At 57.3% G+C, this 69,943-nt stretch overlaps 1 protein-coding gene across 4 annotated transcripts; it reads right to left on the reverse strand.

Moving 5' to 3' along the window:
- Positions 1 to 3,117: 3,117 nt before the first annotated feature.
- SH3TC1 (SH3 domain and tetratricopeptide repeats 1) lies at positions 3,118 to 46,456 on the reverse strand. Of its 4 annotated transcripts, none has more exons than XM_063619717.1 (18): positions 46,078 to 46,456; positions 40,147 to 40,345; positions 35,710 to 35,790; positions 32,718 to 32,845; positions 30,738 to 30,843; positions 29,056 to 29,202; positions 28,142 to 28,352; positions 26,969 to 27,045; positions 25,908 to 26,022; positions 22,393 to 22,523; positions 20,225 to 20,266; positions 16,795 to 18,459; positions 12,718 to 12,898; positions 11,347 to 11,497; positions 9,203 to 9,325; positions 8,352 to 8,502; positions 7,072 to 7,268; positions 3,118 to 3,523 (listed from the first exon to the last, which is right to left on the reverse strand). In XM_063619717.1, exons 2-18 carry the CDS (start codon positions 40,316 to 40,318, stop codon positions 3,266 to 3,268), a joined length of 3,936 nt encoding a protein of 1,311 aa, XP_063475787.1. In that variant the 5' UTR covers positions 40,319 to 40,345; positions 46,078 to 46,456; the 3' UTR covers positions 3,118 to 3,265. The 4 variants fall into 4 exon arrangements, with proteins under 4 accessions (XP_063475787.1, XP_055101777.1, XP_055101779.1 ...); XM_055245802.2 differs by having other exon boundaries at positions 16,507 to 18,459; positions 25,827 to 26,022; positions 46,078 to 46,445; XM_055245804.2 differs by having other exon boundaries at positions 25,827 to 26,022; positions 46,078 to 46,444.
- Between the last annotated feature and the right edge of the window lie 23,487 nt (positions 46,457 to 69,943).

Consider the following 69,943-nt stretch of genomic DNA (forward strand, 5'->3'; position numbering starts at 1 on the left):
GTGGTTGTTGCCTGGGAACCAGCCTCCGAAGGGCAGAGCGGGGCTGGAGACCAGTGGGCTTAGGTCTCAGCCAGCCGAGCCCTGACCTCCACCCACCACAAAACAAAGGGACTGGCTGCCTGGTTCTGCACACCAACTCTGTGCCCCTCATTTCCCAAGCGTTCTCCCTTCACTCTTGGAATCTCGGGGTAGGCTTTATCTTTGGTTACAGATGAAGAGACGAAGGGTCTGAGAGGTTAATCAAGTTTGTTACTGGAAAGGGGTCTCGATCCAGACCCCAAGAGAGGGTTCTTGGATCTCACAGAAGAAAGAATTCGGGGCGAGTCCATAAAGTGAAAGGAAGTTTATTAGGAAAGAAAACGAATAAAAGAATGGCCACTCTGGCCAGGCACAGTGGCTCACTCCTGTAATCCTGTAACTTTGGGATGCCGAGGCAGGTGGATCACCTGAGGTGAGGAGTTCGAGACCAGCCTGGTCCAACATGGCAAAACCCTGTCTCTACTAAAATACGAAAAATTAGCTGGGCGTGGTGGTGGGTGCCTGTAATCCCAGCTACTAGGAAGGCTGAGGCAGGAGAATTGCTTGAACCTGGGAGGCGGAGGTTGTAGTGAGCTGAGATCACGCTATTGCGCTGCAGCCTGGGCAACAGAGCGAGACACCATCTCGAAAAAAAAAAAAAAAAAAAAAAAGGCTACTCCGTAGGCAGAGCGGCCCCAAAGGCTGCTGGTTGCCCATTTTCATGGTTATTTCTTGATCATACACTAAACAAGGGGTGGACTATTCATGAGTTTTCCAGGAAAAGGGTGGGCAATTCCCAGAACTGAGACTTTCTCCCCTCCCTTTTGAGACCATATAAGGTAACCTCCAGACGTTGCCATGGCATCTGTAAACTGTCATGGCGCTGGTGGGAGCGCCTTTTAGCAGCTAATGCATTCTAATTAGCAGATAATGAGCCGTGAGGACAATCAGAGGTCACTCTTGTGGCCACCTTGGTTTTGGTGGGCTTTGGCCGGCTTCTTTACTGCAAGCTGCTTTATCAGCAAGGTCTTTATGTCCTGTATCTTGTGCCGGCCTCCTATCTCATCCTGTGACTTAGAAGGCCTAACCTCCTGGGAATGCAGCCCGGCAGGTCTCAGCCTCACTTTACCCAGCCCCCGTTCAAGATGGAGTCGCTCTGGTTCACACGTCTCTGACAAGTTGACCTGGGTTGAATGTTCCACAGCGTGTGGTTGGAGCTTTTCCTAGGAGTAAGAAGTATTGTTAGTAGGAAACAGGCCTCTATTAGCCCTGGGGCTGGCACTCTGCCTCAGTATGTCGGCCTCATTTTAGTGGTGACCAAACTGGGGCTCAGAGAAATCAACTCCCTCACCCCGAACCCCCAGACTGTGAGTGGTGGCTGGGGTTTGAATGTGGGGCTTGAAGACCCACTGTCTCCTCTGGTCCCCCAGGCTCTGCTGCCTGAGAGGAACAGGATCCCAGGATCCAGGCCCCTCATGGCACCAGCAGGGTGGGTGGAGATAGGGAGGCACAGTTCCAAAGCCCCCCGGACTCTGAGGCAGGTCAGGGGCCGAGAGCAACCCAGACTTGGGGACCCCACCCGAGAGGAATGGCTGCAGGCCCGGCCTGGTGGGCAGGAGGTCTGTGTCCTCAGTAACTGTGACAGCGCTTCCCGATGCTCCAGCCAGGCCGTGCCGTCTTCTTGTTTGCAATCATGCGGCCTCCTCTCCAATTCCCAAGCCCAACCCACAGAGACAGCGGTCTGGGGTCAACATGAGGTTTGTCAACAGGTCTGAGCCGCTGCTTCCCTCCAGCCCCGCGGCCGGTTCTGGAAAGCTCTCTGCTGCCCCCTGGTGGGGAAGCTCAGGGCAGGGCTCCAGCAGCAAGCAGGGGGCTCCCCTGTAGCGCTCCCAGACCCTCCTGGCTCTGCCACCTCTGCTGGGTGGAAAACCATCCCAGGACTAAACCAGCAGTGGGTGCCTGATTCCTTATTATCAGAGCTCCGCCCACTGGCAAGTCTCTCTCTGGACCCCAGGAGAGGAGCTTGGGGGATTCCAAGGAGGGGTAACTGCTTAATGAGGACGGGAGGTTTCTTCTGAGGAGATGAATGCATTTTGAAACTAGATGGCGTGGGTGGTTGCACAGCACTGTAAATGCACAAATGCCACCACATTATTTGCGTTGAAATAGTTAATTGCATGCTATGTGAATGTCAGCTCATTTAAAAAGTGTTTAAAAGAGGGGCCTGGGGGAGTGCAGTGTTTGTGAGAATCATGTGGGGCACCCACAGTCTCTGAACCTCGGTTTCCTTGCCGTAAACTGGCAAAGAGACCATGTGAGCCGTGTTTCCTGGGGCCAAGAGATTCCAAGAAGGAAAACCTGGGATTCTTGGGGACGGAGATGAGGGCCGGGGGCCGGAAGGGGAGGGGTATGTGGGGAGGGCTGGGGGGGCAGCCCAGATAAGGCTTTCAACACTGGGCAGCAGCGTCTACATAGGCAGAGATCCCTGCATCTCACTTCCTGCAGGGCTGACCAGTGGCCGAAGGTGGGACTGGCCAGGCTCAGCCCAGCCAAGTCTGGGACCAGAGGACACTTAGTGCCCCCCTGGGCCACCCTCACTGGCCTATGGCTCTCCTGACACCACAAGAGAGGTCCAGGAGCTGACCCTGGGTCCTAATGGGGGACACCTTCCTGAGAGCAGGCCGGCAGGGCGATGTGGTGGTCAGCACACTGGACTCTGCGTCTCTGCCCCTACCTGCTGTGTGATGGTGGGCCAGACACCTAACCTCTCTGTGCCTCTATTTCTTCAATGGCAAATGGGGGCACTAGCAGCCCCCACCTCCGGGCACAGTGGCCTGAGGATTAAAGGCAAGGGTGGCACGAGACCTACGGCAAAAGCTCCGAGCAGGGAGCTGCCCAGGGCGTTCCACCACCATCTCCCCTCTGGCCGCCAAGGAAACCCAGGCTCCTGGTGACCTGGCACAGGTCTGTTGGACTCGGGGTCCTTCTCATACCCAAGATCAGGACATAGCAGCAGGGCTGTCCCCAGGGAAGGGAGCTGGCCCCTAGACACGCCCCAGGAAGCACACTAGGGAAGGATGCCCTGGTGACTTTGATAAGTTATTGCAACAAACAAACAAAAAAACGATTTATTGCTATTTGACCCCTGCGTTCGTGCCTCCATTTCCCAGAAAATGAGCCACCGGAGACACCAGGAGAGGCAGGAGGCCCCCTGCCTTGCACAAAACCCACTCCTTAGATGCTGTCCTCAGCGAGGGTGGCTGGGGGCCAACCAGGGGGCCCACCCACAGAGTGGCAGAGGAGGCAGGTTGACCCTGCGGACGTTGAGCTCTGTGGCGAAGGTCCTGGCCTTCTGATAGAAGAAGAGTGACTTCTCACGATCCAGGAGGAAGTTGTGGTAGATGGTGGCCAGCCGCGTATAGATCTTCAGCTGTGCCTTCTTGTTGCCCAGGTCCACGGCGGCCGCCAGCGCCAGCTGGTAGTATCCGGCTGCATCAAATGGGTCCTGAGGGGGACAGGCCATGCTCAGCAAAAGGGGGACTTGGAGCCCGTCTCCCTAGAGGCCGTTCGTGTGCCCAGGTATTTCCACATGTCTGGCCAATTCTGGCTCACCCCATGAGCCCAGAAGCCTGTGACACTGCTGTGGGCTCAGCTGCAGGAGGTGGAGACGGCCCTGGCACCCCCTGGAAGGCTTCCTGATTGTCCCTACACCCCATTCACGCCAAGCCTCCTGTCCCAGCCCCACCCTCTCTGCAGGCAGTGGCTGCTTTCCCCGTGGGCTGAGGTTGGGGCGGGTCCTGACTGCTCTGAGAGTTCCATGCAGGACCCGTGGCTCCCAGCCACAGCAGGGGCACAGTGTTGAGTTGAGTGACCCAGGCTTCCCTCTGGCCCCTGTCCATGCTGACCATTTCCGGGCCCTCCACAGGCCGGGCCAGGTACAAAAGCATCTCACAGGTGTCCTCTCTGGGAATCTTCCCTGAAATATTGACGGAGTGTGATGCCCCAGACATCCACTCCCATTTTCAATGCATCTTTGCTCAAACTCACCATCCCTGGGTTGGGATGCCACCTCCCAGACCTCCTCCTTGACCCTCCCATCCCCCACCCAGCTTCTCCCCAGGCGCCTCCTCCTCACGGGGGCCACCCAAGGGACCTCTCTAAGACCCATGCCTGGCCCGTCCCCCTTTACCATCTCAAGATGGCTCCCATGGCCAAGGACAAAGTCCAAGATGCAGCAGCCCATTCCCTCACTGCCCCGCCCCACACACGGAGCAGGGGTGCAAGAAGGGCCCGAGTCACCCTCACTGCTCATCCAACACCCCCCAGTCCCACCGAACACTGGACTCTGTGCCGGGCGCATGGCTGAGCCTAACGTCCCTGCTCCCAGTCTGGGGGACCTGGGAGTGAACACTGACCACACAGGGTGGCCAGGGCTGGGCAGAGGGAAGCCCAGGAGCCTGTGGGGGGCCCAGGAGGCCCCAGACTCAGCCTGGGATTGGAGGCAAGGGCTTCCTGAAGGGGGGGGGCATCCCAACTAAATAGGAAGGAGACAGCCAAAGCATATGCGTCTGTGTGTGCGTGTGCCTGTGCCTGTGTGTGCGTGTGCCTGTGTGTGTGCATGTGCCTGTGTGCATTTGCGTGTGCATGTCATGTGCCTGTGTGTGCTTGTGTGCATTTGCATGTGCATGTCCGTGTGTGTGTGCCTGTGTGCATCTGTGTGTGCGTGTGTCTGTGTGCGTGTGCCTGTGTGCATTTGCGTGCGTGTCCGTGTGTGTGCCTGTGCGCGTGTGCCTGTGTGCATCTGCGTGTGGCTGTGTGCGTGCGTGTGCCTGTGTGTGCATGTGCCTGTGTGCATTTGCATGTGCGTGTCCGTGTGTGTGCGTGTGCCTGTGTGCATTTGCGTGCGTGTCCGTGTGTGTGCCTGTGCGCGTGTGCCTGTGTGCATCTGCGTGTGGCTGTGTGCGTGCGTGTGCCTGTGTGTGCATGTGCCTGTGTGCATTTGCATGTGCGTGTCCGTGTGTGTGCGTGTGCCTGTGTGCATTTGCGTGCGTGTCCGTGTGTGTGCCTGTGCGCGTGTGCCTGTGTGCATCTGCGTGTGGCTGTGTGCGTGCGTGTGCCTGTGTGTGCATGTGCCTGTGTGCATTTGCATGTGCGTGTCCGTGTGTGTGCGTGTGCCTGTGTGTTTGTACGTGTGCCTGTGTGTGCATGGGCCTGTGCCTGTGTGTGTTTGCCTGTGTTCGTATGCGTGTGCTTGTCCATGTGTGCATGTGTCTCTGCGCATGTGTGCCTGTCCATGTGTGTGCATGTGTCTGTGTGTGCCTGTGCGTGTATGTGCATGTGTGTCCATGTGTGCATGTCCGTGTGTGTGCATGTGTCTCTGTGCATGTCCCTGTGCCTCTGTGTGTGTCCCTGTTCGTGTGTGTGTGTGTGCCTGTGTGTGCATGTGTGCTTGTGTGTGCGTGTGTGTGTGCATTTGCATGTGCCTGTAGTGTGTGCAGCGGCTAGTGGGTGGCAGGCTGAGCCAGAACACACCTAATCCACCCTATTCCAGGGCTCACTCTCACATGTAGACTAAAGGGGACCCCATTTTAGAGGCAATGGGCAAAGATGCCTGTTTCCCCTGCCTCTCTGCCAGCCTTCCAGGCCCCATCCAAACCGGCTTTCTCTCCCACCTCTCTGGGCCCTGGGTCCAGCGCCTCCTACACAAGGAGGAGGGTGTGGCCTTGGAAAGACAGCGGCCCTGGGGGAATTCCGAGGGGGCCTCCCTGTGGGAAGCTGGCCTGCGCTGACAGCACAGTCACCATGAGGCCCAGAGGGCTGTGCATGGGAAGGTGAAGGAGGCCTCTGCCCCTCGACCCCAGCCATGGACTTTAGCCTCTCAGGGACTACTTGGTCCTTTCCTTCCTCCTGGGTGGGCGGAGTGGGCGGCAGGCGTGACTAAGAGAGATAAAGGCCCCTCTGGGAGGCCCGTCCCCTGGGTCCCAGGCCAGCCCCTGAGCGGTGAGCAGCGTCCCTCTGAGCCTGACACCTGGCACCTCCCCGTCTGGCTGGGACTTGGGAGGACACAGGGACCGCTTCTGACCACCAGGTGTCGCCAGCACTGGGCGGGGGCCTCCCGGGCAGCCCCAGGCCTGCGGTGGGGGATACGGGGCGGGGTCTTAGGGCTGCCCCAGCTCCTCATGTTGTTCTAAGGCCCCCAAGAGCTCAGTCCCTGGACTGGAGTGCCCTGGCCCCTCAGCCCACGAGGAGCACCGATGCAGTGCCAGTGTGATGCTGAGTAGGGATGGGCGCCTGCTGGGCAAGGGGGTGGGGACACCCCAGGTCCGAGTCTGCTGGTCCCAGCTCTCCACCCCTGCAGGGCTGGGGGCAGAGGGAGCACAGGTCCCAGCACCTCCCCTCGAGACAGGCCCGACCCAGCAAGGCCTCAGCCTGGCTATCTGGAGCCCTGCCCCACTGCACCCGCCCTGAGCTGGGGTTTACCTGTCTGTGAAGCAGGTGGTAAAGACACCGGCCCCGCCCCACCCTGCCCGGGTGATGTGAAGATTCAGGGTGTCTCGGGACTCCAGGAAGGAGCTGCTTAGTGCAGGCTGGCACCCTGGGCAGGCTTCCTAGAGGCGGCGCCAGGATTTGGGTTGGATCTTGCAACATGGATTCAATGTGAGGATGATGCCATCCCCCCAAATGTCCTTCTCCTTACCCTGTTTTCTTTGTTAAATACAACTTGACACTTGACTGTCAAGATTCAGCTTTGGCGTCACCTCCTCCAGGAGGGCCCCCCTGACTACAATCCCCCTTCTTTACCGAGAGGCCACCATTGCCCACTCATGTATCAGCATCCCTGGCTGAGGCTGAGTTCCTGAGGGCGGGGCCTGGCCAGCTCGGGGGCTGGGTTGTGTGTGCTAACCTTGCCGGCTCCTCCAGCCGAGCGCAGCGCTCCAGGGAGGGCACTGGGCCATTCCTAAGGAAGGTTGGAACCCAGGCCTCTGGGGTCTGAGTGGAGATCCCACTCCCAGGGGGCCAGGAACACCCCGAGCCCTGCCCTTCCCCACCCACCTTCAGGTCATAGAAGATTATGTCACCAAGCACCAGGTACACCTTCACGTAGTAGAGGGTCTCCTCGTCAAACTCCAGCGGCGAGTTGCAGAGCGACAGGGCCTTGAGGTAGAAGTGCTCGGCCAGCTCGCCGTGGCCCAGTTGGTGGTGCAGGGCGGCCAGCCGGTGGTAGGCCACGCGCTCGTTCAGCCGGTCCCCTGGGGTGCAGGCCGAGGGGGGCAGGTGTGAGGACGTGGCTCCCTGGGGCAGGCAGGGCACAGGCCCCTCAGGAGCAGGCATGCAGACCCCGGGCAGCACCTGGCTCGCCTCCAGGCACCTGCGGTCACCTGGGCAGTTCTGGCCAGTCCCTTCCGGGCTCCCAGACTCACTTTCCCATCTGCAAAGCAGAACTAATAAGGCCTGCCCCCGTCTATGGTGAGGCTTTGGCAAAGTCAGACTTGGATGGCCCAGCTCTGTGCCTACACATAGCCACGTGCCTTTGCTCACTGTTTTTAACCAGGAGAGCCCAAAAGGCGTGCAGCCCAGGCACTCCCGGGCACCAGGGCTCCAGGCAACCCACAGACATGACATCCAACTCTTCCTGGGTGTGTCATCATCAGAGCCCCCTACCTTGGGGAGTCACTGCGTGCCTGAGCTCCAGGTCCGCCCCGCAGATGCGCGAGCCCACCTGGGCTGTCTCCGGTGTCCTCCCCTTTTCAGGGCGAGTGCCGTGAAGCCTGCATTCAATGCATTCCCATGCGGCTGCACACCTGTGTACCAGGCCCTGGGGCGCAAGGCGCTGGGGCATGAGGCCCACCCGGGGCTCCCTCTCTCTAGAGGAGGACAGACGACCCTGGCACAGCACCGGGGGATGCCTGACTTTAAGGGGCAGGCTGCTGGAAGGGGAACTGGGATTTCATCAGCCAGAGAGCCGTGTGGTTGATGAGGGTGGGAAGGGCACAAGAGAAAGGGAATGTGCCACTCAGCCTGGCACATGCAGGGACCAACGAGATGCCAGGCATGTCTGGAAGGCAGAGGGCACACTGGCTGGCCCTCATGGTCAGCAGGGGGAAGAGGCAGAGGAAGCAGAGCTCAGCCAGGCAGGGAGCTCTGCACTGTGTGAGAGATCTCGGGCTGTGCCCCACGGCCGGACGGACTGGGGAGCCAGCTGAGCAGATCTGTCTGCCTGGACAGGAGACCATGGAAAATCCAGCAGCTGTTTCCACTCCTTCCCTGCAGACCTGGAGGCTGAGCTCTGGCAGAGTGTGGGTCCTAGCAGGGTGGGGGCTCAGGGGGCTTACCCAGGGTGATGCTGAGTGCTAGGGCCATGTGGGCAAACTCCAAGCCCTCCTGGGGCTCCTCCAGTGTGGCCAGCAGTGCCACCAGCTTGTTGCACAGCCGCAGCTCCACCTTGCGGTTGCCCGTAGTCACCGCCAGGGGCAGGGCCCGGTCCTGCCGCACAGGCAGGTGGGGTCAGGCCTCCCGCAGCACCCACCTTGCCCAGCGCCCTCCTCAGAGCTCAAACACGTGCTCGGAGCTTTCCACGCCCCAGCTACCCCTGGGCCTCGACGCAGCGCTGTGCTCTGAGATAAAGGGCAGTTCAGACACCCAAGCTGGGGGCTGAACAGTCACCTGAGGCCCGTCCAGCTACACCCGGCAGCCTCAGACCAGCCGCTCCCGCTTGGGCACCGGGGGTCTCACTGGGGGGAGCCAGCACTCCTCTCTGCTCTAAAAACACCACATTTATCTGTGCCCAGGGCTGAGCCACACCGTGAGCTCAGAGGAAGGGAGAAGCCGTCCCCGCTTCGGGGTGCATGCAGACCTGGGCCCTGGCCCTGGGCCTCCCACTGGCATGCCGTGTGTCCTTTGACATGTCCCTGTGCCTCTCTGAGCCTCAGTGTCCTCATCTGTAAGATGGGGACAGTACTTCCCACTCATGGTGGCTTGAGATCATTGGGTGCAAGGGTAAGGCCATTGCTGTGTCCAGGCCCCAAGTGTTTGTCCCGGGCGGGGGGCACAGTCAATATCATTCCCGGTGAAACCACTAGGAAACTAAGCATGTTGGTGGGAGGCCTCTCTCGGCCACACCTGTGCCTCAGCCCTCAAAGTGCCCCCCTGGGGCCCACCCACATCAGCCCACAGGCCAGCTCACCCGGTAGAAGGACACAGCTTTCTCCCGCTCCCAGGCCCCGTTGAAGAAGATGTCTCCAGCCGCCTCAAACAGCTCCAGCCCCAGGTTGGGGTCGCCTGTGTACAGGGCCACATTCTGTGCCACCTGAAAGGAGGCAGAAGTTCCCTTAAGACCCACACCTGGTGAGGTGGCCACGCCCATCCAGGTGGAACTCCCCCCGCCCCCTCCCCCCCCACTCGGCCTCCTTCCTCTCACACACTGCAGGTGCACCTGAGCCTTTTTCAGACCCTGTGCATTAGGTCTGCCCCCACCGCTGGCATGAGGACAATGACCTCATGCACCTGAGTGCCAGGAAGTGACTGTGCAGCTGCAGCCCAGGAGCCCGACACCTGTGAATCCTGCCACCAGGGCTAGCCCTAGCCCACTCCCCCTGCACTCAAACCAGCCTCCGTGGCCCCCAGATGGCTGGGAGCCCATCCCCTGGCTCCTTTCTGCGTTGCCACATCCCTGCCACAGCTCAGGGCCCCACATCAACAGTGTTTGTGGGTGGGCTTGTCCCCTCTTGGCCATGAGCTCTTGATCCTTCTCAGCTCGAGGAGATATATAGCAGGTGCTCAAAAACAAAAGTTTCGCCAGGCTCATGGGCTTCCCAATTTGTTCCAGATCACACTGTGTTTGGGAAAGCCTCTGAAAACCACTGCTGTGACAGATGCATTTTGTAAGGAGATTTGCCACATGTCGCTTGGAGCAAGTTCTTCTGTGTGTTAGCTGAGAGGCCACATTATTTGAGCATGTGCTGTATACCAGTGGGTGCTGGGCACTGTGAGGGGCTGTGCCTCTGCCCTCAGGGAGAAGGTGCTGGCCACTGGGGGAGGATATGAGGGAGCCAGCGGGAGGGAGGGGAAAGGCATACAACAGGTGCTCAGCAGTGGCTTAGGAATGAGTGGATGGATGGATAAATTGATGAGCAGATGTATTGGCACATGGATGGATGGATGGGCAGATGAATGGATGGGTGTGTGGATAGATGGATGCATGGATGGATGGATGGATGGATGGATGGATGGATTGACGGATGGACAGATGGACACATGAATGGATGAATGGATGGATGGGTGGGTGGATGGATGGACGGATGGATGGGTTGAATGATGTGTGTATGTATGGGTTGGTGGATAATGTATGTATGGATGGGTGGAGGGTGGATGATGTATTTATGTACACATGGATGGATGGATGGATAGATGGGTGGATGGACAAATGTATGGATAAACAAATGGACAGACAAATGAATGGAGGGATGGATTAATGTGTAGATGGGTGGGCGGATGGATGAACGATGGATGGATAAATGGATGGGCGGACAAACAGGTGAATTGGTGGATGGGTGAATGGATAGATGATGGAAGGATGGATGGATGATGGATGGATGGAAGGATGAACAGGTGAATGGATGGATGATGGAAGGATGGATGGATGATGGATGGATGGAGGGATGATGGATGGATGGATGATGGATGGAAGGATCAACAGGTGAATGGATGGATGATGGAATGATGGATGATAAATGGATGGATGGACGAACAGGTGAATGGATGGATGATAAAAGGATGAATGATGGATGGATGAATGGATGGATGGATGATGGATGGATGGATAAATGGAAGGATGGATGGATGAACAGGTGAATGGATGGATGGATGGGTGAATGGATAGATGATAAATGGATGGATGATGGATGGATGGGTGAATGGATAAATGGATGGATGGGTGAATGGATAAATGGATGGATGGATGATGGATGGATGGAAGGATGAACAGGTGAATGGATGGATGATAAAAGAATGGATGAATGATGGATGAATGGATGGATGATGGATGAATGGAAGGATGAACAGGTGGATGGATGGATGATGGAGGGATGCATGATGGATGATGGATGATGGATGGGTGGATGGATGATGGGTGGATGGAAGGACGAACAGGTGAATGGATGGATAACGGAAGGATGGATGGATGATGGAAGGAAGGATGGATGAAGGATGACGGATGGATGGATGGAAGGAAGGATGAACAGGTAAATAGATGATGGAAGGATGAATGGATGGATGGATGGATGGAGAGTGAACATGTGCAGAGGCCCTCCTGCGTCCCTCACCACTCACCTGGATGTACAGGTCCACCAGCTCACTCTGTCGCAAGATGTAATAGATCTTCCCTGCTTGCAGCCAGGCATGCGCCTCTTTCTCTTTCTTCTGGAGGTCAATGAAAATCCCCAGACTTCGTTTGGTGTAGTCCAGAGCGGATTTGTAGGCCCTGGAATCAGACACAGGTGTCAGAACAAGGGCTTTCGTCCTCCTGGAACCAGTCTGCCTCCTCCCATGGGTCTGGTGCCAGATGAATCTGGAATGTGGGGACTGGGAACGGCCCTCTCGTGTGTGCAGTGTCCTGCCCTTCCCAGGCTGCTGAGAGGGCCTGGGTGAACACACACGGCACGGAAAAGATGAAGGACATCCTTCTGAGGGAACTGGGCATCATGCTGCCCTGTGGCAGCAGGAGCATGCTAGTCCATCTCCCCCGGGTCCCAGACATGGCCTGTGTCTTCTCCAGATGCACCAGGAGCCATTAGTGTTCAGAAGCTATCCAGGCCAATGGTTCTCAAGGTGTGCAGGCATCACAGTCACCCAGAGGCCTGTCCGTATAGCTTGCTGTCCTGCCCCCAGAGCTTCTGGCTCCACAGGCCTGGGGCGGGCCCTAGAACTTCCACTTGCCACGAGCTCCTAGGTGACATGGATGCTGCTCTGCTGGTCCAGGGACCACACTTTGAGAAGCATGGCTCTAACACACTGGCCCATTTTCCTGCTGTGAACCTGAGGTCAAGACTGGAGCTGATCTCCTGGGTCCCTGTGGAATCTAGCTCCTTCCTTGCTCTTCCAGTGAGTCGAAGGGGTATGACTGCAGCAATGTCACTAGGCCCTGTGGGTAGGGTGGCCAGGGCCATGGTTATCCCACCAGGTCAGGATGCTCCAGGGGAGCCGAGTGGGCCACGTGTGACGTGAGACCTTGAAACCCTGCCCCAGGGAAGCAGGTGACACAACTGGCTCTGTCTTCTGTGGGAAAGAAGCCACAGGTGGCTGCTGTGGTCACATTTAAGGGGACAGATGAAGGCCAGGAGTGAAGACTCGGGGCAGGCAGAGGTCAGATGACAAAAGCCACCCTGGTAGGAAGAATAGCCCAGAATGCACGTAACTGCCTCTGCTGGGGTTGAGAAGACCTTTGGGGAGGTGTGCAAGCAGGGATGGGAAGACGTGTCACCCAACAAGGGAGGCTCAAGCTGGGACTCACAGGTCATCAGCAGCCCTGGGACAACCCCAGGCCCCCCAGCTCAGAGCACCCAATGCCAAGGAACCAAATGATCCCAAGGAGAGGGGCTGCTGGGGCCCTAAGCCAGCTTCCCTGTGCCCCTGCCCCGCCCTGCCCCACCCGTCCCCTTTGCCCCCTCCCCCCGCCCCCACCACCACAGAGCCAGTCCTCACCGCTCAGTGCCCAGGGACAGGTAGAGCTGGCTGATGGTCTCCAGGAGCTGCCCCTCCAGCACCTTGTCGGCCACCTTGCAGGCCAGGGAGAGCTGGAGCTCATGGTAGATGACACACTGGGCCTCGCTGGGCATGACGGCACTGTAGAAGTGGCACAGCCGCTGGACAGCCCGCAGCTGGCCTGGGCGGAAGACAAGGAAGACGTCAGCCTCCCAGCATCGAAGTGAGGCTGGCTGGGCTCAGAGGCCGCTGCAGTGTGCTTGCCTCTTTCATACCTCTGTGACCCTGGCCCCACAGGCGGGGAGCCGCTGAGCACACCATGACATGGGCACAGCTTGGTGCAGATGCCCATGGTAGAGGCCAGCCTTCTTTACAAACCCCAGGGCTGAGGCCCTGGCCAGGCTCGGCCCCTGCACCAGGCCATCTATTTCTGCTTCACAAAGCCCCTCTGGCCAGGACCAGGGCTGCCTTCAGCCAGAGCTGATGAGGCCAGCGACACAATAGCCCCTGTCGCAGAGGGAACCCTGAGGGAGCAAAGCCAAGTGTCACGTCTGCCACACACGGCATCATGTTGGGGGAATGGGGTTCAAAGCCGGCCCCTGGCGTTACCACACATGCTCCTCCCGTGCAGCCGGGCTCCAAACCCACAGGCTCACGGGCCTCTCCCAAAGCCAGGGCGCTGGGAACGGTGGAAAGCTTCCGATTTTCTAGTGTCAGCAACATTCCGGAGATGAACACTAGAAACCAGGTACGCCGAATGGACATCTATCACACATGCCACCGAACAACGGCAGAATACACAGTCCTCTCAAGCGCCCACGGGACATTCCCCAAGACAGACCACGTGCCAGGCCACAACGAGCCTCAGCGAATACAAACGGACTAAGACCCAAGCAGGGGTGTTCTTCAGCTGTACTGGCGAGAAACTGGACATCAACAGTGAAGGAAATTTGGGAAAGCCAAAAATATGTGGAAATGACACACTCCTAAACAACCAGTGAGTCAAAGAAGAGACCATCAGAGAAACTGAAAACTAATTTGAGAAGAATGAAAACAAACGCACGGCACGGGCCAGCGCGATGGCTCACGCCTGTCATCCCAGCACTGTGGGAGGCCGAGGCGGGAGGATTGCTTGAGTCCAGGAGTTTGAGACTAGCCTGGGAAACATGGTGAAACCCCGTCTCTACAAAAAAAATACAAAAATTAGCCGGGTGTGGTGGTGCATGTCTGTAATCCCAGCTACTTGGGAGGCTGAGGCAGGAGGATGGCTTGAACCCGGCTAGAGGTTGCAGTGAGCCAAGATTGCACCACTGCACTCCTGCCTTGGCAATAGAGCAAACTTCTGCCTAAAAAAAAAAAGCACAGCATATCAAAAATTCCAATTCCAAGATGCAGCTAAGGCAGTGCTGAAAGGGAATGTATAACTGTAAATGTCTACATTCAAAGAAAGAAGAAAAATCTCAAAAACCCAACCTTCCACCTTGAGAAACTAGAAAAAGAAGAATGAACTAAACCCAAAGCGAGTAAAAGGAAGAAAATAATAAACATGAGAGTGGAAACGGGAAGTAAAAATACAGAGAATGGAAAAACAAAAGAGCTAATCAACAGAACCAAAAGTGGGTTTTTCGAAAATATTAACAAAATTGACAAATCTTTCACCAGACCGACCAAGAAAAGAAAGATGGGACACGAATGACTAAAATCAGAGACTGAGCACCATGGCTCACGCCTGTCATCCCAGCACTTTGTGAGGCCGAGGTGGGAGGATCGCTTGAGGCCAGCATTCAAGACCAGCCTGGGGGAATATGACGAGACCCCATCTCTAATAAAAATAAATATTAAAAGTTAAAAACCCAAGTTTCTAAAATCAGAAATGAAAGAGGGAACATCATTGCTGACCTGACAGAAATAAAAGGATTCCATGAAAACACCACGAACAATTGTACACCAACAAATCAGATCATCTAGACGCAACAGCCAAACTCCTAGAAAGACACAAACTACCGAAAGTGACTCAAAAGTGACCCCAAGTAAGCATGTGGGGTGTCAGCCCCGCCCTCAGTCTCCTCGACTGTTCAACGCGGGGTGGGGAGACAGGGAAGCATGATCCCCGTCCCCTGGCCCTCGGTCTCCTCGACTGTTCAACACGGGGTGGGGAGACAGGGAAGCATGATCACCGTCCCCTGGCCCTCGGTCTCCTCGACTGTTCTGCGCAGGGTGGGGAGACGGGGAAGCATGATCCCCGTCCTCTGGCCTGCATTTCCAAGTCTGAATCCCCCAGCACCCCGGGGAGGGCCTCATAGGAGGAGGTGCCACAGGCTATTGTGCCAGGACCCACCGGAGGCTGCAGTGGGGGCTGGGGTGCTGGGTTCCTGGACAGTCTCCTTCCAGTCAGAGAATGTCCCTGGGGAAGAAGCCCGGGTCTGAACCCCCCCACCCCTCCTTGGACAGATGTGTGGGACCGGGGCCCCTTCACACGGTCCTTTCCAAAAGCTCGTCCCTCCCAGGCCAGGAGTGGGTGCCAGGCCTGTGCTGGGAAATGGGCAGATTTGGCCACAGCCCCTGGGACTCTGGGCCAGGCCATAGGTGGCACCTCTGAGTGGTCTCACTATGCCATGACGTCCATCCTGGGAGGAGGGACAACGTGCTGCAAGGCAGAGGGGACCCACAACGGTACCCCGTGTCTTGGCCATTTCCCCCGACTCAACTTCCTCATCTATCCTCTGAGGCCTAGATTTCGGACAGCGCTGCCCACCTACTGTCCATTCACTGCTCAGTCTGCAGGGACTATTCTATAGCACTCCATGGCTCCCCAGTGCTCTCGGGGAAAAGGCCAAGCCACAGCCTGAGGTCCCTGGCCCTGCTTAGCTCTCCAGCAGAGCTTCTCACCATCCGGCACCCAATCTACCCACGCCCAACTCTGCACTTCCCTGCATAGGCCCTGCTCACTCACCCCCCACTCACACCCCACTCACACCCCACTCATCCACTCACCCGCTCATAACCCCGCCCACTCAGCCCCATCACACCCCTGCTCACTCACCCCCCACTCACCCCCCACTCACACCCCACTCATCCACTCACCCGCTCACACCCCTGCTCACTCACCCCCATCACACCCCTGCTCACTCAGCCTCATCACACCCCTGCTCACTCACCCCCCACTCACACACCACTCATCCCCGCTCACCCGCTCATAACCCCGCCCACTCAGCCCCATCACACCCCCGCTCACTCACCCCCACTCACCCCCGTTCATACCCCACTCACCCTTATCACACCCCCACTCACACTCCTGCTCGCTCACCCCCACTCGCTCACCCCTGGGCCTTCACACAGGCTACACCACCAGCCCCTCACCCACCACCTATTACTTGACTAAATCCTCTCAACCCTCTGGTCCCAGACTAAAGAGGCTTCCCTCACCCGGGGCCAAGAGCTGCCCCGCCATCACGCCACTCACCCTTTTGTGGCTTCTCTGGCCTGAAGCTCACTTTCCCACGCTCAGCCCCTGCCACCTGAGGACCCCACAAGCCCCATTTGTGGGCGGGGCCTGGCACACTGGCCTGGCAACGAGCTGCTTTTGCATGAACTGCTCTGCGGCTTTGGGTAACCACCCGCCCGTGCGTCCTCTGTGAAGTGGGATGACAGGTGCACAGGGCTGCCGAGATGCCAAGCAGATAACAGGGGCACAAGCACCGGCGTTCAGGGCCTGGCTCATGGAGGGGCCCCAAGTCTCAGCTCAGCGGAGCCTGCCTCGCTCCCAGGGTTATGTCTAGGGTGACCCACCATCCGTTGCCCAGACTTCAGGGATTCCCAGCATGCAGGACTTGCAGTGCTCAAGGCAGGATGGTCCCTGGGCAAACCGGGACGAGCTGGCTCCCCCAGTAGGGCACAGAGGGCCTGGCCCTGCGTGGGAACCGCCTGTCTCCAGGGCGCTTGCCAACATCTGCTGTTTGCCATGACTCAGCACTTTCGATGGTGGAAAAACCATCGCTTGTGTCTGAATCACAAACCCCAGGTGTGCCCCGACCCGAGTGGCCCCAGAAGGCACGCAGGAGGAACCGGGGCACTCACTCTCCACGTGGCCCATCTCCACGGCGACCAGAAGGGCCCACTCGTAGTAGCCCTTGCCCTGCTGGGCCGGGCCCTGGCGGGTGCAGAGGTGGCCCAGCTGCAGGAGCACGTGAGTGAAGTCCCGTCCACACTCCCCGCGGGGCAGCCTCGAGAACAGCCGCACAGCCTCCAGGAGGTAGTGCTGGGCCAGCCTGCTGGCACCCGCGTGCAGGCACAGGGCCCCGAAGTTGGCCAGCACCACTGCCTGGTTCCTCCACTGGCCCAGGTCCCGAGCCACCCGCAGGGCACGGTAGTAGCCCTCGGCTGCCTGCCTCGTCCGGCCGCTCCTCTTCAGAGCCACAGCCACCATGTTGGCAATCACGCCCTCCTGGTCTTCGCTGGCTACCACCGCATCCTGGACAGACTGCAGGATGTCCAGGGCCACCGGGCTCTGCCCATGAAGCACGTGCAGCCAGGCCAGGGCCACCAGGTGGTCCACAATGGCACGGACGCCGGCAACAGCACTGGCTTCCACTGCCTGCGTCATGAAGGTGATGGCTGGGCCGTGGCAGCCGTGGTGGCTGTACAGCTGGGCCAAGCTGGCGTAGAGGGGGCCGCGCAGCACCTGGCCCGTGCCCGGGATCAGGGAGGCCAGCGCTTGCCTGAGGTAGTGGGAAGTCTGGGCGGGGAGGCTGTGGGGCTGGGGGGCATTCTGGAGCACGAGGTTCACGCTCCTCAGTGAGCCGGCCAGCGAGCCCCGTGTCCGCAATGAGGCCACCTTGACACAGCTCAGCACCAGGTGGGGCAGGCACTTGCGACTGTAGATGTCAGCCAGGAGTAGGTAGCAATCTGAGAGCCACGCAGCCTCTGGGGCTCCCGAGTCCCTGTGCAAAAGCAGCAGCCGCTCTAGGAAGGGCAGGGCCTCCTCGGGCTGCTTGAGGTGCACGTGGTGCCTGGCCAGCAGGAAGCAGGCCCGGCCCTCGGCCTGCAGGCTCTGGCCACCCACCGCCCGCCACAGCGCCAGCTGCAGGAGCTCCCCCTCCGCCTCGGTGCTGCAGATGTGGCCGGGCGTCCCCAGGAGCAGGGCCATGGCTTTGGGCACCACCTGTGCACACTTCTCCCGGTTCTTCTGCTTCCGGTAAATGCTGGCCAGGTTGGCATACACAGCCACCACCAGGAACACGTCCCCAAAGCTGCCCTCCAGGGCCCCCAGCGCTTCCTCAAAGTACACTCGGGCCTGGGACAGCTTGAGCCTCCTGCTGCACAGGCGCCCCAGGAGGAAGCAGAGCCTGGCCAGGGCCATGAGGAGGCCAGCTTTCTTGGCCGCCCCCCGGGCCTGTGCCAGACGCCCAGTCAGCTCCTCCTCGTCGCTGAAGCTGCGGAACACGCTGCTCAGCCACGGCAGCGCCACATCGTACAGGCCACGGAAGCTGGTCTTGTACCCGGGGGCGTTCAGGAACAGCAGCAGTGAGCTCAGGGCCTCTGGGTCCTCCCAGTCGTCCTCAGCTTCCAAGCAGAAGGAGGGCTCCTCGGGGTCCTGCAAGCTCACATTGCTGGATGCCGCACAGAGACCCCAGGATGCTGGCTCCTGGAGGCAGCCTGGGCAGGTCTTGCATTGTTCCAGAACATTCTTTACCTTCTGCAGGGTCTCCTGTGGCTCCGGGCTCAGGCAAGGTGGAGGTATTTCTGCAAGTCACAAAAACACCTAGACAGATTAGAGTCCAGCAGTGAGTCCTGGGTCCACTGTGGGCAGGGTCCCGGCATCCCCGGCCTCTGTGTCCCTGGCGCAGCACTTTCCAGACGATACCACCCTACTGGCTTGCCATGAGCCCTTGAGAATTATGTGCAATGCAAACCCAGGGCCTGGAGCACGTAGGAACTCCGGCACTGTGGGGACAGGGAGAACACAGGCCCGTGGCCTGACTCTCCTACGAAATCACCCTCCTGTCCTCCTTTGCCACCCACCTGACAGCATGGTTTTAGGAGACTATGTGTCAGCTCAGTGATCCCTCAGAGATGCCTTTCCCTTTTGAAAGAATCAAAGCCTTCTAATCAGACCCAAGTATATGCAGCACTACAACTACAAATGTAACTTTTGTCGGCATACTGGGCCCCCCGATGAGGTACAGGAATCCATGAAATCCTCAACAGCCAATCAGAGGTGCTGATCAGCTCAAAAGCTGCTACGCAAAATTGGTAAAGCCACCCACAGCAGAGGACAGGGATGTTGTAGCCATGTACCCAGCTCCACGCAGGGAAATGGACCATCCCCGCAGGAAGGATGGGAAAGCTTCCAGGCTCCTGTGGCCACCTTCACCTTGGATGGTCTGAAAACCTGAAGCCCGCAGTTCCTAAAGGGTTAACAAAGGCCAGGCTGCCCATGCAGCCGGCTGGCGCCTGCTAGCTTTGGTGGATTCCCAGCCAAAGCCCCCTCCCAGAGGTGAGCAAACAAGAGCATTTCCTGTTGGAAAACCTGGGACGAAAGGAGACGTTACTGGGAAGGAAAGAATCTAGATTTAAATAGACTCTCTGTTTCAAGCTCACATGTAAAAAATATTTTCAATACAAACTGTCTCCTTATTCATCTGTAAAGCCTTGGAATTAAAAAAAAATTAAATATGATTTAGAGGCAAATGTCTGACTTGACTACACTAGATTAGCTAAGAAATCTCCCCCGCCCGGCAGAGGCAAACAGCCCTTCCCAGCCATTACCCTGGCCTTGGGGGCGGCTGGAGAGCCACTCGCCTCTGCTCCAGGGACTTCGGTGGAGGGTGGATCCACCCCCTCCCCCAGGCAAACCTACAACAGCCTTCCCTTCCCCCACTGGCTTCCGGGCCTCCTCTGGGACTTCCTGCCTGCATCCCAAATGTACTGGGACGGACCCCATTCCCACGGAACTTCCGAGGGCCACTGGGGTGTCGACATCCCCAGGCTCTCCCCATGCGGACCCTGTGTGAGGGGAAGACAGAGCTGTAGAGGGGAGATGGGAGAGTCTCCCTGAATCAGCCCCCTAGGAAGGAGCAGACCCTTGAGGGGCCTCAGTTGAGGCCCCTGCAACCTAAGGCTCTGAATTCTGCCACCCGCTGAGGGCAGTGTGCCCTCCCATCTCTGAGGCAGAGCAGAGGGCAAGCTGCAGCTTCTCCAGGTCATGAGAAAGGAACCCACAGCTACAAGTGGGCCCAAGCAGTGGACAGGACGCTCCACCTCGGTCAGGGACCAGGCGGGGGCCAGCATGTTCACTGGAAGAAGTGTGCGACCCCACGGTCTCCAGTGCCACGGTGGACAGGTGGTTCAGGCCCACCTCAGGCAACCTCCCCCAAGTCCGCAGCCCACACCACAGAGGGGTGACAGCCGCACCCAATGCCCACCGCGCAGCTCTGTCACCTCCCCCGGCATTACCCCCAGGCCCAGCTCATAACCAGAGGAAGCCTGAGCCACCGGCAAAACCCACCTTGTTCCTGTGGCTGCTCGGTCTCAGCTTCCTCTACTGAGTCTGGCAAGGGAGAAAAGAGAAGCAGTCAACACCCCCAGCCAGCACCTCTGGTCCCCTGCCAGGCCGAGCTGGTGTCGGTGTTGCAGGGTGAGAGCATTGCAGGGTGCAGGTGTTGCGGGCTAAGGTGTTGCAGGGTGCAGGTGCAAGCAGCATAGAAGCACTCCTGACACCTGAGGGAGAGGCACCAGCCAACTGGCCAGAGAATTCCCATGTTCCAGCGTCTCCAGGCCTCCACCCCACCCAACCCCTGTGGGGACTCCACTCTCCCATCTTCTGGGGACATCCTCCCATCATCAGCGGGGAGCACACTCTTGGCTTCCATCAGCTCCATCGGGGAGCAGGGCGCATGGAACGGGCAGCAGCTCTCAGTCCGACAGCTCAGAGATCAACACCGCTCCACAGTGCGCCCCCACCCTCTTCATCCCAGGGCAGGCAGCTCCCAGGTCTCAGTTTCCACCCCCGTAAAGTGGCTGACACTAACTGCTTACTGGGTTTCAATGGAGGTCAAGTGAGAAATAGCTGTAAAAAGATGTGGACAGTGTCAAGCGCTGTGAACTGGGATAACAGGTGTGCAGTTCTGGGGAGCTGCAATGCCTCCATCTCACAACACCTGCACCCTGCAACACCCCTACTTATGCCACCTGCACCCTGCAATGCCCCCACCCACAACACCCCACAGTATGGAAGGTCCCAAACCTGCTTCCTAAAAAGGACAGGAGATACCATCCAGGGGGTCTGAGCCTTGATATGCTAAGGTCAAGTCTAAGTTTGTCCATTCAGGAAGGGAAGTTGATTTGTGGGATCTACAAATTTTAACTGTAATATTGGTGGGGAAAAGGTCTTGTAATGCATGTCGTCGAGCAAGCAGGAAAAAAGTGTGTGTGGAAATGTATCTGTTTATATATGTGTGTGCATATGTGTGTGGGGGGGTGCATGCATATGTATGTATGTGTGCGTGTACACCTTGTGAGGGGGTGCATGCACATGTGTGTATGTGTGTGTACACCTCTGCAGGCACATGTGCACACATATCTGCATGGGTGTGTGTGTGTGCGTGTATACATGTGAGTGCATGTGTGCATGCACACAGTGTGTATTTACATGTGTATTTGTGTGTTTATGTCTGTGTTTGTATGTGTGTACACAAGTATACAAGTAGGTGTGTAGATGCTGGGTGCGGTGGCTCACAGCTGTAATCCTAGCACTTTGGGAGGCTGAGGCTGGCAGATCACCTGAGGTCAGGAATTCGAGACCAGCCTGGCCAACATGGCGAAACCCTGTCTGTACAAAAAAATACAAAACTAATCCAGGGTGTGGTGGCGCGTGCCTGTAGTTCCAGCTACTTGGGAGGCTGAGACACGAGAATCGCTTGAACCCGGGAGGCAGGGGTTGCAGTGAGCCGAGATCATGCCACTGCACTCCAGCCTAGGCAACAGAGCAGGACTCTGTCTCAAAAAAAAAAAAAAAAAAAGTGGGTGTGTAGGCCCGTTTTTGTTTATCTACACCCAGCAGATAGCACAGCCTCTGCCATGTTTCTTTATGTTGTGGATGACATGCCACCTTCATCTATGCGTTGCACTGCAGCCCCCAGAGAAAACTTTCGCACACAGAGGGGCACTGAGGTCAGAGGGACTATCTCTGTCCTTAGGAGGCGGCAGCCCTGGGGTCCCACCATGACACTCCCTGGCAGCTAGTGACCAGGCCACACCACAGCCTGGGTTCTTGTGACGAGGAGGAAAGTCACTCTCACCCAGGCAAAGCGCAGTGGGCAGAGGGCTGGGCCCCAAACAGGAGCCCTCAGGGCTGGCAAACAAGAACCAGGCCCACACCCTCTCCCTCACCCAGCGTCTCAGGCAGGTGCCTGGGGTCAGGGCAGGAAGGGCTTCCCTGGTGCCCATGGGAGTCTCAGGGCCACATTCCCACGCCCTCAGCTCCTCACCCATCCTCTCTCCTGTCTGGCTTGTCTGCAGCCCCTGTGTGCCCTGGAGGCAGCGGCAGTCTCTGTCTGTTCACCTTTCAGTGCCCAGGGGCTGGCACTCACTATCTGTGGATGGACAAAGGCAGCAGGGGCTGCAGAAGGGAAAGGGGAAGGCAGCGGCCCCGCCACAGGCATCGCCTACACGCACCCAGGCTGTACATGCTGCAGACATCAGCGCCCGACATCCGCCTCAGCAACTGCCTGGCATCCTCCTTAGAAAAGCGGCCCTCGCCGAAGAATGACTTTTCTTCCTCATTGAGAAAAATCGCACTTTCCAACCTGGAAAAAATAAAGTGCGTTATTCAAAATAACATATTTGCAAAGTCAGCATTTCACACGAAGACACATTTCCATCCCTTGATTTGAGAGACAGTCTCGGAGCACTACTCTCTGCCCAGGGGTGGAGACAGAGATTTAAAAACAACAACAACAGCAACAACAGCAAAAAGTCCAGGCGCGGTGGCTCACACCTGTAATCCCAGCACTTTGGGAGGCTGAGGTGGGCGGATCACTTGAGGTGAAGGGTTCAAGGCCAGCCTGGCCAACATGGTGAAACCCCGTCTCTACAAAAATACAAAAATTAACCAGGCATGGTGGCATGAGCCTGTAATCCCAGCTGTTCGAGAGGCTGAGGCAGGAGAATCACTTGAACATAGGAGGAAGAGGTTGCAGTGAGCCGAGATCACACCACTGCACTCTAGCCTGGGCAACAGAGCAAGACTCTGTCTGAAAAAAAAAAAAAAAAAAAAAGATCCTGACCTTAATGGGGTGCCTTGTCTGGCCAGGGGCAGATACCCAGAAGCAGGAAAGGCTGCAACAGATGCAAACAGGTAATGGCGTCCTAGGACAGTGAGTTCCCAGGCAGCCTTCAAAGCCCCATTCCAAATGTCCCCTCCCTTATGAAGTCCCCTGTGACAGGTGCAGACAGAACCAATCCAATCTCTCCACATTGTAAACTCCCACTGATTCTGTACAACCTTAGTGCTCCCCAGAGTGCCCAACATACACTCAGGGCACTCTCATAAAGTCAAGGAGAAGAACTACAGGAAGAAACAGAGAGAGAGGGAGAGAGGGAAGGAGAAAGGAGGCAATTTTTGCTTATAGGACTAATTACCAGTATAATATGAAACTTTGAAATGCATCTTATTCAGATTTTAAAAAAACTTAGAGTAGCTTACAGCACATGCTACAAAATAACAGGCCTATATTCTTTAAAAACATCAAAAAAAGACTGAAACGCTGTTTCATATTAAGGAGGCAAGACAGGACATCTGAATAGAACACGTGGTCTGAAATTTTCATTGTCTACAAAGGCCATCATTGTGACTACTGGCAAAATCTGAATAAGATCTGTAGATAATGGCATTGTAACAGTGTTAATTTCCTGATTTTGACAGTTTTACTGTGGTTATGTAAGCAGATGTCCTGGTTTTAGGAACCATATACTGCATTATTTAGGGGTAAAGGAACATCACGTTTACAACTTACTCTCAAAGGGTTTAGAAAAAAATAGAAGTGAAAGAGAGAAAGTAATAAAGCAAATGTCATAACATGTTAACATTTGTGCAATCTGGGTGAGGGCGTATGGGAATGTTATACTCTTTTTGCAACTTTCTTCTAAGTCTGAAATTGTGTCAAAAATAAAGTTAAAGAAAAAAAAAAAAGAAGAGCCACCAGGTTGTCCATTAAATAAAAGATGAAAACCCAGGGTCTGGAATAGGAAAGATATTCAGCAAACATTTGTTGAGTGGATGAGAGAAGTCAGAATTTCTCCAGCTGTGAACAGGACCAATGGCACCCAGCCCGTCATCCTTCTGGGTTAAAGGAAGGGAACAAACTAGCTCATTCCCTGGCTCTTCTCTGACCCTTTGTAAGTTCAGTACATGTTGACTCCACACGGCCCCCATGACCTGTTGAGAAGTTGTGGTCTCCCTTGGAGATGGTAGGGATCAGCTAGACCAAGGATCCCCAAAGAGTGTCCCATGGAACACCAGCTCAGCCAAAAGCAAACAGGGTTGTGTGAGAAGAGGATTCTGGAGGTTACGTAAGTGTGGGAAAGGCATTTCAACAGGAAAAAGATGCCTTGTTTGTGCCGGGAATCACCGGGATCACCCACAAGGGATGTGGACAAAGCTCTTCCCCACTCCTTAGGGCATGATGAAGTCTGTGATGGAGCAGTGGGTGAGAACATGCTTTTGGAACCGCTGATCTAGCTCCTGCCATCAGTGCATGGCCTAGCCAGCTTCCAGCTGCTTCTGATGCACAGGTGCCAGAGGTACCAGAGCAGACGGACCCTTTCCATGAGGGGAACAAGCGAATGGCTTGATGAGGCATGGTGACAAAAGGCCTCTGAGACCTGGTCTGAGAGGTGTTGGTCTGTCGTAGCCCCAAACATTGAACAGGACCATTGAAGACAAGCATCTCATTGGTAGGGCCAGGACCAGGGTCACATGACCCAGAAGGTGGCCTCTCCATACACCCACATTCTCCGGGCCCCTTGACTGAGGTCTTAACAAGGTCAAGTCCAGGGAAACAGAATTCCATCAAAGGATGGGCACAGCTGACTCCTCTCCAAAGACCCCCTGCTGCTGATTTTCGCACTGGGCAGTGAAAACACAGAAGCGACCAGGCTATTCTTCTCTTGGAGTTCCCTGGCTGGGGGCAGGCAGGTCATGGGTGGCGTGCAAATCACATAGGAAGAGTCATATGGCCAGAAGAGTGCCCCCACAGAGGAGCCAAGGGGGCTGAGGGGAGGCCCCAGGAGAACAGGGGGTCAGGGAGATGGGGCATCCCAGGCAGAAGGACACACGTGTCACCCAAAGCAGTTCTAGAAGGCACAAGGTACTCTGTGCAGCCCATGAGGGCCTGCAAGGTCGGGCCCAGAAGCTTCCTGGGGCTTTACGGAGGAGAGCGACGTGTGTACTGGATTAAATCGTGTCCCTCAATTCATGTCTCTTGGAACCTCAGAAGGTAAGGTTTTTTGGAGAAAGGATCTTTGCAGATGTAATTAGTCCAGCTAAGATGAGGTCAGACTGGAGTTGGATGGGCGCTAGGAGATGGGCGCCCTTATAAGAAGAGAATACTTTGACACGCAGAGGAAGACAGCCACATGGAGATGGTGGCAGAGTGCAGCGATGTGGCCACAAGCCAAGGAATGCCAACGGCCACCAGGAGCTGGAAGAGGCAAGAAGGACCCTCCCCTAGAGTATCGAGAGAAAACGTGGCCCTTCTGGCCTTGGTTTTAGACTTTTGGCCTCCATAACTCTGAACCAGCACATTTCTGTTGCTTTAAGCCCCCGGTGTGCCGTGCCTTATCATGGTAGCCACGGGAAGATAATGCACATGGGCAGGTGTGCATTCGAGGGAATGCTCTCCCTGCAGCAGCCCAGAGGAAGGACACCGGGGACCCTGGAGTCAGGCACTGGGGCCAAGGGGGCAGCAGCCTGAGGACAAGGGAAGAGACTAGGCGTCGCCCACAGTGACTTTCAGGCTTGTTACCTAGGAAGCCAGGTGGACGCAGCAATGTCCCCTTAGGTGAGATGGGGGTGGTTTTAGGAAAGGGGCGGGGCTCCAGCCACTCACTCGGACACGGGGCCCTGCATGCTGATGAGGCTGCTCCGCACAAACCCCACCTGGCCCGAGGCTGCGTGTCGGCCCACGCACCAGGGCAGGCCGGGCACCTGCGCCCCAAGGATCTCGATGAGGTCGCCACCTCGGAAGGTCATCTCTTCGGGCCCCGAGCCCTGGAAGTCTGCCAATGCCGAGGCCAGGCCCACAGCTGCGGAAGAAAGCCACACGGTGAGTGCCAGGGAGACCAAATGGGGGCCAGAGCGGGCCGACAGGGCCGATGCCAGCCACCCTGAACCATGGGGAATTCATCTTTTGGCTGCTAGGAGGTTCATAGTACAGCTTGGTCTCCTCAGTGAGGGAGGGAACGTCTACATGGTCCTCAGAGGGGATGTTTTTATCCCTCTGTTGAAGATGAGAAAAATGGAAGCTCAGAGATTTTGATAAATGAGCCTCGGCCATCAGCCGCCAAGGCCAAGGCTCTTTCCTCCTTTCCTTCTGCAGCCACAACCCCCGGCCCCACCTACTCCCCACCCCGCCCCTGCATGGGGCTTTAGTCCCCCTGACAGGCGCATAGGCCACCCAGACACTGGCAGCTGTGACAGGTGCACAGGCCATCCGGACACCGGCAGCTTGGCACAGAGCAAAAGCGCCAGACCTGGCATCCAAGGAGAAGGGCTGCTGGCAGTGCCAGCTTTTCATAAAGAGGACGCGGTCACGGTCCTCTGTTAGTGCGAGTGGCAAATTCAGCCAGCGCCAGCCCACCTTGGCCCAGGGTCTTCCAGGCGTTTCACACGGTGACAGAAGGATAGAGTCTGAGACTGTTGGGTTGCACTGAGAAGTGACATTTGGGAGCTCTTTGGAGACAGTGGCCAGGGGCCCTGGTGCAGCTTCACTGAGCATCCTGTGAGGCTGCACCACCCCCCGGAGCTTCCTGAGCGTCAGTTATGACCTCAAAAGCTGGAGAAGACTAGATTGGTACAAAAGTAATTGGGGTTTTTGCCATTGAAAGTAATAACAAAAACCACAAATACTTTTGCACTACCTAATAGCTATCTCTGTGGCTCAGGGAGGTTATAGGGCAACTTCCAAAATGTTGGTGCTGCTCCCTGGCACACATGTTTCCCCAAGAAAGAGAGGCCCATGGAAACACTTACCCATCAGTGGGTTGTCGGGCATCACAGGGCCACCCATGGCGTCATCGATGGGGTCCTGGGGGACCCTAAGAGCCCACCTGGAGCCAGAAGAGGGAGGTCTTTGCTGCGGGATTTCAGATTTGGGGCAGATACATCCTGTGCAGAGACTGGACAGGCCAGCAGCCCCCAGGTGCCTCGCCTCCCCCGACACACACACACGCACACACACACACACACACACACACATGCCTGCCCAGGTGTGTGGCCTTCAGGCCCCGCGCGTGTGGCCCTGCCCCCAGGGAGCCCCACACCCCTCAGCCTAGGGCCCTTATCTGGAAACACCACCACCCCTGTGGGCCTGGAACCCTGCAGACCTCCAAAGCCCCTGCCTCCCCCAGCTCCACACAGTGAGGGGTGAGGGAGGTCCCAGCCTGGGGCTCTGGAGGCCTGGATTCAAATCCTAGCACCACTGTGACTTTGCCATATAACCTGGACAGATCACTCCTCTCTCGGCCTCAGTTCCTTCAGCCAGAAAAAAAAGGAAGCTGGACTAGGTGACTGACAGTCCCTCTTTCCCAGATGGCAGAACACTCTCGGTGTCCCCTGTTGGGACACCACTGGCCAGAGCACATAGGAAGGATTCTTAGGAGAAGCTCCTCTTGGGTCTCAGTAATGAGAGAAGCCAAGCCATAGCCTGTCACTTGAGACACTGCAAATCAAGAGATTGAGGTTCTCTCTTTGCTTTGGCTACCAGGAAGCTCCAACCCAAGTTAATGCCCCCCGCTTCAGCAAGTCAACGGGAGTTTGCATGTCACCTGTCCTCACATCCCCTGGCTCTACCTGTGGGTCCCGTGTGCCTTCTCACTCTGGGTACACATGTTTTATGTAACTTCCTCAAAAGCTTTTCGGATGAGCCTGGTGAGAGCTCATGCCGCACCTCCTGTGCCATGGAACCCCAGGAAAGCCCTGCCGGGTGGATGTCATTGGCCTATCATGCAGCTGGCAGGCCAGAGGCCCAGAGAAGCGGACCAACTTGCCGAGGCCACACAGCTGGGAAGCAGCAGAACAAGGCCATGGCCAGGTCTGTCCAGGGCTCCCACCATTCCCTGTCCATCCCCTTGACCTCCAGATGACCCAGGCCTGGGAGTCTCAGCGAGGCCAACAGCTCTCAGAGCAGCAAAGGCCGGTACCTACTGATGAAACGGAATCAAAGGCTCCGGGGTGGCTGCCACTGCCACCTCCTCGGAGGACACGCTGGGGCTCGGCGGTGAAGAGTCTGTTTCCGGGGCCGCCTCTCCCTGGGGAGCCCCCGAAGCCTGCCTGAGGTCCTTGGGTCCATTTCCTGCATCCCCGGGACCCGTCATCACTCTCACATGGTGGTCAGGACACAGGACAAAGAAGGGCCCTTCAAAAGGATGGAGCCGGTCATTGAGGGTGGCCGGACTGGGCGCAGCTGTGGCCCTGCCCCCCACACCCCTGCCGGACAGACAACGAAGGCAGCACCCACAGGAGTGGCCCCCAGTGTTTGCAGGCGCAGAGACCCAAAGGGGCCCAGACAGGGAGGTGGGCCCGGGGCGAGGTCCCAGCTCTGCCTCCATGTGCTGTGTGAGGCTGGCTCAGCCTCAGACCCTCGCCCTGGGTCTCAGTTTCCCTGACTGTGCGATGCGGAGCCAAACGTGGGACCTCCAGGGCCCTTCTCCATGGACTGCCCCAGTGACCCCAGCCACTGCTGGCAGGCCCCCTCCTGCTGTGGTCAGGTAGGAAAGACAGCCTCGTGTCCCCTCCTCAGACTCGGGGCCAACCACAAGGCCGGGGCAGCAGCCATGTCAGGGACACGAGCTGGGGGCTGACACTAGACAGAACCTCTCTTCCGCTGTTTCCCAGGCACCTCTGTGTCCCTGGGGGCTGGCCAGGGTCTCTACAGCTAAGTGACAGTGCCACACCAAGCACACCTCCCTGCCTGAAGCACCCCTTAGCCTCCAGAGGCTCCTCAGCCCGCAGCCCACAGCCCCAGGCATGCTCAGCACAGCGGGATGCAGGCTGTCATCCCACGGCCCGGGCGTGCCCCGCACAGCTGGATCTCAGCCATCACCCCACGCAATGCTCACCTTCTTGGATGAGGAGGCTCTCGTGGGTCAACCTCAAGGCGTTCTCATCCACGTGGACTTGGATGGCTGTCTCCTCCTCCTCGCTGGGCGAGAGCAGCCAGAAGGCCTGGTCCATGAGCAGGTTTGCCAGGCAGTGATGAGTGAAGCCTGCAGAGGCCAGGCCCAGTCACCCGAGGGCTCCGGAAAAGGGGCAGGGAGGCAGGGAAGCCTGTGTGGTCCCAGGTCGGCTAAGCCCTGCACTGACCAGGTCCAGGAAGACCATGGAAGACACCCACCTGTCCTGGGGTGCCCACAGTGCTGGCTACACACAGCGGCCCACAGCCTGACCGCCTGGGCTGTGAGAGGTCAAGCCCAGCTCCACCGCCCACCAGCGGCAACCATGGTCAAGTTATCTGACCTCTCCACGCCTCCATATTCCCCTCTGTGAGACGGAGACCATATTCCCCTCTGTGGTCGGGGGCCGTGCAGGCCGCGGGGGGTACGGGCCAGCAGCAAGGTGGGTCTGAAACGCACATGTGTGGGCCCCGCCCCGCATCATGAGCTGGTATCTGTTTCCATTTCTATCAGGTGAAGCCTTATCTCTGGGATGCTGCGAGCTCCCCTCTCTCGTCTGGGGCAATGAGCCTTCGTTCACCGCAGCTGAACTAGGAGGCTCGGTGCATGTGTAAGGCACAGGTAAGTGATGTGAGAATCCTGCCCCCACACTCAGCGTAGAGTGGACTCTGAAAGAGGGGGACAGGAAGCCTGCTGCCCTCTGGATGGACGTCCCCCCACAATGGCCATCACTGTGGATGGGCAGCCACGGATGAGCCACTTCCTCCAAGAACCAGATCAAGGAGCCCACGTCCACAGTGGGATGAGCATCAGCCCTGCTCACCGGTGCTCGGGGAATTGTGGCTACAATTCTTATTCCCTAACTTACTCAGCCCTCAAATCAAGGGTGGTGTCACAAGGTCCCCAGGGAGGCTCCGTTAGAGCCTAGAATTCCTCCAAATGGAACAGGGAATGTTCCAGGAAGAGCTCATGTGGGTCAGCCTTCAAATAACAGCTTTCCCGGTCAGCACCGAGGCCACTGGATGGCAGCTTCTCTCAAGTTCTGGTTGAGTGAAATTACAGAGGGGAGTGTGTGAAGGCAACTAGAAGCGTGGCCTAAATCATTCCTGCAACAAAGACCCACATCCGTCTACGACTCCGCCTACCCAGCATTTCTCCCTGAGCACCAGGTGCACACACCAGTGTTGCTATCTTGCTGGTGAGGCCTTTGTGAACCTGCCTGTCCTAAAGCACAGATTTGTGGCTCACGCCTATAACCCCAGCACTTTGGGAGGGCAAGGTGGGCAGATCACCTGAAGCCAGGAGTTTGAGATCAGCTTGGTCAACATGGTGAAACCCCATCTCTACTAAAAATACAAAAATTTAGCTGGGCATGGTAGCTTGTGCCTATAATCCCAGCTACTCAGGAAGCTGAGGCAGGAGAATCGCTTGAACCCAGGGGGCAGGGGTTACAGTGAGCTAAGATTGCGCCATTGCACTCCAGCCTGGGCGACAGAGCGAGACTTTGTCTAAAAACAATAAATAAATAAATAAACAAAGCACCAATTTGTACTTTAAGTGCATGGTGTGTAACCAGCACCTTCCAACGGGCATCCCCATGACCAGTCCTGGGAGGGTCACCTCTTTACCAAGAGCGTGGTAGGTGGAAAACTTCCAGACTTCTTCAAAAGTCTTAAACGTCACCACGATCCGGTCCTGGTCACTGTGGATCGACAGCAGCCTGGCTGATAATTCCTTAAGAGAAAGAAATAGGAATTCGAGGGGTCCCCAGGAGCTCTGGGGCATCTGTCAGGACGACACGGTCCACATGACAGAGACATCTCGCAGATGTGGCCCCGGTGGGGGACGACACCCCAGGGCAGATTCCTTCACAGCCCAAGTCAGCTCCTCCCCTGCTCTCAAGCCAGCTGTGGCTCCCCAGAGCCTGTGGGGAGAAGCCCCTGCCCTTCCCAGAGCTCATGTGGCCCCCATGCCCTCGTGAATGGGATTAGTACCCTGATAAACGAGGCCCTGGGGAGTTCCTCACCCCTTCCACCATGAGTTCACAGCAGGAAGAGGGCCCCCTCTGAACCAGGAAACCAGCCCTCCCCAGACACTGCATCTGCTGGCACCTTGATCTCAGCCTCCAGAACTGTGAGAAATTGTTTGTTGTCTGAGCCACCCAGTCTATGGGATTTTTGATGTAGCAGCCCAGACAGACTCTACACCTCCCCCTCAGCACTCTACCTGCCTTATCCCCCACACACCAGTGACCGCTGCTTTTCCCGACCTAAGTTGGTCCCTGTTCGGCTGTGCACTCAGCCCTGAGTGGCCCCAGCCCCACCTGCAGCAACAGCTCTGATTTCCATCCCCCTGACAGCATCCCCTCTCCTCTGATTTCCATTAATCAGTGTTGATAGGGGCATGAAAAATAACAGCAGCTAACACTGGAACTCTTCCGACTCGGAAGTGTGTGCCGGGGGGTACTATTAGAGTCTCCATTTGAAAGACAAAAAATAAGGCCCCGTTTCTTTCTTTCTTTCTTTTCTTTTCTTTTTTTTTTTTTTTTTACAGATGAAGTCCCACTCTGCTGCCCAGGCTGGAGTGCAGTGGCACAATCATGGTTCATTGCAGCCTCAACCTCCTGGGCTCAGATAATCCACCCATTTTACCCTCCCACAGGTGCGCACCATCACGCCTGGCTAACTTTTTTATTTTTTTTGTAGAGACGAGGTGTCCCTATGTTGCTGAAGCTGGTCTTGAACTCCTGGGCTCAAGTGATCCTCCTTCCTCGTTCGCCCAAAGTGCTAAGATTACAGGTGTGAGCCACCATGTCCTGCTGAAGGCCCCATTTCTTATCCAAGGTCTGACTTCTGTCAGTGGCTCAGCTGAGATTCGAACCCGGAGCCAGCACGCTGACCCAGTTCATCTGTGCCCGACATCACACACGACAGCCCCACGTGTCGAGCAGGTACTATGTGTCCAGCACCCTGCAGGTGCTTGGTGTGAGTTAATCACATAACCCTCAAGTCAGCTCCTGGGGACGTAATTCTAAGCATCCCCAGTATGTGGCTGAGGAAGCGGGGTTCACAGAGGCTAAGAGGCACCGGCCAAGGCCAGGCTGGTCCAATCCCAGTCAGTGGTGGTAATGCCCAGCCCAGCTCCCAAGCCCCTGGTCCTCATTCATGGGGAGGTCTGCCAGGCCCAGACACACCCTGTGCCAGCCTCCCCAGAAGGCTGGTATGTGCAGAAGCCCGCAGGAGGCTGGCTTTGTCACCAGAAAAAATAAGACTAACTTCACACTTGTCCTTAACTCCCCATCAAAGAGACTTTGACAGTCCTCACGGGTGGAGGGCAGGTGGAGAAAGGGACGGCTCGAGGTCCCCGGTGCTGGGGCTGTGGGAGAGCAGAGGGACGATCATAGTGCCCCCCACGAAGCAAGTGGGAGAAACAACCCCTCGCCACCCGCTGGGCATCACAGCCTCCCCTCCAAAGCCACCACTCTCCTGAGTGGCTCTCGCTCTCTGAGGCCTTCCTCCTCTGTCCCCGGTCTCAGACACTGCACCTCAGCCCCTCCCTACCCCCAACTCCAGCTCCCATCCCTGAGCAGGCCCCAGAGGGCTACTCACCCCGAGCGCACGGGCCATCTCCCGGCTGTCATTCTCCAGCAGGCGGAGCTGGCCCCGGAGGGTCTGCTGTAGGTCAGGGTCCCGCAGTCCGCTCTTCCTCCGCACAGCCAGCAGCTGCAGGGTCAGGTCTGGAGGGGCAGATAGAGGCTGGGCAGTTGGTCTGACCTGGGCTGGGAGGTCTGTGGACAGGGCACTGTACTCCACCTGCCAGCCTCCAACCCACACACCTGACCCCGAAGGCCTGGGCAGTGAGCTCCTGGGGAGCCCAAGGCCTGGGTTTAGACCTCAACCTTACCCCACCCCTGTAAAGGCCTTGGACCGCTGCCTAGCTCCCAGCTTTCTTATGGGGTGATTGCTTGTCCTACGGAGTGGTGGGGACGAGTGGACTCATGTCCCCTGCAGGCCAGGCTGGCACAGAAACCACTGCACACAGACGCTCTCTCCTCCCTGTCACTGTGACCTCCAACCCCTCCCCTCAGTGCCCTGCCCCAGAGGGTTGCTGCATCGGAACCTGCAGGCGCAGGACCTGGACAGCTGCATTTAGCAAGCCCCTCCTCCACCCCCATGGTGACTGTAAGGTGGGGAGTCTGGGACCATGGGGGCACCCACCTCCAGCAAACACCCCACAAGCACCTTGGAAATCTCAGTTCTGCCTCCCTAAGCTGGCTCCTCTCCACTTCTTCCCTGTCTCTCAGAGGGCAGAGGGCCCCCACCCCTGCTCGGATCAATGACACCTCCCACTCACACACCACGTCAGCCACCAGCAACACCACGGGCTCCACCTCCCCACCCCACCCCTGCCCCCATCGTGGTTCTGACCTGGCGGGTCTGACCTGGGCAGCTGTCCCCACTTGGCCCTCCCTCCTGTCTGTCCCCTGGTCTGCACAGAACCATTGGGACCCCATGACAGCATGGTCCGACCCATCGGCCCTGCTCTAGGCCATCCCTGCGGCACCGTCCAGCAGAAACTTATGCAGCGGTGGGCGCATGCTCTATCTGCTGTGTCCCATTCGGGGGCCACCCACCACGGGGGCCATGGAGCTCCTGAGATCCAGCCCCCTCTTCAATGTCTGAGGTTGGCAATTTCCCACTAGAATCCAGGCTCCCGGGGCTGTGACCCCGTCTGCCCTGCGCACTATCCCTTCCCAGTGCCTGGAAACGCTGAGAAAAAAGGCCTCCCAATCCTCCCGGTCCAGACTCGGCCCCAGATCTCTAGGCAGTGGCATTCCAGGGGCTTTGGCCTCTACAGAGCAGGGCTGCCCTGAGGGAGAACTGGGGGAGGCGGAAGAGAATGAGTAGTAGAAGGGGAGAAGGAGAGCAGGGAGAGGGGAGATACCGGGAGAGGGAGAGGGAGGGAGAAGGGAAAAAACGGTGGGGGGGTGGAAAGGGAGGGAGAGGGGAGACACCGGGAGGAGGAGAGGAAGGGAGAGGAGAGAAACCAGGAGGGGGAGAGGGAGGGAGAGGGGAGCCACTGGGAGGGGGAGAAGGAGGGAGAAAGGAGAAAATGGGAGAGTGGGGAGAGGGAGGGAGAGAGGAGAAAATGGGAGGGGGAGAGGGAGGGAAAGGGGAGAAACCAGGAGGGGAAGAGGGAGGGAGGGGGGAGAAAAGAGAAGGAAGGTGGGAGGGAGAAGGGAGAAAATGGGTGAGGGGAGAGGGAGGGAGAGGGGAGAAAATGGGAGGGGGAGAGGGAGGGAGAGGGGAGAAACTAGGAGGGGGAAGAAGATGGGAGGGGGAGATGGAGGGAGGGGGGAGAAACCCAGAGAGAGAGAGGGAGGGAGGGGAGAGAAACCAGGAGGAAGAGCGGGAAGGAGAGGGGAGAACATGGGAGGGAGAGACAGACAGAAATGAGACAGAGACAGAGACGGATTCTCACACCTTTGAATAAGCTTAAAGCACCTGCCTGAGAGTTTTCTGCTAGGGGACCCTTGAGCAAACACCCTCACCCCCTATGGGGGAAGGGCCAACTGGGCCAACCTGGAGACTTCTGGAATCTGGAATCCATTCCCCCGACAGGAGGCACCAGCCCATTGTTCCACAGTGGTTCCTGAGCTGTGACGGCTTTTTTTTTTTTTTGAGAACAGAGTCTTGCTCTGTTGCCTAGGCTGGAGTGCAATGGCGTGATCTTGGCTCACTACCTCTGCCTCCTGGGTTCAAGGGATTCCTCTGCCTCAGCCTCCCAAATAGCTGGGATTACAGGCATGCGCCAGCTAATTTTTGGATTTTTAGTAGAGATGGGGTTTCACCATATGGGCCAGGCTGATCTTGAACTCCTGACCTCAAGTGATCCACCCGCCTCGGCCTCCCAAAGTGCTGGGATTACAGGCATGAGTCACCGCGCCTGGCCTGCATTTTCAAATTCTAAATAACCTATCCTAGTCATCCTGAGTGGCCACCAGCAGTGCTGACCACACAAAAGGAAAATCAGAGGACAGTCAGGCATCACAGCAAAGGTGAAAAGCCAACAGTGGATGCTGGGGTCTCCATTCCTCCCCAGCTGGGGTCTCCAGGGTAAGGGGCTTCTTACCATCTCCACAGCCCACAGCTTCCTGAGCCCCCTTTGTGGGCTCTGCCCCCCGGCCCAGGGCTGCCTCCCTCCACCTGTGCCCTGTGGAGATCCCATCCCTGGGAAGCCTGTGCCTGGACACCTTGCCCCACGACGCAGTGGGTACTTTCGTCTACTTCTTACCATACGGCACCTGTGAAGCCCCTCCCCGGGGTGTCACCCACGGAGCCCCCAGGACCCGTGTCCGCTGTTTGTGCAGGTGCACACAGGGATGCCTAGGGGAGCCCCCAGGGGCCATGTCCCCCTCTGGGTGCAGGACCTGGGCATCTGCATTTAACAAGCCCCTCTTTCTATTCCCACCGTGATTTTAAGGTGGGAAGTCTGATGAGGCCACACTTTGAGAAGCCCTGGGTTAGACTCTTGGATGCCCAGGGAGTGGCACAGCCCAGATTTGAACCTGAAGCCCTCTGTAGGGCCCAGGATGTTTACCTGTGGGATAAGCCCCCATCTGGCAGGGAGGGGTCCCAGCAGCAGGCCCAGCCACACGGGCGCGGGTGGGAGAAGCCTCTTCTGCAACACAGCAGGTTCCCAGGATTAGGGGAGACCAAGCAAACGCCTGGCTCCTCTGAAGGCGCCAAACGCTCCAAGTCTCTCTGCAAGAAAAGAGGTGAGTTCTGTCCTGCACAAGCCGCCTTTCCCACAGCTGCCTTCCTCCAGTCTCCCCAGAGCCCAGCAAGGAGGGAAGCTGCCTGCATTTCCCAGCTGTGACAAGCAGCCCTACACTCAGAGGCTTCAGACCACACGACTCGTATGATCCCGCTGCTCTCAAGTTCCAATGGGCCTCACAGAGCTAAAGTGAGGGTGTGGACAGGGCCCTGGGGCTCTGGGGAGAATCCCCTCCTCGTCTTCAAGAAGCCGCACACGTCCCTCAGCTTGTGGCTGCCACTTCTACTTCCGCTTTGTCACTGCATCTCCTTTTCTGCCTCTCCCTCCTGTCTTCCTCCTACAAAGGTCCTGTGATTCCATGGAGGGCCCACCGGAGCATCCGGGATCATCTCTCCATCTAGAGCTCCTTGCCTTTGATCACATCTGCAAAGTCCCCTTTGCTGGATGAGGTAATGCAGGCGTAGGTCCTGGGGATAAGGACGTGGGCATCTTTGGGGGACTTTATCTGAGCCCACAGACAGGCTCAGCCTCACAGCTTGTGCAGGTGGAAGCCAGGACATGGACCCCTACTGGCTGCTCGGTTCCCTGCTGGGGGTCACCCCTCTGGCCATTGGTCCTGCAGAGTTTGCATCTTGGCCTGGGCACGTCATCTCTGTCCTGCACAGTTTCTCTATCCAGGTCTTAGGATCCAGGGGGATCTGATTAGGAAAACCTACAACTGCAGCAGAGAGTAGTGAACTTCCGTGTGGCCGGTCTTCACAGCCTCCTAGACTTCTCACTTAGAGCCCTGGGCACAGCTCAGCCACAGTGGTGTTGGGCCTTGCATCGCGATGGTGTTCACTTCACACCAGCGTTTGCTGACTGCCTGCAGTGGCGTGCGCTCGCCCTGTGTGGCCAGAGCCCATTTAGGCCTCACTTGCTCTGCTGCCCCAGCCCAAACCCAGAGCCAGGCATGCAGTGGGGGCTCAGAAATGTCTCAAATGGGCCGGGGGCAGTGGCTCATGCCTGTAATCTCAGCACTTTGGGAGGCTGAGGCAGGTGGATCACCTGAGGTTAGGAGTTCGAGACCAGCCTGGCCAACATGGTAAACCCCATCTGTACTAAAAATACAAAAATTAGCCGGGCAGGGTGGCACATACCTGTAGTCCCAGCTACTCGGGAGGCTGAGGCAGGAGAATCACTTGAACCCAGGAGGCGGAGGTTGTAGTGAGTCGAGATTGCACCACTGCACTCCAGCCTGGGTGACAGAGCGAGACTCCATCTCAAAAACAAAAAAGAAATGTCTCAAATGGAAAGAAGCATGTGGTGCTCAGATCTCAGCTCCGTTGGCTGATGGACCTGACAGCGGTAACCGAAACACACCCCGCGGATGCCCTCGGGGGCTAAGAAGAACGTGTGCTCGGACTTAAGAGCTAAAGAATCCAGCAGCAGCCAGCCTGGAGATTCACTCCCTGTCTGAGGAAGATCAGAGCCCCTGGCTCATCTCAGGGAATGCAGGCCATGCAGATCCTGCCCCTTTGTTTGGAAGGGTTGGATGAGGGTTGCCAGGTGGAGGATGGTAGAGGGAGGGTGCTAAGGGAAAATGCTTCATCAACTGCATGCTTTTCATAGGGGTCCTATCCAGCCCGCCACTGCTGAACCACCCTGTATGTAAGTCCTCTCAATCAACCCTATGTCATGGTCGCTGGCTCTGGGTCTCCTCTTCAGTCTCTCAAACACAGTGCCATCCCTATTGAAGTTGAGAGTTCCGGCCTGACAGCTTCTAAACTCCATCCTCTAGTTCAGAAGCCAGGGCTCCCTGGAGACACAGCCTAACCCAGGGCTGTGGCAGGGAAAGTGCAAGATGAGCCCGGAACATCTCATGTCCCAAAAAGTGAGGACGCACCTACTGAGTGATGTAGACACATGAAAAGCCCAAATCTAGGGTGATTTAAATGACACAATAGGTAATGATGTATACAGTCCAGAGACTCAATTAAAGATGTGTGAGCCTATGCTGAAATAAATCAATGGATAACTGGGGAGCGGGACAGCTCTTCCTTATAGCTGAAAGCTGATTGCTGAACAGAGAAGGGTTGCCTCATTAGACAGTCACCGCCTGGCAGCCTCTGTCGCAAGGATTATTTCAGCCAGGCCAGCCCATGATGAGACAGTAGGGCTTCATGAGTTTGATGAGGAACAGGATATTCACACAGTTTCAGATCGTTGCCCGCCCCCCCACCCCAGCTACTTACTAACTGCAGAGGGGAGAAAAATAACTGTGCACTGGGGAGAACTGGCAGCCGCCCCTTCTCCGAGGGACCAAAATTAGCGTCACCAGCCAGAGACTAATGGACATGGTCTGCACTGAAGAAACATCACTTCTGCGGGATTCCTGCCCAAATCCCTAATGTGATCATGAAGAAATAGTAGCTGCACTCGAATCGAGGGACATTCTACAAAAGATCCAAACTGTATCCTTCAAAACAGCAGCCTCCAGATTAAAAGGTACCTCAGAGGTCACGGTCACGTCAGAACACAAGGTGTGACCCAGGAATTTTTATTTTTTCTGCTATAAAGGATATTATTGGGATAAATGGCAAGATCTGAATGAGGTCTCTAGATGAGGTGATGGTGTTACTAAAACCAGGAAATTAACATTGAAATAATTACAATGCGGTTATGTAAGAGAATGGCCTGGTTTTAGGAAATATGGACACCTTTTAGGATGAAAGGGCATCATGTCTGCAATTTACTCCCAAAAGGATCAGAAGAAAATCACACACACACACACACACACACACACGAGTACACACAGAAAGTAAAAGTCCTAAAATGTGAACATTCAAGGAACCTGGGTATGGGCAAATGGAATTATCTGTACTATTTCTTGCCACCTTTGATGTCTATCTGAAATTGTCCAGAGAAGACGAGGAGGTGAAGGAGCTGAGGAGGAACCCCACCCCAAGCCAGCTTTCCCTCGGCCCATCCAGCCTCCTAAGCAGGAGGCTTAGGAGGTTCCTCCGCTGGGTCCACAGAAATTTGCTCCGGGCAGCGGTGATGCCACGGTGCTTTGCTGAGCCTCTGGAGAAGGAAACACCCAGCCACTCAGGGCAAAGGCGTCCAACTCCCGCCACTCCCCTTCCCAGAGGCTCCCAGCTCCTCCCTGGGCCCCGAGGCTCTGTGGGAGGCTGGCCAGGGCTCTCCTGTGCATCTCAGTCTCCTTGTGCACTTGTGGCCCTGGGCACGGCCCAGCCCCTTCCTTTCCGTGAGGCCCGCCCTGGAGGGAACGCGATTCAGTGGCCGGCTGGGCTCCCCAGGCCCAGGCCCCACCCCAAACCTCTGAGCTGCCCTTCCTGGGCACATGCAGACCACTTCCCCTTTGTGATTCAGTGCAGGAGGCCATCGACCCCTTCCCATCTCCGCCCTCATGCGGAAGGGCAGGATCGCAGGTATAAAACACTGCCACACCTGGCTGTGAACCAGGCGACAGCATCTGAGGTTTCCACGCCACTGTCCAAACACACCCTTCGTTCATCAATCCCTTGAACAGTGACAAAGCACCTACCGTGTGCCAAGCCCTGGAGTCCCGAGACAGGGACGTAGGCAGCTAAGAGGAGACCGGGCTGAGGCTGGGCACTGGGAGGAGGAGGCCCAGGGACGGGTCACAGCCGCAGCTGTCTCCTGCAGGAGAGGGGCTGTACAGGCCTTGGTCTCCCCTGCCTCTCCCCTCATCCCCTTCAGGGTCTCAGGATGGGGGTAAGAGGGGATCCTGAAGATCACCTAGGCCACTCTTCAGGTTTCCCAGGAATTCAGGAAACTGGGCGCATGTCCTGGCCCGGCCCCTGACCTCAGGGTGGCCTGGCCTGGCCCTTCCCTCTCTGCACCTTGGGCGCCTCCTGGAGAACGAGGATGCCTCATCCTGAGGACTCTCAGGGGTTCCAAGGCCAAACCTATCGCACTGTTTCTGGAATGGTCTCTGAACATGTGGGTTCGAAGGCCCCTGCCTCGTTCTTTGCCAGTTTTGTTATCACTGACGCATCCCTGGAAAAACACGAGCTGGTCCCTGGCCTCTCAAGTGACTCAGCGGGCACAGTGGCTCCTGTTAAACAACGCGGGGGAAGGAAACGAGAAGTGATGGAGAGCAGCCCCAGCCCCGGCCCCGGCCCCGGCCCCTGGAGGCCTGGAGGCAGACAGGCGGTGAGGGATGGATGGACGGGGCGGGTGGGGTGGAGAAGTGGGTGGGATGGAGGGTGGGTGGTGAGGGTGGAATGAACTCACCGCCTCTCACCGGCGCCTTGGCCTCCTCGGGCCCCGCTTTCTCCCAGCTCACAGAGGGCCTCATGGCCACAGTTCGGACCTGGTCCCGGCTGCTGCCACCTCCTGAGGGTCCCACGGGACCCCTCCCCATGGGGGTCGGCTCCTTAGTGGTCACGGCAGGGAGGTTCTCCATGACCCGCAGAGGCCTCACATGCCTGGCCTGTGGACAGAGGGGGTGTGGTCAGGAGAGGTGGCCCCTCCAGAACCAGCACGGAGGTTGTGTCCAGGGCTGGGGTCCAGAGGGGAGAACGCCAGCATTGCTGAGCGCCTGCACCTTTCAGATCCAGCGAGCCCCTCACCGCAGCAGGTGACGGTGCACCGTGTTGTGGTGGGCGTGATCCCGCACCGCTGCTGCACCTCCCCTCCCTATCTCGGGTTTGATGTGCTCCCTTCCTCCACGGGGCCTCCTCTCGCTGGTTTTCTGCCTGGAGGCCCCTTCCCCGTCGAGGCAGAACCCCTGGGTGCCTTGGGCCCCTCCTCAGGAGTCAGTCACTGCCTCTTTGCTGGGCCGTCACGCCCAACAGACCGTGCTCCCGTCACCTGACACACAGTGCTCCGTCGCCTGTCAGAAGACACAGAAGGACACAGAGTCCCCCTTCCAGCGTCACAAGCAGGCACAGGGGCCATGGGGACAGCAGCCTGGGCCAGGGCTGAGGTGCACAGGGGACAAACCCCAGCTGTGGCTGCAGGGACGGGGTCAGCCACATCCTCCTCAGCTCCGGCCTCAGGCAGAGGGGCTAACAAGAGGGGAAATGGCAAGTGCATAGTCAGGACTCTGCTGTCCCTGCAGGGAGGGCTTGGTCATGGGGGTCCTCACTGTTCCCTGATTGTGGGTGGGGAAATATCCACCCTGCCCCTCCAGAACGCCATGGCCAGGGCGGTTTTCAAGTCCAGAGCCTCGGGGAGCAATGGGGATGCAGAGGAAGGAAAAGGGGTTCCGTCCGTGCCTAATGTGTGGTGAGAAGGTTTTCCTTGCTGCTGTCTAACGCAGGCTCTGCTGCCCCTGCTTGGTGAAATGTGAGGTGGGAAAGAAATAAGCCCAGCGTCCCCCGCAGCTCCTGCCTCCCATCTCCCCGCCCAGCAAGATATTCTGAGCAAACATGGGACAGACTTTCTGGTGCTTGGACGTGTCCCCTTGCTCCTGGCTTGAAGCGCCCCCGGTGGCTGGCAAACATCCCCTCTGCAGGCAGGGCGTGGAGAACCGGGGTGGCCATGCCTCTGACCTCTGTCTGGGGGCAAAAGTGCAAGTCTGTCCTCCTGCTGTCCCGTCACCCCTTTTGTGGTGGACGCTGGGGGGCAGGGCACCCAGGGCTTGCCAGGGCCTCCATCTGGGCCTCAGAGCCCTGATGGGCCCACGAGGCTGGGGCCTTCCAGCAGCCAGGACAACCCCCAGAGCCTCCTGTCCTTGTCCCCATCTCCCACTTCCGCCCTGGTCTCTGGGCAGGGAACGTGGCAGGGGACTGGGAGGTAAATCAGGCAGCGGTTGGGGGTGCGTGGGGTCTGCAGTCAGTGACACAGGACGCAGCTGTGAAGGGGAGGCAGGAGGCCCTGGACATCGAGCACCCGGGAAGGGCAGAGAGGCACCCCTGGGAGCTTCAAGCCAGGAGCAGGGGGACGAGTCCACGCGCCACAAAGTCTGTCCCAGTGTTTGCTCAGAATGTCTTGCAGGGAAGGGGAGATGGGAGGCAGGAGCTGCGGGGATGCTGGGCTTATTTCTTCCCCACCTCAGTTTTTTACCAAACAGGGGCAGCTGAGCCTGCATTAGACAGCAGCATGGAAAATCTCACCATACGTCAAGCACAGATGGAGCCCGGTTTCCTTCCCCAGCACCCCCTGCCCTCCCCGAGGCTCTGAGCCTGAAAACCCAGAGGCAGTCAAGACTGACCTCAGGACAGTCCCAGGACAGTGGGTGCAACTGGCACACCTCCTGGTACCAGACGCCGTGGCCCAGCAACCCCCAGGGAAAGCCTACCTCCCCAGTGCACAGATGGGGAAACCGAGGCTCTGAGGGGTTAGGCAATTCTCAAGCCTGTGTGTGCGTGCACACACACACACACCCGCACACCTGTCAGACCAAAGCAGAAGTGCACACTGCAGCTGCCTTCCCTGCCATGCCTTTTCCCACCCACGAGCACCTCCTCCATCCCCGCACTGCTCTCGGCTCGGGCCACCACTGTGGTGACAGGTCCCTTCACAGAGGCTGCTCCCCAAGAGGCAGCTCCCGTGTAATGTTTAGTACAGGATAAGGAAACCCTCATGGGGGGCAAGTTGGCTGCAGGCAGGGACGAGTGGGTGTCATGTAAGCCCAGCCATCACCCCTGCCCCCGCGGCTGTGGCTGTCACCCTGAGAACTGGCCTCCCAGGCCCCAGCTCACCGAACACTTTGGGGTCCATCAGCAGAGCAGGGGTGGGAGGAGCACACGGTCTAAAGTCTTTGGTTTCAACAACCACCCACCTCCCACACAGAGGGAGGGAGACCCAGGCCTGCTAAGTTGGGAATTTAGACAGAATAGCGATGGTTCCGTGAGGCAGGTTCTGTGAGGCATAGAGAGGGTCCCCTAGCCCTGGCCGGGGAGGGAATCCCACAGTCAGGGAAGGCTCCCTGAGGATGTTCAGACCGCAGGGCCTCAGCCGGACCAGCCCCGGGCCAGCAAGACTTGCAGAGGCGACAGCCCCTGGCTGTGAAGTGGCCCCGGCACACCCCCTCCTACCTGCACGCCTGCTCCAACTGTAATCTGATTGATCAGTTTGTGGCCAAATCCTTCCCACCCCCCAACCACCTCTGAGGGGCAGGGACTGGGACCTGTGGGGACTGGGAACGGTGAATCAGGAGACATCTGACGCCAAGAGGCGCCCAAGAGACCCTCCAGGGAAGCTGTTCGCCCAGGAGTGGGAGCAGGGTGCAGCCCACGAGACTTGCTTTCCAAAGGAGGAAGCGTGCATGGAACTGCGGACGCAGAACACGGCCCCACTAATCAAATGCCCTGTGCAGCCTGGGGCCTTCGCCCTCCCTGTTCCCATGTCCTGGGACCCTGGTCACGCCTGGAGAGCTCTGGGCACCTTTGGGGGCAGTGCGGGATGCCCCGGCTGCCCTCGCCCAGCCTCGGACTTTGCTTTCTCCTCCTTGCTCTGCAGGACTGCGGTCCTGGCACCTGTGGCTGCCTGTGCCCACCACCTGGCCCCGAGTCTGTGACAGCACCAGGAAGCCCCTGCCTGCAAGGCCAGGCTGTCTTCCCGTCTCCTCTCCGGAAGCACACGCAGGCGTCTCAACAAAGCGCTGGAATCCACTCCCTGGGCATGCGAGCTTCCTGGTTTAGGGGGTCTTTCGCTCCCAACGCCTGACCTCAGAGTCCTCGTCCTCCCATCTCTGCCTCTTTGTCCCTCAGGAGCCGGGTCTTATATCCCTATAGGCAGAGCAGGAGTCCCAGCAGCCTTTCTCCATCCACTGGCTGATGCCTGGGACACCTGCCTGCCTCCCAGCCCACCACCTCCCCCTGAGTTAGGAACGGGCCTGTTCGAAACGGCGTCCAGGGCTTCTATGGGCCTGGCACACAGCCGGTGCTCAGGACTGTCTTCTGAGAAAAGGAGGGCTCCCCAGGCGCAGGGAATTTCCCACCTGCTGTTACAACCCTAAGTGTGGGGCTCCTGTGCAGAGCCTGGCGATGAGGAAGTGAGCTCCTTCTCCACAGCGTCCCCTCCCTCAGCCCTGCAGGCCCAGCCATCACCGCACAAGCAGAGGCCCCAACCACGGGCAGGTGTTGACGCCCCCGGGGGCCAGCTCACCCAGCCGGGGGACCACCAAGCAGCCTGCAGGACTCTCTCCTTCCTGCCTTCATCCTGTTTGTTCAGTTTATCATCAGGACAAACCCTTGGGGGGCCCCGATGGGTCAGAACAGGCTCCAGCCCCAGGCCAGCCTCCAGCCCTGGGGGAAGGGGTAGAGTTTGGCTCCAGAACACGGAGACATGGGGCCAAACCCCGGTGTCTGGGAGGCCTCTCCATGCCTCGATTTACTGAGCCAGAAAATGTGAATGAGCACGCACACCGCACAAGTGGGTCGAGTGGGTTAAAGGGACAGGGCTCCTGGTCTACAGTCAGAGTTTGGTGAACGTGGGTTGGAAGAAGGAGGGAGAGGGCCCCGGCCGGCCCTGAATGGGTTTGGGAAGCTTTGGCCAACCTTTTGCCAGGCTCTTACTGAACAAATACTTCTAGGGCCATTGAGACCTCACCTATGCCACCAAGCACCTCTGGAGGGTTGGCTTGTCACCTCCCACCCCGGGGTGACACTGTCCTTTCGAAATTCATGCCCCCAGGAACCTCAGAGTGGGGCCTTATTTGGAAATGGTCTGCGCAGATGAAGCGACCTTCACTTGAGATGAGGGCGTTCCAGATGAGGATGGCCCTAAATCCAGTGCCTGGTGTCCTTGTGAGTAAAAGAGGGGACACGGAGGCACACAGAGGATCTGGGGAGGAGGCCATGTGACCACCGGGGCGGAGAGTGGACTGATGTAATCACAGCCAAGGAGCGCCCGGAGCCACAGGGAGCGGGAAGAGGCAGGGAGGAGCCGCCCCTGGAGCCTTGGATTCGGAATTCCGACCTCCAGAGCCGCGAGAGAACACGACCGAGAGGGCTGTGTCCTGCGCTCTGGCAGCACGGGAAACCGGCGCACCCGTGCGCTGCTGGGCCCTGTCTTGCTCTTCTGTGTTGCGTAGCCATCCTCACCCGTGTTGCTGGAAAAGTGAGTGACGTCTCCATGCAAAAAACGTTGGCCCAGCGCCCGACACGGGACATAGTTGTCATCGCTGTCAACAACGGTGTTGACAGTCACGTAATTATGGCCATCCAGGGTGCTCACAGCATCCTCGGCTCACCTGGAAGAGGGCCCCTTTCACAGATGAGCCATCAGCTGTGGCGATTCTGCCTGCCCAAGGTCACACAGCCAAGCAGCACAGGTGGGGTTGCACCCAGGCGGTCAGAGCCCAGCCCCCACGTACCCATCCTAAACCCAAACCTGACTCGGGCCCAGCCTTGCCTCCAGCCACAGGCTCAGCCGAAGCCCTGCTGCCTGGCGCTGGGAGGCCACACCCTGAGTGGCCGGCCCACATGCAGGCTGCCCCTGGCCCTGGCACTGGCCGACACTGCTAACTCCCCCCAGCGTCACTTTGCTATTCATCTCATCTGAGCCTCGTCAACGGCAAAAGGTCGGAAACTCCCGCTTCACAGACAGGGCAGGGCTCCTGGGGGATCAGGCACAGGCCCAGAGGGGGTCTCAGTGGTGTACACACACAGGACCACACGCCCCAGCACACCTGCCGTTGAAGGCTGGGCCCAGGCCCTCCCTGGAATTTTCAGGCTGGAGCCCCTGGTCCAGTTGCTGGTCCATTTGGTTGTTGGAAAAGAGGCCCAGGTGGCGGCGTCAGAGTGGCCGGTTACAGCCACCACAGTGCCAGGTGAGGCTCAGGGGCGCTGGGCTCGCCCTGGTGGGTCTGGCAGTGCGGCCCAAGCTAACCGGGGGCTGGGGTCACACCTGAGAACTGCTGGACTTGGAATCCAGCGACAGGCTGGCTCTGCTCCCAGACCCCCAGGGCCGCTCACGCCAAGGGTCAGCACGGGGTCAGGCCAGGTCCCAGAAGCAAGGGTGCTTTGTCAAAGCTGAAATCATTGCCCACAATCACTGCAGACTGGCACTGCCAGCACCTGTGAGCTCTGAGTGGGGTCTGCTGAGGGTGCCGATGACCTCCCCAAGGCCTCCAGCTCGCAGTTTCGCTCCACCCCCATCCCAAGCAGGTCAGAAAAGTCCTCAAGAAAGTGTAAAGATCCGACCGTGGCAAGACCGGCAGACAGCAGCCTGCTCGGCCAGTCCACGCCCCGCCTGCCCCAGAGCCCCCCGTACCTGCGGCGTGCTCCTCAGCGGCAGCTCCCAGGCCCACAGGGCCGCAGCACACAGGAACCAGGTGGCCGCTCCTGGCCCAGCGCTGGCTGGCCCCACGGGGCTGTCTCCAGCTGGACGGAGCAGGCAGGGGCCGCCCACAGCCGGGCTGACTGTACAGCGGCCTCCGCCCCCTGCTTCCTGCCCTACTTCCTCCCTGCGCCTGAGGGCCGGTGACGGAGAGGCAGGCCCAGGGCTGCTGCACAGACACCGCAGCCGGTTGATAATTAGCTCTTTCCTGGACCAGGTCCAGGCCCTGCCCTGCCTGCCCACTGCCCAGCCCCCAGGCTCTGTAGTATTGGCCAGGGGCACTCAGTCCCCCGCCAGGCTGGGATTGGGGAAGTCCACCAGCCACCGGCTGCCTCAGCCCTGCCAGCCTCAGCTCTGCTCTCTGTTCCTCTTCCACTTACTGCACACACATACATACGCATGCATGCACACACACACGCATGCACACACACACGCATGCACACACACACGCATGTGCATGCAGACACACAAACACACATGTGCATGGGCACACAGAGACTCAAGAGCACAAGTGTGTGCACACATGGACAGGCACACGTATGCACACAAACGCTCACGTGCAGTTCCTTCTGTCTCTGCCCGGATGCTGTCCCGGCCGCTGGCTCCATCAGTGGGAACATTTAGGGGAAGAGATGGGCTCCCCTCCTCCTCACCGCAAGCTCTCCTTGCTAGCCTGGCCTGTCCCAACGGGTTTACCTCCTTACCCTCCCACTGTCTCCAGGCCTGAGCCACATTTGAGAGCAGAAACCTTCCCGGCCAGGCAGACCCAAGGCCAAAGCACATCTTGCCCCTGCCTGCTGAGGAAGCCTGGCCTGGGCTTAGTCAGCTTGGACAAGACGCAGAACTGAACTCAAACTGCCCTGTTGGCCCCGCCTGTCTGGCTGCTCTGATGCCCTTGCCAACACAGGAGTGCGAGCACCCACGTGGTGGGTGTGGGCTGCTGGCTCCGGCCCAGCTCTGGGAAGTGGGAATGGGAGGGATCCCTCCATCCTGTGCTGTGATAGGTCGGTGCTTTGCACACACCTGGTTTGATAAAACCAAGAATGATCCCTAAGTTAAATAGTAACGTTCCATCTCACAGACAGGAAAACTAAGGCTCAGGGAGGTAATGTGACATGCCCAAGGCCAGTGACCAACAAGAAGATAAGACTGGAACCAGGTCTGACTGGTTCTGAAGGCTTTAAGACTGGGCTTTTCAACCAAGGCACTACCGACATTTGGGGCCTCGTCCTTCTTTGTTGCAGGGCGGGGAGCTGTGCTGTGCACTGGAGGGTTTTAGCTGGTCCCTGGCCTCCACCCACTGGATGCCAGTAGCCCTCTCCTCTAATCATAGCAGCCAAACATAGCTCAGATATTGATCCCCTGGAGGTGAAGTCGCCCCAGGCTGAGAACTCCCACCCCAGGTGAGCTACTCAGGTCAAAGCCCCTCCCAGCCCACACCTGCGTCCTTCATCCTCACCCTCCCACCCTGTTCACCTTTCTCTAAGCACAGGCTCTGCCCAGGGGCCGACGCTTGCCTCAAGTCCCTGTATCCTGCACAGCAAGCCCTCAAGTCACACCCTCCCTCCTCCCCACTGAGGCCAGGGCCCGGGATCGGGGGGGCAGCTGCAGATGCCCCAGGCACGTCCCCTCGCTGCCCCAAAAAGACCTCGGGGAGGGCCCACACGAGGCCCAAGCCCATTAGGGGCCCAGCCTCCAGGCTCCCCGGCCTGGCCTGGCCAGGCCCCACCTTCCATGCCACCAACATGCTCGGTGAGCACACAGTGGGTGGGTGGGGGGTTTAGAGGCACCAAAAGACACTTTGAGAGAATCCCCAGTGGCAGCAACCTGAAAGTCTGACCCACAGGCAGAGGGGCCGCAGCTCCCAGACCAGCTCTTCTTCCCTGCGGGGACGCGGCTCCCCAGCCCCAGCTGCCTCTGAGGAGGAAAATGGTGGCCTCTCCGGCCTCATCAAGGGGCAGTCACTCCATCAGTTTCATGGGGCTGCTACAACCGAGTGCCACAAACTGGGGTCTCCAGACAGCAGAAATGTCATCTCTTACAGTTGTGGAGGTCAAAAGTTCACAATCAAGCTGTGGGAAGGGCCACGCTCCCTCCGGAAGCTCCAGGGGAGGCCTCTTCCTGCCTGCTCCAGCCTCTGCGGCTCCAGGTATGTTCTGGTTGGAGGTCGCGTCGCTCCAGTCTCTGCCTTTCTCTTCACCCAGCCTCCTCCTCTGTGTCTGTGTCTCCTCTTCAGTCTCCCCTAAGCGCCCTGTCACTGGATTTGGGGTCCACCTAAATAATCCAAGATGATCCCATCTAGAGACCCTTAAGGAAATTACGTCTGCAAAGACTCTTTTTCCAAATAAGGTCAGGTTCACAGGTTCAGGGTGGTCCTACCTTTTGGGGTCAGCTCGGTACATAGGCTGTGAAGCAGGCCTGGGACAGTGGTTAGAAACACTGGCTCCCAGCCACAGCCCCTCAACCCCAGCAGCCTGCCATCCCTCCAGCCTGGTGTCCTCTCAGCCCCCTCCTTGGGCCTTGAGGATGGACGAGACAAGGTCTGGGGACCCCATCCTGAAGTCCCTCCTGAACTCCAGCCCTCAGCACCCCACCTTTCCTTGCAGACACCTGCTGGCCCCATCTCCCACCTTCCTTCTCCCATCAGAGCTCAACTTTCATCCTGCCCAGCCCCCACAGCTGGAGGCCTCTGTCCAGCTCCCTTTGCCTCGCCTGTCTCAGGGGACTGGGTAGTGCTTCCACCCTTCACAAAGGTCCCACTGCTGAAGCCCAGAGCACTTTGGGAGCTGGATTCTCCTGGCACCTTCCCTGTGGAATGGGTGCAACTCTGGGCACCCGCCTCTCCTCCATGTGGGCTGCTTTCCTGGATGAGCAGCCAACCCCAAAGCATCTGCCGCCCCAGTGCCCAGGACCTGTGGATGCCCACAGAAGCACCCACCATCACCCCACCCCGCCCCTCCAGGTCTTCCTCTCCCCGCGTCCCCACCAGTGCCACCTGCAGCCTCTGAGGCTCCCTCCCCTGCCCAGCGAGTCTTCGCCACCCAGGGTCACATTCGTGCCTCGGGTCTAACACATCCGTCAACACAATCTCATGGAGTGGTCACTTCCTCCAAGTAGCCCTGGGTGTCAGGCAGGTGGGGACGTGAGATTCTGTGGCTGTGCCCTGAGTCACCGTAAAGATTAAATTAGACTCAAGGACTTTTCTAACAAGCCAAGCACAGGTGCACAGCTCAGTTGCACTGAGATTCTGTGCATGTAACAAATGCCCGCACCGGGTGCTCCCCGTAGCCTTGGCCCAGTGAGGAGCACAGAGGGGCTGCGCTTGACAGGCAGGTGGGGAAGAACCGACGTCCCTGGGAGGTCAGCGCCTCCTACCAGTGCCCTGGCCTCGTCGCCCCATCACGGGATGGGGCTGCCCTGTGCCCCTGATTAGATGATGGCCCCAAGGGGCTGTGGGGAGAAGTGGGGAGTCAGCACCCAAGACCACCTGTGTCAACTTGCTGCCTGCCTGTGGCACCTCCTCCTCTGGGCCTCAGTTTCCCATCTGTGACCTGAGACTCAAAGCGGGTGCCCCCAGTTCTCCAGCCTGCTCACACCACCCCTTCTCCAGAGTGGGCAGAACACATTTCCTCTCCTGGCCGGAGATGCTTGGCTTCCCCTGTGTTTGTTTTTCTGGAACCTACATTGAAAAAAGCCCCCAGACAGGCTCCACATCCACACACGGGTCTGAAGACATTTCCTCTCCTGGCCATTGTCCCATGCTGTGGCTGGAGACCCCGTATCCTGTTTGTCTCTGCAGCTGTACTTCTGGCCCAAGGCCGGGGGAATTTTCCAAGAGCCTCCCCAACTGCACAGAGCACCCCGACTCCACACAGCACACCCAGCGGCCTCCTGGAGGAAGGAGCCTGAGCCTTCGGGGCTGGGGGCTTTCCAAGCACACCCACCTGGAGGCTGGGGCAGAAGCACACACAGCCCTGCCTGCCAGAGGACCTGTCCGAACCCCACCTCAGGCTTCAATTCTCCCGGGACAGTCTGTCACTCCTCTGGGCCTCAGTGTCTCCATCTTGCAAATGGTAGAGTTGGGCTTGGAGATTTCTAAGTGCCCTCCAGCTCAACAGTTCTGCTCCCTGATGTGGTTGTAATAAATTCAAATTGTCACTTGCCAAGAAGATGCTCAGTCCTTCACAAGGATTGTCATCACATGAGGCTTGCTGATGGCGCCACCAGTTTGACTGTCTCCTGATGCCTGCTGGTGAGTATCTCCTGATGCCTGCTGGTGAGTGTCTCTTGATGCCCGCTGGACTGATTCACAGAGGGGCTAGAGGAGGCATGACCTGCCCAGGGCCACACAGCTCCTATGTAGCAGAACCAGCCCAGATCCCAGTCCTTCCAGCACCAAACCTGTGTTCCTCACCCCTCCCTCAACTGCCCTCTGGGGCTCTCTAAGGTGTGAGTGGAGCAGCCGGAGACAAAGGCAGTGGTGCCCTCAATTCCCGGAAACCCCGGGGAAGTAAGTCCTGCCCAGTAGTCTGGGGTTTTCCAGGGAACCTAACACCCACTCCTTCGAGCACAAAGCCCCAGTGTTAATCCTTGCGACGGTGCTCTGGAAAGCAACGAGCCTCCTCTGTCCCTTTCCTGATCTCTGGGACCAGCTGGTGTTTTATTGAATTATAAGGCCAGGTGACCCAGTGCCAGGGTGAGGGGATAGTCTTAGAGTTTCTCCACCTCCCCACCCGAACTTTTACACCAGACTGTTCCCTGTTTCTGGCCTGCTCCGGGCTGGGAAGCTGCTGAACAGGTATGTTAGAGTTAGAGAGAAAACAAAACAAGCCACCCTGACCAGAGGCTTTCCCGGAGGGCAGAACAAGCTCATTTTCAGCAAGTGCTTCCCATCCCAGGGTTTGGCTGCTCAGGAGTCTGGGCAGACGAGGTGCCAGGGACACAGTTTCCAGCCAACAGTAGAAGCGGCAGGCATGGCCACCACGGCCTGGGAAAAGCGAGTGTGCCTACAGACTTTTTCTGTGACTGTCCCAGGTCGCTCAAAGAAGCTACCAAATCTGTTCCTGTGTCCTTCCTTCAGGAAAGCCCAAATCTGGCCCACCTGGGACAGAGCAGTGTGAAGCCCCCAGCCACGCCCTTCAGCTGTGGCTTTTTAGTGCCACGCCTCCCCCCGCCCCCCGCCCCCTTTAATTATCCATCTCGAAGTCCCCAGGACAGCTCCTGCCAGAGCCTCGGACACACACCCTGAGTGCTGACCAGGCTCCCTGAGGCCCGAGCCCCAGGCTGCAACTCCAGCAGGGGGTGCTGGCTGGGGAGCAGGGGCCCTGCCTCCTACCTCCTGCACGGGTGGTGGCTTTTGTCTTTGTGTTTTCAGCCTCCTGCAGCAAATGATAACAGCTGCCGTCATAGGAAGGCACAGGCGGTTTCTGGCGTCATCACACTGTCTCAGAGCGTATTCAGTTCTCTGCAGTGAATCATCTTGGGCTCAGAAGGTGATCCGGACCTGCCCCCACACCAGCAGGGGTCCCCGGGACTGCATCGCTCACAGGAAACTGCACCTCTGAGGGTCGGTCCCACTCCCCACCTCCAGGTAATGCTGCTTTTTGCAGCTTGGAGCCCCACCTGCCACTGGCGATGGCAGCACCCCCATCCCAGCTCTGCTTTCTGGGACCCCACCTGTCCCGTGGTTTGGCTGCTCACAGGAGAAGCTCACAGACAAGTTGGGGGAACTGACTGGGAAACAGACCAGGATGGCAAAGCATGATCGGTGCAGCAGCAAAGGGAGGCCTGGGAGGAAAGAGAGGAGGATGAAATCAAGGAAGGCTTCCTGAAAGAGGAGGCACCTGGGCTGAGACTTGGAGGGAGAGGAACCAGGCAAAGCAGAGGAGTAAAGGGCTTCTCAGGGGTCAGGGCCAGCTCAAACAACTGTGCTCCTAGCAGGCAGTGTGCTAAAATCTCCCACAGCCACTTCAGGGGACTATGGACACTGGTAGCCAAGGAGAGGCCAGCATGCTTGCACCCCAGGGGGTTAATCTACAACGCCATAAAAGTGACTCTCAGGAATGCAGAGGCCCAGGGGCTAGAGGCTACCCACACTCTCCCCACTTGAGCAGGCTGCTGGTTCTCCCATTGGCCCTGTTCAGCAGAAACAGGCACGCAGGAGCCTCCAAGGTCGTTCTAGAACAGGGGAGGCAAATGAGCTCTGGGTAGGGCCAGGGGGACACGTGTTTGGCTTTGCCAGCCATCAGGTCCATCACAACCCTGCCCTTACAGCAGGAAAGCAGACAGATAGCAGTAAGTGAACGAGTGTGGCCACGTGCCAAGAAAACTATCTATTATACAAGACAGGGGGCCAGATTTGGTCATGTGGTTTGTGCACCACAGAGCTGAGGCCGTCTTGTGCTGTGAAACAGGCTTGAAACATGGTACGTCACATCAGGCCCCGCTTCGCTGCTCCACCCTGGTCATGCCTGCAATCGTGCAAATGTGTGCCCAGAGAAGCCAATCACCAGCTGGCGACATGAACCTAAACTCGGAGCGGAAGAGAAGGCAACAAATAAAGACAAGTGGGCTGGGCACCGTGCCTCACGCCTGCAATCCCAGCACTTAGGGAGATCGAGGCAGGTGGATCACAAGGTCAGGAGTTTGAGACCAGCCTGACCAACACGGTGAAACCCCATCTCTTCTAAAAATACAAAAATTAGCTGGGCGTTGTGGCACATGCCTGTAATCCCAGCTACTCAGGAGGCTGAGGCGAGAGAATTGCTTGAACCCGGGAGGCAGAGGTTGCAGTGAGCTGAGATCATGCCACGGCACTCCAGCCTGGGCAACAGAGTGAGACTCCATCTCAAAAATAAAATAAAATAAAATAAAATAAAATAAAATAAAATAAAGACAAGTGGTTGGATAAGAAGATTGTAATTTACAACCTTCAGGCTTACAAATGGGGAGACTGAGGGGCAGGGTGAAAAAGACCTTTACCCAAGGTCACAGGAAGGAGAGTTCCTGGTGATTCCGTGGCCCTTTCATTTTAAAGGTGACTGATGGCCAGGCACAGTGGCTCACACCTGTAATCCCAGCACTTTGGGAGGCCAAGGGGAGTGTGGATCACTGGAGGTCAGGAGTTCGGGACCAGCCCGGCCAACATGGTGAAATGCCGTCTCTACTAAAAAAAAAAAAATACAAAAATTAGCTGAGTGTGGTGGCAGGTGCCTGTAATGCTAGCTACTTGGGAGGCAGAGGTGAGAGAATCACTTGAACCTGGGAGGCCGAGGTGGCAGTGAGCCGAGATCGCGCCATTGCACTCCAGCCTGGGTGACAGAGCAAGACTCCGTCTCAAAAATAATAAATAAATAAATAAATGTAACTCAGAGTTCGGCCCCTGCCCCTGGAGAACACAGCCCAGCCAGACCCCAGCTCCACGCTGAGCAGCCCCGTCATCTTTCCCGGCCTCCGATTCCTCCTGTATAAAATGCTGTCTGCTGAATGCAGTGTTTCCCAGAAACACAAACAAGCAAAGATGTCCCCGCACACCTCCCAAGGGATTCTCAAGTCCTACTCAGACCCGAGGACGGGGGGAAGGACCGGCACAAATCTCTCCCGAGGTTCCTTCCTGAGTTGATTCCTCTGCGCACCCGAGTTTGAGGACGGGTGTATCCGGGCCGGCATGATAAGCCGCTAGCCTGGAGCCCTGTACCAGCTGGTGCTGGAATGGCAGCATCATGAGTCATCTCCCGGAAAGGGCTAGGATGGTGCTCCACTCAGCAGCACTCACACCGTGTGTTATTTCTGGCCTTTGCTGCTGCAACCGGCCCCCGATCGGAAGAGCAGAGCTCTAGGCCCCGTGATTTCAGGAACTGCTCTTTGCAAAAGAGGACACGGGGCTCATAGGCTTTCCAGATGACTGATGGCCACCCCGGCCGGATGGGTGGCTGGGCCGCCGGGTGGGAGGCCTGCAGGAAGCGGTCAGCAGTTCTCGTGCCTGGGCTGGAACTGAAGACACCCACCCCCCAACTGGCCGGAATGTCCTGCTCTGTCGGGGCAGGCATCAGCCTGGAGCCCAGGGAATCGCTGACTCTGCGGCCCAGCAGGTCCACAGTCCTTCCTTCTCCCTGGGTCTGCCTGACCCGCTGACCAGGTGCATGAGACTCCTTAGCACAGTGCTCCTCATCTGGGGGTAGTGAGGGAAGCGAGCTGTTTCCCCAGCAGAGATTTCAGAAGACGGACCTTCCTTCCTTGCAGGAAGCTGACCAGAGAGCCCTCACTACCTACGTAGGAGCCCCCGCGGCAGTCCTGCAGCTCCCGCCAGTCCTCTGCATCTCCACCTTCAAAACCACGAGGAACAGAGGTGCGGAGAGGGTAAAATCCCAGAGCCAGGGCTGGGCGCAGTGGATCACGCCTGTAATCCTAGCAGTTTAGGATGCCGAGGCAGGAGGATCACTTGAGTCCAGGAGTTCGAGACCAGCCTGGGCAACATGGTGAAACCTGTCTCTACAAAAAATACAAAAAAATTAGCGGGGCATGGTGGTGCATGCCTGTAGTCCCAGCTGCTCGGGAGGCTGAGGTGGGAGCATTGCTTGAGCCCAGGAGTTGGAGGCTGCAGCGAGAGATGACCACACTACTGCACTCCAGCCTGGGCGACAGAGCTGGGCCCTGTCTCCAAAAAAAGATCACAGAACTAGAAGAGGCCAAGCCTCAGAAACACCCTATGGACCAGCTGGCTGGTGGGGTGTGGGTGACCAAGAGAGACTGCACAGAGGAGAAGGCCCCAGATGAGGGCACACGGCAGGGGCTGTGAGGCTGCCATTCTCCCAAGAGCCTGGGGACATCAGATCCCAGCTTACAGATGAGTCCCCGCAGGACCCCCAATCCCATAGGCCCGAACTCCTCAGAGCCCCAACTTTCCTGAATCAGGGGTGGGACCTCAGCTGGAATGTTAGCATTCTGCAGAGCCTGGTGACGGGGGTTGATCCTGACCTTGGCTTACACAATCATTAACCCAGCGCAAGCACACAGTCCCCCACCTCCTCCGAAGGGGTGAAGTCCTCCCAGCTGGGAGCCATCTCCTGGGAGGCCGAGATGACAGCAGGCGGAGGGGAGGAGGGCTCCAAGGGGGATTCCTACAGGCCCCCTGCTACCCACCTGGACTGGGCCAGATGTCATGGGGGGCACACTGGTGATCGCAGGCACCTGCAGCCAATGCTGCCACCTCCCAGCAAAATCTCAAGTGCTATTTTCCATGCCCTACTTCCTGGCCTCACAGCAACGCACCCACCCTGCGCTCCCCAAAACTACCCAGGCACAGGTCACCAGTGTTTTCCAGGTGGCTAAGCCCAGCAGTCCCTTCCCGGCTCCCTCTTCCTTGTCTCTCGGGGCCACTGGTCCACTCGCTGACCACACCCTTTGGACACCTCCCGTCTCCCAGCCTCCTCCTCCCTCAAGGTCATGCCTTCTCTAAGGGCCACACTCTGTGCGGGGAGCTCACGCCAGCGGGGACTTCAGAGCCATCTGCTTTCACTGAGGTCCCCGGGCTGCAGCTCAGAATGAGGGCCTGTGCCAGTGCCACCGTCTGCCTCTCTGATGGCCAATAGCCAGCCCAGACACCACCCAGCCAGAACTGGACACCTACTGCCCCCCACCGGCCCTGAATCTTAGCAGATGGCACCACAGGGCACTTGGCACATGACCCCTCTCTTTCCCCACCCGGTTACATCCAAGCCACCCTTGCCAGCCTCCCCCTGCTCTCCCCTCCGCCTGCTCTCCCCTCTCCCACCCCTGGCGGGGCCCTGGCCACCCTGTGGTGTCCCACACCCCCAACGCCTGCCCAGGCCTCTGCACACCACTCCTTCCTGGCACCCCTTCTCCTCCAGGCTGTGACAGCAGTGTGTTGCCTCCTCAAAGAGGCCTACCCTGGCCGCCAGCCTGGCCAGCCCTTGCCCTGCACCCTGGAGAGCCTCAGCATGCTCCGCCCCTCCTGGGACTGGGGCCATCGTCTGTCACCACCACTTGCTTCCTAGGCAGGTCCCCTGCACCGTGGGCTCCTCCAGCGAGGGCACCGGCGGGCTTTGCTCTCTGTAGGCCCCATGCCCGGCACAGCGCCACACTCTGCAAGCGTTTGCTGAATGACTAACAGACCAAGTGCCGGTGACAGGGGGCCGGGCTGCCCAAGCCAGGTGGGCACCAACAGCCCCATGTATTCTGAGCGGGGTTCACCTCTGCCAGACACGCAGAAGGGGGCAGAGCCCAGTCAAGTGCACTTCTGCTGAGGCAAAGCTGTGTGGGCAGCTGGGTGGGAGGGAACCACCGGCTTGCAGCGGGCACGGGCTTGCCCTAGGTGGAGTTTGAGCTCTCCTGCCTCACGTGTTGAGCCACGTGTGCCTGTGAGCAGTGCCCAACAGGATCTGGCCACAGCACTGGCTGCACCTCCCCCTGGGACACTGGAGAGGCAGGGAGGGGGTGGCTGCCTCGTGACGGGTACCCAGTGCAGGCTCCAGGCAGCAGCCCCCTGTTGGGCCAACATCCACAGCTGCTACCTCACATGCCTGCTAACCCACCGGGGTGTCTCCCAGGCGGCGTCTCAGGGGCGTGGCCCACCACTTTGGTGTCCAGCCAGGTGTGGGTCCCGGTGTCTCCCCTCACTTGCTGCGGGATGGACACATCCCTCACCTCTTCTACCCTGGCATAGCCCTCCCCTGCTCACCAAGGGTAGTGTAGCGGTCCAGGTACCACACAGGGGGGACCGGGAAACTCCCCCACTGGCCCACACAGTGCATGCTGGGGTGCAACCCGATGATGGTGAGCAGATTCTGAAGCCTGGGTTCGAAGCTCCTGGGGTAGCTGCTTTACGGCCCTGCCCAGGCCCAACACCTGCCACCGTAGAGGAGGGGTCCCACAAAGGAGAGCAGTCATCGGCATTATTATTCAGTGGGGCAGGATCAGCAGGCAGTGTTGCTCAGATCCAACCTGCCTGCCCGACGCTGGGCCTGGCTCAGCATCCGACATGGATGAGTCAGATGCCTACCGCCCTCTAGAGAGCCCAGACTCGGCCTCGTGGTGGAGACAGCCATGGAGCCAGATGAGACAGCTCGGCCGGAGCAGGCATTGCAGAGAGGTCGGGAAAGGGGAGCACTGCACAGCCCCAGTCCTGCCTGTAGACAGCTGGGGAGGCTGCCTGGAGGAGGGGCTCTGTGCCAGCCTCCGCACGTGAAATATTTGTGAAATACATTCCCTAGCAGGAAATAAACACAGTGGGCCTGGAGTATCTCGACGCATCAGGAAGTAAGGAAGTGTGATCCATCAACGAACCAATAGTTAAATGGATAAATAGATCCCCGAAATGATGGAACTGTGACAAAGGGACACAGGAGTCAACTGAAAGTGGCCAAAGCTGGGACAATGTGAGCAACAAAACACAGGTAAAGCAGTGGTAATGTCAACCCCAAATAGAAAACAAATATGTAGAAATGGACCCCAAATAGAAAACAAATAACCCCAAATAGAAAACAAATGTGTCTCACGCCTGTAATCCCAGCACTTTGGGAGGCCAAGACGGGCAGATCACAAGGTCAGGAGTTCAAGACCAGCCTGGCCCATATGGTGAAACTCCGCCTCTACTAAAAATACAAAAATTAGATGGGCATGGTGGTGCACGCCTGTAATCCCAGCTACTCGAGCAGCTGACACAGGAGAATTGCTTGAACCCGGAAGGCGGAGGTTGCGGTGAGCCAAGATCACGCCACTGCACTCCAGCCTGGTGATAGAGCAAGACTCCATCTCCAAAAAAAAAGAAAACAAATATGTATGAGTCCACACCAGTACACATAAGTGATGGGATAGCTGGGTAAATAGGGGAGAAGAGACAGACAGATCCCCCCGGGCAAAAGAATTCCAACTAACTTAGGCTGAGGGGCGGAGCGTGACCCCCACTCCTTTAGTGTGGGCTGCACATGGTGGCTTCCTTCCACAGAGGATAGTGTGGAAACGGGGAAGCCCAACCGACACCCCTCAGCCAGGTGACCAGGGTCCACAGCATCAATGATAAAGCCTGTTGACAGCAGGTGTCCTTGCTATGATGCGAGCAGGAGTGCGCTTTGCTGTCGTGGTCTTCCTCCCCCAAACCCATAACCCCTGTCTAATGTGAGAAACACATCAGACAAATCCAACTCATAGTGTGGAACAGGAGTGGCGTTGGGTGGCAGAGGGTATGAGTGAGGATATTAACTGTGCTTGGCAGTCAGGGAAGGCTTTCTGGAGGCAGTGACATTTGAGCAGGGCTTTGAAGGATGGCAGGTGTCAAAGAGGGCAAGGGAAGGTCAGGCAGGTGTCAAAGAGGGCAAGGGAAGGTCAGGCAGGAGTCCCAGAATGGGCAAAGGCATAGCAATGTGCCTAGAGGATTATGTCTTTTTTTTTTTTTTTTTGAGACGGAGTCTTGCCCTGTCACCCAGGCTGGAGTGCAGCAGCATGATCTCACTGCAACCTCCACCTTCTTGGTTCAAGCGATTCTCCCACTTCAGCCTCCTGAGTAGCTGGGATTACAGGCATGCGCCACCGTGCCCAGCTAATTTTTGTATTTTTAGTAGAGATGGGGTTTCACCATGTTGGCTGGGCTGGTCTCGAACTTCTGACCTCAAGTGATCTACCCACCTCCACCTCCCAAAGTGCTGGGATTACAGGCAAGAGCCACTGCACCCAGCCTCAAGTGGCTTTTTGAAGGTGTTTTTTTAACCTAAACTTTATTTGAAAGTTTTAGATAGATGAGTTGGGAAGCCAGTGCAGGGCGTTGGCATAAACTCCCATCAGCCTCCCCCGTGACGACCATCTCACACCTGCGTAACCCGTCACATTCAATAAACCAACATCGACCTGCTATTGTTATTCACAATTCACACTCGAGTCGACTTCCTTAGTTTCTCCTAACATCCGTCTTCTGCTCCACGCAGAAGTCCATGGGGGACACCACGTCTGGTTTCATCACCTCGTCTTTTGGGGTGCCTTTTGGCCGGGAAGGTTTTTCAGATGTCCCCATTTTCCTGACCTCGACAGTTCTGGGGAGAACCGGTAGGTACCTTTGTGATTGTGGTTGCACTGGGGTTTGTCTGATGTTCCTCATTCCCGTTACTTTTAATTTGCAACAAGCAAATTTTGTTGCTGGTCTTGGTTTAGAGTCAGGCTGGCCCCAGCCCCTCCGCCAGCAGCTGCTGTTAATTAAACCACGCTTGAGACGCTGACCTCCGCTTCAAGCACCAGAGGAAAAGATTGACAACTCCACAGTAAAACAGCGAGGGGCCCGTGCGGACAGCTTCTGCCTATCGCCGGAAAATGTAGGAAATGTTACTCAATGTCCCCCTGTCAGGGAGTGCAAAAAGACCCTAAGGTGCACTGTGGCACCTCCTGGAGTGGCAGCACCCGGCATCCAGGAGCACCCGGCATCCAGGAGCACCCGGCATCCAGGAGCACACCCTGGGCAGGCTGCAGAGAGCACGGTGCCAGCGGGGCCGATCTGAGGGCAAATGACCAACGCTCATAAAACCACGACTGTGCTGACCCTTTGCCCAGCAACCCCACTCCTGGGAGTTCACCCTGCAGATGATTGTCGACTTCTGAAATGGCAAGGTATGTGGTTGTCCATACAGCTTATTTCTAACAGCAATGCCTTGGAGGTAACCTGGGTGTCAGATAAACCACAGTGCAGCCACACAACAGGTAGCCAGCAGCTGTGATACAGAAGCAAGGCTTTCTCTGATTGCTAACAAGGAAAGATCCCTGAGACGTATTAAGCAGAAAAAAGCAAGCTGCAGAGTGTCTGCTCCATTTTCTGTCTGAAAGTGGGGTGAGGATGCGTTCGTATCTGTTTGCACTTGTGAAAAGAAACCGCAGGAGGATGAATGCATTGGCAACAGTTGGGAGCTGAGTCAGTGAGCCACAGGGGAGTTCTCGGCGCTGAAACTATTCTGGATGATGCTGTGATGACAGATACCTGACTCCATTTCCCAAAAGACATTGAACTTTACAGCACAGGGAGACTTAATGTATGCACTTTTTTTTTTTTTTTTTTTTTTTTTTTTTTTTGAGACGGAGTTTCGCTCTTGTTGCCCAGGCTGTAGTGCAATGGCACAATCTCGGCTCTCCACAACCTCTGCCTCCCGGGTTCAAGTAATTCTCCTGCCTCAGCCTCCCGAGTAGCTGCGACTACAGGCACCCGCAAACACGCCTGGCTAATTTTTGTATTTTTAGTACAGATGGGGTTTGACCATGTTGGTCAGGCTGGTGTCGAACTCCTGACCTCAAGTGATCCACCCGCCTCGGCCTCCCAAAGTGCTGGGATTACAGGTGTGAGCCACCGCGCCCTGTCTATGTATGCAAATAATATTAAAAAAAAAAAAAAAAAACGTAGGCAGACAGGGGAATCCCAGGATGAATGTGAAATGTGACAAAACCGTTAACTGTATCACAAATGTATACGACAATCTCATGAGATTGACAAAACAATTAACTGTATCACAAATGTATAGGACAATCTCATTGAAGTGAGAGGAAGAAAGTTCCACTAAGTCTGTGAAACTGAAGGCAAAAGGAGCCCCACAGACGCACTCCACTCTGGCTGATAAAGTTGCTTTCCAGCCGGCCACAGTGGCTCACATCTGTAATCCCAGTACTTTGGGAGACTGAGGCCGGAGGATCACGTGAGCCCAGGGGTTCAACACCAGCCTGGGCAACATGATGAGACCCTGTCTCCAGAAAAATAAAAAATTAGCTGGGTGTGGTGGCATGTGCCTGTAGTCCCAGCTACTCAGGAGACTAAGCCAGGAGCATCATTTGAGCCAGGGAGGTCGAGGCTGCAGTGAGCCATGCTCACACCACTGCACTCCAGCCTGGGCAACAGAGCAACAGCCTGTCTCAAAAAGTAAATGAATAAAGTTGCCTCCCACAGGGGTATGGGTCAGCCATTCTGATACTTCCATACATGTAGACTGGAACAGAACTGTTAAGTCAATGGATGGCTAATGGTGAAAGCCAGGTTTCTCAATGTTGGAGTGGGTGGTTACAGATCGCCGGTGGGGCAGAGCTGGAATCCACTTAGTAATAACAGATTTGAGTTGGAGACGTCAGTATGAACTCACATTTAACCTAATAGAGATACAGATATTGCATCTAGGCATACTTAGAGACATGCATATATACATGGTTGGTGTACACATATATGCCTTCATGCTCTGTCAGCTGAGAGGGCCTGAGAGAAAAGACACACGACCAGGCACAGTGGCTTATGCCTGTAATCCAGCACTTTGGGAGGCTGAGGTGGGCGGATCATGAGGTCAGGAGTTCGAGACCAGCCTGGCCAACATGGTGAAACCCTTTATCTACTAAAAATACAAAAATTAGTTGGGCATGGTGGTGAATGCCCACCACCGTGGACATGCATAGAAGGACTAAATGCAAAGTGCGGTTCTGGGTGGGCTCCTGGGGCAGGCGAAGGCATTAGGTAAAGACGAAGGAAATCTGAGTCAGGTGTGGGCTGTAGTTGGTAATCAGGCATTGGTGGTATTGGCTCATTAGTTGTGACAAATGTAACGTACCAAGGTAAGATGCTAATCATAGAGGCCGCTGGGTGGGGTTTTACAAGAACTCTCTGAACTGTCTTCCTGTTTTGTAAATCTAAGCGGATTCCAAAGAATTCGGTCTATTAAAAGAAAAACAAACAAAAAGTCCCTGTAGGGTGGAACAAGTTTGATGTGTTTGGAGAGTGAACTTTTAAGGCCCATAGACACCCAAGCGTCACCGCGGGATCTCAGCCAAGCCTGGAGCCGCCTGCTTGGGTGACACCCTGGGGCTGCTTGTCATGGGCCTCGGGCCAGCCCGGGAACCTCCCTGGGCCACGCCTCCCTCCACTGTACAGGGAGTGAGTTAATCACAGAGATGCGTGGGGCAGGGCTGGTTTCTGGTTACTGTCCCCACAGCACCAGGAAACCGAGGCAGGGTTTTGGAAGGGCATCCTAGCCCCAGGCGTGACCTGCCCGTGGTCCTCAGCCAGTCCTGCCACCTTGAGCCCCGGCCTTCCTCTGTAAACGAGGATGAGGATGAGGACGGGCTCCTTCCTAGTGAACAGAACTCGCCCGGGGCTGCTGCTGCCACAGAGGGCTCCAGACCATTCTATAGCCCCAGCGGGAGAGGGAGGCAAGGTCGCCAGGTGGATGGCATGCTGAGAAACTGAGGCTCACAGAGGCCCTATACCACCCCTTGCCGGGGGCCACAGAGCCCCCTCGCCCCCAGGGCAGCCTCTCCTCTGCCCTCCTCTGGGTCAGGCCCCTGTGCCTCTCCTCACTGCCCAGACAGCCTCTGCATCCAGTCCCTGCCTCCTTCTAAACCCACTCCCAAGTCCAGCCCTGAGAGAAGGCGGCCTCATCCCCAGTGGCTGGTGGGAACCCTAGCCCCAGGAGGGGACTGAGGCTTCGGAGGCGCGGAGAGCCACTGGAACCCCTCTGAGACCCCTGGCACCGATGTAACGGGAGGGCAGAGGCAGCATGAAAGACACAGGGTGCAGGGGAAGCCTGACTCTGGGCCCGCCCAGGGCTCCTGCATCCTCCAGGGTCACCAGCACTGCACCGTTTCCATCAACTATGGCTGCTGGCCACATGTGGACACTGCCCTGGGCACCAACACCAATGCCTCATCTTACAGATGGGGAAACTGAGGCACAGAGGGTGGAATCACTCAGTGGCAAGCCGGGATCAGAACCCCTGGCCACAGCCTCTTGGGACCTCACCTTTCCACCAGGCACCCTGTCCGCCCAGTCGTCGGGATCCTGGGGAGACAGCACCCCCACCTCACCCTGCCACCCTGACAGCGTCCAGCTCCACCCATCAGGCTCTTGGCCCATTTCTCACACACGGGAACACCAGGCTGGCCCTTCGCCTGAAACCCCACTCGAGGCAGCACCGCACCCATCCTGCTGCTTCTGGCCGGGCAAGTTTCGAGTTTCGAATGCGCCCTCCCCAGGAAAACACTCTCCGGCCTCACCTGTCTTGACAGGTGACACTGAGCATGGGGCTGGGGGCCTTAGCCTTGGGGGGAGGGCTCTCCAAGTGCAGACCCAGCAAAATGCTCTGGAACTTACCCTGCCAGGGAAGGGAGGAGGGGAGGCTGGAGCCTGGGCCCACCACCTGCTGCAGGGCCACAGCTGTTGCTATCACAGTTCCTCAGGACAGCCACACAGCCCAGCACCCTGTCCAGGCAGGAAGGTGCACATTTTTAGTGAGCCTGGCCTCTGGGCTCCAATCAGATGACCTGGGAGGCCGGCCTGGGTCATTGGCTGTGCTGCTGTGGCCTGCCCGCCCCACCCCACCCTGGGAAGGGCTGTCTCCTCCCTGACCTTCCTCCTCCTTATCAGCTGTCAGAACCGTTAGGTCTCCTGGGCCAGAATTCCCAAGCAGAGCAGGGAGGAGCCACCGCAGGGAGCTTGGCACAGGCGCTCCTGGGCCGGTCCAGTCTGCCCAGGGCTTTGGGAGTTTCAGACCACCTCCCTGGTCCCTGCTCAGAGAGGAGACAGGCTGGGCCCTAGGAACAGATGCCAGGCCCTGCTCTGCTGGGATGAGGAGAACCTGACCAGTCTCGCCCAAGCCTGGTTTCTGCAGCTGGGCCATCACGGCAGCTAGCTGGGAGCCCGATAAACATTTACTGAGCACCTATTGTGTGCCATGGGGCCCAGTGTAAGGCCAGCAAAGACGGGCAGGACCTCTCATGTGGTGTCCAGAGGGACTGGTCCTCAAACTCGCTCAAGATAGAGTCACCTGGGATGTCCTTAAAGGTTCAGATTCTTGACTCGGGACCCCTTGTATCAGGATCTCCCAGAGTGGGGCCCAGAAATCTGGATTTGGAACAAGTTCCTAAGCGATGCTTGTCATCAGGTGACTCTGGAACCTCTGTTCCAAACAGCACTCTTACCTTCAGATACTCACCAGGGGCCTTCACAGACACAGGCCCCCTGAACCCCCGGGAGCTGGGCACAGCCTTTGTGCCTGGCTGTGTGACACAGGGCAAGTTTCTCAACCTCTCTGTGCCTCCCTTTCCTGGTCTTTGTGCTGGAAGAACAATAGGTAGTTGGCCTACTTCATCGGATATTTATGAGGAATAAACGAGTTAATCAACATTCAGGGCTTAAAACAATGCCCTACACACAGAGACACACACACAGACACACATGTGCACACATGCATACACATACACGCACGCACACACATACACACATACACACACGTGCGCACATACATACATCCATTACACAAACACACAGGTGCACTCACACACACACGTATACACATACGCACACACAGACATATGTACACACAGAGACACATGCACACATGCATACACATACATGCATGCACACACATACACATACACACAAGTGCACTCACACACATATATACACATACATATGCACACACAGACACATGGACACAGATACATGTGCACATATACATACACATACATGCATGCGCACACGCATATACACATAGACACATACACACATGTGCACATACCTACACACATACACATACACGCAGGTGCATTCACATATATACACATACCCACATGCACACAGATGCATGTACACACACGTGCATACATGCATACACATAGTGCGCACATATACACATGTACACATACATGTGTGCACATACATACACACATGCACATACACACAGGTGCACTCACATATGTACACATATATACAAATACACACACCCACACAGAGACATATGTACATTCATGCACACACACACACTCACACGCACACCCCTGACGTGTATTTTTATCAGGCCTCCTGGTGATCCTGACCAAGCCCTGCCAGGTGACTTATGCTGTGACTCAGTGGGGACGGGGCAAGTGCTGGACTTGGGGCCTGAGCTGGTCCTCGGGCTGGGCAGGAACTGCCCATGCATTTCTTGTTATCTATGTGAATGAATGAATGAATGAGGTATGAACTGTTTGACATTTTTCTTTGCTTTTAATTAGGAAAACCCCAAATTTGCCTCTATAATGCCCTGCTCGTTGCAATCTGGTAACAATAGTCACTGGGTCTCTGCCCCATCCCTCCCACTAGAGCCTTCCTTCCCCCACATTCACTGGGCGCTGCTCCAGGACCAGGGATTTCGGACAGGCCCCACCTTGGGAGCTCACATTCCGCGAGCATCACCCTCGTCAGTGGCCCTCAGTGTGCTGGGGTGAGGTTTAAAGACTTCCCAGTGTGTTTCCAGCAATAAAGCCAGGGGAGATTCCCCCGAAAGCCAGACATCCTGCTGTTCTCGAAACTCCAGGAAGCCTGGCCACATGGGGCGACACTTTCAGCCTGCCCACAGCAGGTGCTAAGAGTCTGCTGTTCCTGGGGTGAGCTCTCTGACCCCACAGCCATACAGAGGTCCCTGCTGACTGACAGCCTGCCGGAGCTGAGCTGTGACTGAGCCTCCAGTGGCCCCATCCTCAGGAACCTGGCCAGAGCCCTGGAACTCCTGGAGGGCCCCAAGCTCCTGGTGGCCACAGGTGTGTGCCCTGGCCACTAGACCAGGGAGGCCAGGCCCTGGGGCTGAGAAAAGATTAGTCCCAGGCCACTCTCTACCATGGACCCTCTCTAGGTCAGGAGCCTGCCGGGGACCAGGGGCCTCGCTGGGTGCTTCTCTTTGTGCCTCTGACTTGGGTGTCACCCCCGCCCCCTGCCCCCTAGTGAGGTCTGTGCAGCCGTCCCCATTTTCAAGGGCAGAGACAGGGTCTGCACAGCCCGGCAGCTTGGACACATTCTACTCTGGAAGGCCCAAGCTGGGTCTGCACCCAGGCACCTCCCATGGCTAAAGTCGCAGAAACTTGGAGCTCTTCTGTGCTAGAGGTTCTGACCTCTGTCCTCCCCAGCCCATCAGGTCCCCTCCCGGGGCTGAACTGTGTCAGGAGCCTGCATTTAAAATCCCAGCCTCGGTCTCCCCGTCTGCATCTGGAAGGGCTTAGCTGGGCACGCTCTGTGCACCTTCCATCGAGGGCATGGGGCTGAGTTACCAAGCAGGCACTTCCCCACCTGCCAGACTGTGGGGAGGCATTTTCCTTCTCCACCGACACCCCCACAGCTCCGGCGGGCTAAGGGGGGCCGGGATTGTGTGAGAGCTGGAGCGAGACACCGCTGCTCCTTTCTCATTGTCAAGAACTCCCTAAGGACAGGAGCGTCCACACTGTGGCAGCCTCCCTGCCGCCTCCTTTTAATCTAAGATGGTGGACTCAGAATTCACATGAGAAGCGGCTTCACTGATATGTACAAGGTGTGTGTGAGGCCAGGCACAGTGGCTCGCACCTGTAATCCCAGCATTTTGGGAGGCTGAGGGGAGAGGATTGCTTGAGCCCAAGAGTTTGAGACCAGCCTGAGCAATGTAATGAGACCTTGTCTCTATGAAAAATTAGCCGGGCGTGGTGGCACACACTTGCAGTCCCAGCTAGTTGGGAGGCTGAGGTGGGAGGCTCGCTTAAGTCCAGGTGGTAGAGGCTGCAGTGAGCTATGATGGTGCCACTGCACTCCAGCCTGGGCAACAGAATGGGACCCTGTCTCTAAAACAAACAAACAAACAAACAAAAATATGCATAATTCCTTGTGCCTTGGGGACTGGCACTATGGAGCCAGAATTCATTTAAGAACACATGGCTGGACGCGGTGGCTCAGGCCTGTAATCCCAGCACTTTGGGATGCCAAGTTGGGCGGATCATAAGGTCAGGAGATCCAGACAATCCTGGCCAACATGGTGAAACCCCGTCTCTACTAAAAATACAAAAATTAGCTGGGTGTGGTGGTGTGCACCTGTAGTCCCAGCTACTTGGGAGGCTGAGGCAGGAGAATCGCTTGAACCCAGGAGGCGGAGCTTGCAGTGAGCTGAGATTGCACCACTGCACTCCAGCCTGGGCGACAGAGCGAGACTCCGTCTAAAACAAACAAACAAAACAAAACAAAACAAAACAAAAAAACATGAGTTACCTATGTATTGTCTTAATCTATAAGACTATTCTAGAAATAAATAAAGTCAATGCATCTTCTTTTGGTCAGTCTTGATCCTAAAAGTTCCGGCCAGGCCACCCTGCTACCCTAGAGGGGATGGAGATTTGATGGGGGCCCCGTGAGGCGAGTCTTCCACAGCTAGGAGGAGTTCGCAGGGCGAGTGAGGGAGTGAAGGGTGAAAGGTGGCCTTGAAGGGCAGGCATGGCCCCCTGCGTGGAAGCCGCCCACGAGAGGCCGGAAGATCCCACATAATGATGGACACTGCTGGACCCAGACCCCAGGCAGCAGAAGCAGAGGCCCCGCAGCAGCCAGCGGCTGGTTCTGTTGTTTCTGTCTGGGATAAGCAGTACACCCCGAGGCCAGAGCAAGACACAGAGAGAGGCAAAGGATAGGTGGGTGCTCTGGCAGGGCAGGGAGAGTTGGACCCCCTGAGTGGGGGAATCCCAGCTTCACACATGGAAGGCTGAGGCCGGTGGGGTGGGTAACACTGAGGCCACACAGGACCTGAACTGCGCCCTTCTGACCTGGCCACAGGAGCTGGACCTCACCTCTCCCCGGGACCCACCCTCCCCAAACCAGCTTGATCCCTGACGCCGGGGGTCTGCCCAGCCCAGCAGGGAGTCAGGAGCCACTGAGAGTGACTGGCAATGTTCCAGTAGAACAGTGACTGCGTGGGAGACGGTCTCAATGTATTCCCCCAGGCAGGCGAGATCTCAAAACATCGTGCTTCTAAAAATGCTCTTAAGAAGAAAAAAGTTGGACAGAAGAATATGGAAACATTTGTTGCGGTCATCAGAGTGACAGGTTGGAGTGAATAAATGTTCATTATCCTCTTTCTGTATTTTTCATGTGCATTACTTTTAAAATCAGAAGATGATTATTTTTATTTGCAATCAGAAGAAATGTGATTAGTGTGATAATAAAAGTCATTTGTTGGTGCAAGTGTATAGAGGATGGTGTTTCTGAGAAAGTTTATAGACAAAAGAGGTGTCCCTCTTCAGGGGCCCAGAGCCCCCGGCCCAGCCCAAGGACAGCACACCTTGCACAGGGGGCTCCTAGGGGTCTTCAGCAGCCCCTGACACGGGGCCCCCGACTCCTCCCACGAGTTTGCAATACCTGTCTGTGGTGTGTCTCCCCACAAGCGCCCATTGTGAACAAGCGTGTGATGGGCCCTGGGAGCCGGGGGCAGCTCTCCCTGGTAGCTTTGAGCAAGTCCCTCCTCGCGTGTAGACAGAGCACCAACCTCTACAGCTCCCCTGACATTTACAGGCCCAGTCAGGGTCAGCCTGAAGAGGACGGCTCTGACCCGCCACTGCCCTCTTGTGGAAAATCAGAAGAACAACCGCAGCACCCAGGATTGAGCTCTGGTCTTGGACAGGCGCTAGGCTAAGACCCTCCTGGGCTTCCCCCGTCAGTGGGAGCGCCCCTAGGGCACGTTCCTAAACCAACCCCTTCCATGGATGGGAGAGGGGCATGGCTTGCCCAGGAAGTGGTGCGCTGGGCTTCATCTGCCTCTCTCCAGTTGTGAGATCCCCAGCCCTTAAGCATACAGTAGTACTGCATTGAACGGCAGAGAACGTGCATGGATCTCTGCAGTGGAGGGACAGTGTCCCGTGCATGTATCCTGCATGTGCTGACTCAGCTACCGCTCCACTGGGCTGCCCCATCTGATCACCAGTGTAGCCCGCGAGGTTGGGGCTTCTGGCTTCACTCTTCAGAGTGGCGAGCTGAGAGACGATGCAGGGGTGGGGGGCTCCCAGCATCTGCTGGGGAGTGGGATGAACGTGGGGACGGCCCACGCACTCTGGCCCCTCGGCCTGGACTCCACCATCATACTTGCTGTCCCTGGGGGTGTCTTCCACCATGCCTGTGGCACCACACTTGCGATGACCAGGTCACGAGTTGATTGCATCAAGGTGAGAGCCCTGCACTGGGGCTCAGGTGTCTCTGTCACTGGACACAGGAAGCTGTTTGATGTAGCAAGAACAGGGGCTTTTGGCCGGAAGACCTGGTTTGCATCCCACCTTCACCAAACCCCCAGTGTGTGACCCTTGGCAGCTGCCCCACCTGAGCCTCGGAGACATCTATGAAGTCAGGACGGGATTACAGAAAGGCCTGGCCTGCCTGGGATTTGTGGATTGATGTCTGAGGTGTGTGCTGTGGGTGCCAACGGTGGCAGCTGCCAGCAAAGACAGAAGACAGTGGGTTCCATGCCCTGGGAAGCCCCAGGAGCTGCGTCCACCTGGAGCCCCTGTCTCCGCACAGGCTGATGAATTCACCTGGCCCTGATCCTTCCAGCTGTATTTTCTGGAGTGAGACCCTTAACCTCTCTAAGCCTCAGTTTGTTCATCTCAGAAATGAGGCTCATGCATGAGCAGGTTCAGAGGTGGATCCTCCCCCACTGAACCTTCAGATGAGACCACAGACCCTGCCAACGCTGACTGCAACCTCATGAGTGGCCTCCAGCCAGAGGTGCCTGATTCCTGACCCACAGAAACTGCAAAAATAAATGCTGTTTTAAGCCACTAAAAATACAGGATTCAACTTCTCTTCCTCCCCAGCCCACACAGAAGCACCGTTTGTGATTAAATGAAGGAAGGCAAGGTGAGGTTCATGGTCCCAGCTGTGACTGTGTGCCAAGCCCACTTAGGGTCTGTGCTTCTACTCTGCCATTTGCTGGCTACTGGGGAGGGCATTGGTTTTCTCACCTGTGAAATGGAGTAGCAGCCTCCAGCTCTGTTGGGAGGAGGTCACACAGGTGAAGTGCCAAGGACA

Source organism: Symphalangus syndactylus, chromosome 16, assembly GCF_028878055.3.
Source record: "Symphalangus syndactylus isolate Jambi chromosome 16, NHGRI_mSymSyn1-v2.1_pri, whole genome shotgun sequence".
NCBI lineage: Eukaryota > Metazoa > Chordata > Mammalia > Primates > Hylobatidae > Symphalangus > Symphalangus syndactylus.

What these genes read in the sequence shown, in the direction of transcription:
- SH3TC1 (XM_055245802.2), bottom strand. Translation starts at nt 40,318, where the DNA reads ATGGAGAACCTCCCTGCCGTGACCACTAAGGAGCCGACCCCCATGGGG. An exon ending in AGATGGCCCGTGCGCTCGGG is followed by an intron (nt 30,844 to 32,717) that starts GTGAGTAGCCCT and finishes CTTTCTCTTAAG; the next exon opens with GAATTATCAGCCAGGCTGCT. An exon ending in GAGCCTCCTCATCCAAGAAG is followed by an intron (nt 28,353 to 29,055) that starts GTGAGCATTGCG and finishes ATCCTTTTGAAG; the next exon opens with GGCCCTTCTTTGTCCTGTGT.